Genomic DNA, 72,089 nt, shown 5'->3' on the forward strand with positions numbered 1-72,089 from the left:
TCCAAAAATGGGCATTGGAGATGAATTAACAATTTTCAGATGAAGAAATACAAACAGCAAATAAATATATGAAAAAATGTTCAGCATCACTAGTCATTAGAGAAATGCAAATTAAAATCACACTGAGATTTCATCTCACTCCTAAAAGAATGGCCAAGATCAAGAAAACCACCAACAACAAATGCTGGAGAGGCCGTGGGGGAAAAGGAACTCTCCTGCACTGTTGGTGGGAGTGTAGATTGGTGCAACCATTGTTGAGGTCAGTCTGGAGATTTCTCAGAAAGCTGGGACTGGAAGCACCATTTGACCCAGCTATTCCACTCCTAGGCATATTCCCAGAAGAAGTGAAAGCATCATACCACAGTGATATATGTGCACCCATGTTTATAGCAGCACAATTTGTAATAGCCAGATCTTGGAAACAACCTAAGTGTCCATCAACTGAAGAATGGATAAAAAAGTTGTGGTATTTTTATACAATGGAGTACTACTCAGCTATAAAGAATGATCACATTGAGACTTTTATAAATAAATGGACCCAGCTCGAGACCATACTTGTAAGTGAAATAAATCAAACTCACCTGTATAAATACCGAATAGTTTCCCCAGTGTAAGAAACGATAAGAATACATGAAAGTACATGGTAATCATGATTCCCAGTCACACTAGTTTGAAGCCATATAATGTTTTCACTCATTACTTGGAATGGTTTTAATTTAGGTGGTTTTATTTTATAGTCTGTGATACTACAAATGACTATTTTGAAGAGAATAAGAGCGTAATAGCTAGCGCTGATTTAACATCATCCTGTTTTGAAGCCCCATCAAGTTGTTGTTCATTTGTTTCCATTGGTTCTAACATGTGGTACTTTATTATATCTTAATGTATGCAATAGTATAAGCAATTTTTTTTAGACAGATAATATAGAAATTGATGTTTGGTTTCTGCTAGCTGGTTCTAAATACCCTGCAATAATTTCATTCTCTTGAACGGTCTCACACTGTCTTGATAAATTTGATGCTAGAGTATACGAAGTTAGACTCAAATGTTTCAAGGAAGGAATCACTATGGTAACTACTATTAATGTCAAGCTATCTGGGGGTGAAACACAATGATGGTTAAATTTTTCGATTCTGACCGGTGTTGTTCTATTGATATGTTCTTTTTTTTTTTATCTCAGTCTCCCCCCTTTTTCTTTCCTTTTTTAAAAAAATTAATTTATTTCTTAGTATCTTTTAACTAAGGGAAAACTAAATTAAAAATAGTGCAATAGATTATAGTAATTTTTTTGTTTCCCTATTAACCTGATTTGAACCCCTGTAGTGTTCTCCACATCTTGTTCTTACTGATTTTATTATATTCTGTTTTGCTTAATAGTATCAAGTTTGAGGGTATAGGCAACCATTTGGAAGACAACCAGATATTCTATGATGCCCATTATTATTTGACTATTATCTTCTTTGGAATCCTGTAAGCTCTCCAATGTGGTTTTATTGGTCTTATGTACAGTTTTGTTTAATTCTTTTATACTAGCTGATATAGGCTACTCTTTTTAGGATAACAAGAGGCATAATGGTAACCATTGTTGATCACCTAGTAATCCCCCCCACTTTTTTTTTCCATTTTATGCTATGTCCATCCTCCTGATCTAAATGACTCTGTTTTGCTTTGTCACATTGGGTTTTTCTTTGGTCCGTCTTGTTTTGTTTTTTGTTTTTTGGCCTTTTTTTCAATCTTTTTTCTTTTCCTCTTCAAAGAAAAAGTTAAAAAAACTGTGGAATTAATGGAAACTAAAATGTGTGATTGTTAGTGTAAAAGAGAAGAAGGAAAGTGATCTCAAGGATATAACTGCAAGTTTATTTAAATGTGTAGGAAAGAGAACCATATTGCTGAGTTTTTCTTGGATCATTGAACAGAACCGACTGCAATCTCACTGTATTAATCTCCACTTTGTATGCTTTAATTTTGTAATCTGGACAGCTGTTTGTAAGATGACAATGTGTGATCTATTAAGTGGTGAACTCTTACTGTATGTTTTTTTCTCTTGAAATTCTGTGTTGCATCTAGCCTTTTACTGTCTTGCTTCGTTTAGTTTTGTTTTTCTCTTTAAATAAAAAAAAATGATGCTGGATAAACTGGCTCTACACATGCCCAGGATCACACCTGAATGCATATGTTTCACCTGCACTAAACTCAGATCAGAATGGATCATAGATCTTAATATTAAAACAGAAATGTTAAGTCGGTAGAGTAGGTAGGTAAAAATTCCTTTTTATTTCTGAAATCAAGCACAAATACTTTTTTATTTATTGAATATCATTTTATGCCAATTCCCCAAACCCTAAAACCAGTATGCTGTACTCAAGCTGGGTGGTGTAATAGTATTTTACTTAAGCTGGAAGTCACAGGACTTTTATGAATGTAATGCAAACACTGACGACACAAAGCATTCACAGTTGCAGGTTAGCTGCTGTTCATTTAACAGTAACCCCCAATAGGAGTTACTTTATGGAAAAAGCACCCTACATTTTGGTCTCATTTACAGATACCCAGCGTTTTCATTGGTCAGTGAGTTCTATACATTTATTATACAACTTATGAAAGAATAAAGGATAAAGCTTCCAGAGGTAACTTAGCAGGTGTACGAATAAAAATTGAGGACACAAACTAACATTTAAAACCTGTTATATACACTTCAAAAGCACTGTCAGAATGGGGACCGAGAGGCAACAGTCTGACTAGTTAGAGTTATAAAACCTTAATTCAAACTCATGCTTCCAAAAACAGGCCTGTCATGTGACAGTGGGCGTTTATGGAAAATTGAACAATGAAACTTCTGGCTTGAAAACTTACATTTCCTAAAACAGAGCATTGAAAAATGGGCCTCAACATGCAAGGCAAGGGCTGGGAATTTAGCTGAGTGGGGTAAGTGCCTGCCTGGGAAGTTTGAGGTTTTGAGTTTGATCCTGGTTACAAAACAAACAAACAAACAAACAAACAAACAACCATGCAAAGCAAGACAGGAGGTAAACACTGGTGCTAAAGCAAAACCAGAGGAAGGTGCCCTAATTTATTAGCCATTAACCCACAAATACGTGCTTGATAGATTGTTCAGTGCTGTGTAACTTAGGCAGCTTTTCAAGAAAAGATGACTCTCCTTTAAAAATATGTAAAGTACTTAGGGATTTAGCTCAGTGGTATAAGCGCCAGCCTGGCAAGTGTGAGGTCATGAGTTTGATCCCCGGTACAAAAAAATCAAATACAAAAACAATAAATATGCAAAGTAAAGAAAACCAGAGCAGGCAGTGTGCAAGCAGCCGTCACGGAGGCTTATTTTTCCAGTGAGTTCAGAGACTGTTTTCTCAGTATGCACCATCATCCCTCTGGAATGCTGACTTTCGCATCATGTGATAATCACAGAATTTTTTTTTAAATTTTATTTAAAAGGAAAAAGAGAAAAACACAAAACAAAACAAAGTGGTGTAAGGATACAAGTAATACAGAACTACAAAAAAAAAAAAAGTAAGAAATCACCAGTTAATAGATTACATATTATCATCGTAGAAATAGTTGCTCAAATCACAGTATCAATGAATACAAAGTGGACATTCAAACAGTGAGACTGCAAACAGTTGTGTTCAATGATCCAACCAAAAACATTAATATGGTCAGCTATTTAACACCCCTAAACACACTTGCTGTTGTATTCTTTAGAGCTCTTTTTTTCCCCCTATCTTTTTTACAACAAAATTTACACATTTTGGGTTTTATTACTCCTTAGTTCTTATTACTTTTTTTGGGGGGAGAAAATAAAGTCAAATATGGCAAAACAAAGCTGTCAGACAAAACCAAGGATAGACATAGCACATGATGTAAAACAGAGTACAAGGTTATCAACAATGGTTATCAACGATGTCTCTTGTTTCCTAAAAAGAATTATCTATCTCATTAGATATTATAAAGTTGAACAAAACAGTAGAGAATGAGACCAATAAAACTTAAGCATTGTAAACATTACAGGACTTCCAAAGGAGACAATAGTCAAACCAGAATGGGCATCTTGGTGAATTTTATTACCTTCAAAGTATCTTATTACTTTTTTTGGGGGAGAGAATAAAGTCAAATATGGCAAAACAAAGCTGTAAGTCAAAACCAAGGATAGACATAGCACATGATGTAAAACAGAGTACAAGGTTATCAACAATGGTTATCAACAATGTCTCTTGTTTCCTTAAAAAGAATTGTCTATCTCATTAGATATTATAAAGTTGAACAAAACAGTAGAGAACAAGACCAATAAAACGTAAGCATTTTAAACATTACAGGACTTCCAAAGGAGACAATAGTCAAACCAGAATGGGCATCTTAGTGAATCTTATTGCCTTCAAAGTAGTTGCCTATACCCTCAAACTTGCTACTATCATACAGAATGGAACAGAGTCTAATCAGTCAAAACAAGAATTGTGGGAGTATTACAGGACTTCAAAATAAGTTAATAGGAAATCAAAAAAAGTTACTATTATGTATCCTGCTAATTTTTAAAATTTTTCCCCTTAATTAAAACAAACATAAGAAATAACTAAATAATTTTTTTAAAGAATAAGGGAGAGATTGAGATAAAACAGGACATAACAATATAACAATACAGGTCAAAGCATGACTGTTTCAGCAACCTAGTGCTTCACCACCAAATAACCCGACTTAATAGTAGTTACCATAGTGTCTGTCTTTTTCCTTGAAATATTTGGATAAAACTTCATATACTATAGCTTCAAATGTTTCCATATCAAGAAGCCCAGAGGATTCGATCAAAATGGCGGCTTGCTAGGGGACCGAGCGAAGAGTCTCTCTGGAGAAATCATACTAGAAGCTAGAATATGACAACATGGAGAAGGCCAGACAAATCGATAGCGATTCTTATTAGCCAATACAGTGCAGCTGGAGGATTTAAAGTCGTGCCGAGACCGTGAATGCTGATAACGGGAGGCTGCAAATCCCGTGCCTTTAAATCAACAAACTGACCCATGGACCCTGCAGGAAAAGCTGTGTTGGCTTTTGGTGACTGTGGGAAACTGAGACCCGGGACTCCGAGTAGCAGCCAGGACTGCACTGCTGCACCAGAGGAGACCGTACAAGGCTCTGGAGTTCCAAAGCCAAACGCTGCACAGATTTCTGACCGCTCTGCACTGTGCCGGGAGTGCACACTGTGCACCATTCTGCGCTGTGCCGGGAGTGCGGGAAAGATGGGCGGCTTGGTGTGCGGTGGACCCGGGATGAGGACCTGCGCCGGACTCTGGTGAGTACTGGGAACCCCGTGGCTGCTGGGGTTCGCCAGAGAACATCTTGGAACTGGACAGTGCCTGCCACCACGGGGAAATCAATAACACAGAGTCTGGCGGCAGACATTTTAGTGTTGGGCAAAAACTACAGCTCGGTGACATCACCAGGTCCCCCTGTAGGGAGGGCTGGTGGAAGACATCTTGAAATTGGTCAGAGCCTGATTACGTGCTGGCTTCAGCTCCATACAGAGAACTAGAGGGAGACATCTTGAATTTGGGCAGATCTGCTGTTCTGGTGCTCCCTGTCATGGAGAGGTCTGGAAGAGAACAGCTGGGATTTGGGCAGAACCCTGTGCCATAGTGACATTAGTCAGCTGCTTCTGGTACAAAGAGAACTAGCAGGAGCTATGGGGCTAAACCAAGCCTCTGCTTGGGGCCCAAAAAGCAGATACAAAATAGTCACAACTCAGTGACATCAAGAAAGTACAGCCTAATTTATGGATTAACTGGCACAGAGGCTGGAGACTAGCCTGTACCGCCCCTGCAGCCCAGCCTACCCCAGATAACAGCAAATTGGGGAGGACAGCAAAAACTCAAGTCAGCACGCCTCTGAAAGGCCCTAAGCAATTCGGAGAGGGCCAGAGAACCCCAGGACAGTCTGAAAGAAACCAGAAATATGACAAGAGATAAAAAAAAAAATCCCCAGCTGCTCAACATGAGAAAATAAGTCCAGGAGAAGTAAACACTGAAGAGAACAAGCACAGTAACCATCCATTGCTCGACACAGCATCAGCCGAAATTAAAAAGTATCTACATGATCTCATAGAGGAATTTAAAGCTGTACTCCTGATCCAAGTGAGGCAAGATATAAAGAGATTAATTAAAGAAATGACAAGCCCCGCCCAAGAGAACACAGATGGAAGAACTGAGGAAAATCAGAAAAGAAAGAGAAACTTCTGAAGAAGAATTTAAACACAACTTAGAATACATGAAACAGATCCAAAGAGAATACCAGGAAACTAAAAACTCCACTGAACACTGGCAAAATGCCTTGACAGAAACAAAAGACAGCCTTCTGAAACTTGAAGAGAGATTTATGGCATATGATCGTGAAAGAAAAAGCCTCTTAAAAATAACAAGGAACCAGAAAGAAGCAATTAAAAAACTGGAGGATGACAAAAAGATACATAACTTAAGAATAAAGAATGTGAGTGAGGAAGCAGGAGCAATCAAAAATGAAATACAAAAAATATTCACAGATATATTAAAGCAAAATTTCCCATGTATAGCAAAAAGAAATGATATCCAGATAAAAGAGGCATACAGAACACCAGCTACCTACAACCCAAACAGATCTACGCCAAGACATATAATAATCAAGATTCCAGAAATCCACCAAAAGAACAGAATATTAAAAGCAGCCAAAGAAAAGATGCAGATTACCTACAATGGGAAAACTATCAAAATAACAGCAGACTTATCAACACAAACTCTTAAGTCAAGAAGGGAGTGGGGAGAAATATTCCAAGTCCTGAAAGAAAAAAATATGCAACCAAAGTTCATATACCCATCAAAACTCTCTCTCAAAATTAATGAAGAAATAAGATACTTTCAAGACAAGGAGGAACTGTGGGAGTTCGTGGCCACCAATCCAACCCTACAGAGAGTGCTGAAGGACATTACAGAGAAAGAGAGGAAGAGATACCAGAATTCCAGCAACAGTGGCAGAGAGGCCTCAGTGAATGGGGCAGACAATGGAATGAGGGAATAAGGTGGACGAATTATAGCAGAAAAGTGGAGTAGCAGACATGAGGCAGAGACAGTAAGCTATAGTCTTTAGTATAGACAGCTCTGAAACTATATTAAAAAAGGCAGAGGTCATTGTTAATGGTGTATAATGATTTAAAAGACACAGTAGTCCTATTGCCATATTTAGTTTGAATTTAATTTGTTCTGGTCTGTCCACTCATGTCAGATTTGAGGGCACAGACATCTTGAACCAAAAATAGCAGGTTATACCATGGTAACTATCCTTACTTTCCTATTAACTTAAGCTGAAATCCTATATTACTTACATTGTCTTACTATGACTGATCTTAATTGAATCTGAATCATAAGACTATGGGTTGGCCTTGGCTGATTTTATTTGAAATTGGTATGCTTGTTAGTATCAACCCTAAAAGTAGAGGCAACTACTCTGAGGATGACAAGATGTAAAGGATATCCATACTGGTATTAACTATTAACAGCCCTCAAATCCTACAATGCTGTCAAAGTTAAGTTTTTATACAAATAGGTGATACTATGTTTAAGTATAAAAAGCCAGTGTTGTGGACAAATCTATTGAAAATAACAAGAGAAAACATAGTAGCTACGAAAGATCATTTATATTGTAGTCTTATATGTCTTATCCATTGCATGTTTTCCTAGGAAATTGTTTTGCTGTCTTGCTATGACTTGGTTTTTCCTATAATACAGAGAGGATAGATATATAGGTAGAAATTCACACATGGATTTTTTTCTTTTAAATTATTTATGGGAACAGATTATATAATGCAAGATGTAAGGAACAGATACTCTGAGGAAGAGACGCTGAGAAACCCGAGGCTTATTTTGTAGCATTATAATATAAATTCTAGCAATCTATTGTTTGCTGATTAGAATGACATTGGACTGGTTTCTTGAGTTCAATTTCAGCATATGTAGAGATGGGGACAACTATCACAAAGAGAATGAGAGATGCAATGGTAGTTACTATTGTCTTCCCTAATTTGGAACTTGAGGACCTAAAAAGACTTCATCATCCTGTAATGATTTGATTAGTTCTATAATATGCAATAAGTATATAAAGTGGGTGAAGATAGGGACAACTATTTGTAAGAAACCAGAGACAGATAATGAAGATCTCCAGTGGACTTGCTTTGAAATCTGTATTTCTTTAAATTGTTTTTTTTTAAATGTTCTGTTCTGTTTTGATATGTTTAATCTTACCCTCTTTGAGATGTAAAACAAATGTGTAGGACTGATAACCATATTACTGAGCTTTTGTTCGATCATAGAGCAGAACGGTTTGTCAGGTCACTTTTTGAATGTCATTCTAAATACTTTAATTCTATAACCTGAACAGCTATTTCTAAGATTACAATGTGTAACTTATCAACCAGCAATTTCTTACTGTTTGTTTTTCTGTAATTTTGTATTATTTCTACCTTTTTTTTAATCTCCATGTATTTTTTTGTTTCCTTTTCTTTAAAAAAAAAAGAAGCCCAAAATAAAGCCTTTCCAATTAATAAGTGAAAACTTTATAAGGCTTCAAGGCCACATAATGGGGAATCATGATTACCACATATTTTTATATATTTGAATCATTACTTACATTAGGGAAACTATTTGGTATTCACACATGTGAGATTGATTTATTTCACTTATGAGTATGGTCTCAAGCTGCGCCCATTTATTGATAAATATCTCAATGTGATCCTTCTTTATAGCTGAATAATACTCCATTGTATAGAAATACCACAACTTTTTTATCCATTCCTCAGTTGATGAACACTTGGGTTGTTTCCAAGATCTGGCGATTACAAATTGTGCTGCTATAAACATAGGTGTACATATATCACTGTGGTATGATGCTTTCAGTTCTTCTGGGAATATGCCTAGAAGTGGAATAGCTGGAATAAATGGGACTTCCAATCCCAGCTTTTTGCGAAATCTCCAGACTGACCTCCACAAAGGCTGCACCAGTCTACACTCCTACCAACAGTGCAGGAGAGTTCCTTTTCCCCCACAGTTTCTTCAGCATTTGTTGTTGTTGGTTTTCTTGATCCTGGCCATTCTTTCAGGAGTGAGATGGTATCTCAGTGTGGTTTTAATTTGCATTTCTCTAATGACCAATGATGATGAACATTTTTTCATGTATTTATTTGCCATTTGCATTTCTTCATCTGAGAAGTATGTATTCATCTCAGATGCCCATTTTTGGATTGGATCTTTGAATTTTGGGGGTCTGAGTTTTTTTTTAAATTCTTTATATGTTTTAGACAAGAGTCCCTTGTCTGAGAGAGAGTTCACTAAAATCTTTTCCCAGTTTGTGGGTTTTCTTTTCACTATGCTGGAGATTTCTTTTGACATGCAGAAACTTTTCAGTAAGAAGTGGTCCCAGTTATTGATTCTGGGAAGTATTTCCTGTGCAGTTTGAGTCCTCTTCATGAATTCTCTACCTACTCCTATGTCTTCAAGGTTTCTACCCAATTTGTCTTCCAATAGATTTAGTGTTTCTGTTTTAATATTCAGATCTTTGACCCATTTAGATTTTAATTTAGTACCTGGTGATAGACATGGGTCTAGCTTTAGTTTTCGGCAAATGGAGAGCCAGTTTTTCCAGCACCATTTATTAAAGAGACTGTCGTTCTTCCAGTGAACCTGCTTGATTCCTTTATCAAAGATAAGGTGGTTGAGTGTGTTTGTACTTGTGGTTGTATCTCCTAATCTATTCCACTGATCTTCGGCTCTGTTTTGATTCCAATACCATGTTGATTTTACTACTGTTGCTTTGTAGTATAACTTCAAGTCAGGGATTGTGATGCCTCCTGCTTTGTCTTTGCTGCTTAGAATTGCCTTTGCGATTCTAGGTCTCTTCTGGTTCCAGATGAAATTTAGGAGTGATTTCTCTAGATCTATAAGTTATGTTGACAGTATTTTTATTGGGATTGCATTGAATCTGTATAACAGTTTTGGGAGAATGGCCATTTTCACAATGTTTGTTCTTCCTATCCATGAGCAAGGGATGTCTTTCCATTTTCTGAGATCATCTTCAATTTATTTTTTCAGTGTATTATAATTTTCACTGTATGTCTTTCACTTCTTTTGTAAGAGTAATTCCTAAATATTTCATTTTTTTTGCTTGCTAATGTGAATAGTCCAGTTTCTCTTATTTCCCTCTCTGTGATTTTGTTGTTTGTGTATAGGAATGCTATTGATTTCTGAGTATTGATTTTGTATCCAGCCACATACTGAATTTATTTATTGTATCTAAGAGTCTTTAATGGAGTTTAGGGGGTCTTCTATGTAGAGTATCATGTCATCTGCAAACAATGATAATTTAACTTCTTCTTTTCCTATCTTTATCCCTTTTATTTCTCTCTCTTGCCTAATTGCTCTGGCTAGTACTTCCAGTACTATATTAAATAGGAGTGGTGATAAAGGACATCCTTGTCTTGTGCCTGATTTTAAAGTAAAGGCTTTCAGTTTTTGGCCATTTAGTATGATGCTCGCTTTTGGTTTGTCATAAATGGCCTTTATTATATTGAGGTAAAGACCATGTATTCCAATTTTCTGTAAAGTTCTTATCATGAATGAATGTTGGACCTTATCGAAGGCTTTTTCTGCATCTATAGAAATGATCATGTGATTCTTATTTTTGGCTTTATTGATATGGTGGATTACATTTATTGATTTGCGTATGTTGAACCATCCTTGCATTCCTGGCATGAATCCCACTTGGTCATGGTGTATAATCTTCTTGATGATTTGCTGGATCCTATTTGCCAATATTTATTGAGGATCTTTGCATCTGTGTTCATTAGGGAGATCGGTCTATAGTTCTCCTTTATAGTTGGGTCTTTCTCAGGTTTTGGTACTAGAGTAATATTTGCTTCCAGGAATGACTTAGGAAGGATTGCTTCCCTTTAAATTTCATAGAGTTTGAGGAGTGTCAGCATTAGGTCCTCTTTGTATTTCTTGTAGAATTCTGCAGTGAATCCATCTGGGCCTGGGCTCTTCTTGGTGGGTAAGGACTTAATTACATTTTCAATTTCATTAACAGAGATTGGGTTATTCAACAGTTTTACATCCTCTTGATCTAGCTTTGGTACTTCATATGTTTCTAAGAATCTGTCTATTTCTTCTGTGTTATCAAACTTTTGAGAGTGGAAGTTTTCGAAATAGGTGTTGATGATCTTCTGTATTTCTATTGGGTCTGTAGTGATTTCACCTTTTTCATTTCTTATTGCATGAATTTGAGCTTTTTCTTCCCTTTTTTAAATAAGGTTGGCTAGGGGCTTATCGATTTTATTTATTCTTTCAAGGAACCAACTCTTTGATTTGTTGATTCTTTGTATTGTTTTCTTAGTCTCTATTGCATTTATTTCTGCTCTGATTTTTATAATTTCCTCTCTTCTTTTGGCTTTGGACTTGACTTGCTCTTCTTTTTCTAGCTGTTTGAGGTGTAGCATCAAGTTATTTATTTGTATTTGTTCTGTTTTCCTGATGTGGGAACTCAGTGCAATAAATTTTCCTCTCAGGACGGCTTTCATTGCATCCCACAAATTCCGGTAAGTTGTATCTGCATTTTCATTTTCTTTTAGGTATTGTTTAATTTTTTCTTTAATTTCTTCTGTGACCCACTGATTACTCAAGAGTGTGTTATTAAGTTTCCATGTGTTTGCGGGATTTTTGCAGTATCTTTTATCATTAATTTCTAATTTCATAGTGCTATGTTCGATAACATGCAAGGGATGATTTCAACTCTTTTGCATTTGTTTCAATATGTTCTGTGAGCTAATGTATGGTCTATTTTAGAGAATGATCTATGTACTGCTGAGAAGAATGTGTATTCTGATGTTGTTGGGTGGAACATTCTGTATATGTCTATCAAATCTATTTGTTCGCAGGTATGATTCAGTTCTGTTATTTCTTTGCTCATTTTCTGTCTGGTTGATTTGTCCCTTGGTGTCAATGGTGTATTAAGGTCTCCTGTTACAATTGTGTTACTGATAATTTGAGTTTTCATTTCTGTTAATAATTGTTTTATGTAACTGGGTGCTCTGGAGTTTGGTGCATATATATTTAAGATAGTTATCTCTTCCTCTTGGAGTTTTCCCCTTAGGGGTATGTAGTGACCTTCTTTGTCCTTTATGGTCATTATTGGTTTAAAGTTCACGTTGTCTGCAAACAGAATGGCTACTCCTGCTTTTTTTTGGATTCCTGCTGCATGAAGTATTGTTTTCCATCGTTTGACTTTCAGTCTGTGAGTATCCTGGGTTAGATGGGTTTCCTGTAAATAGCATCTGGTTGGGTTTTGTTTCTTGATCTATTCTGCTAGTCTGTTTCTCTTGATTGGTGCATTGAGACCATTTACATTAATGGTTATTACTTTAAATGCTGGTTTATTGTTGGCATGTTATCTCTCTGCTGTTGCATCTTTATCTTTCTGTTCTGTTTAATTATTTGCTTTGCTTAGTGGTTTTTTTCTTTGTGTATCTAAACTGTCTTTCAATATTCTTTGCAGGGTTGGTTTGGTGTTCATGAAGTTCTTCAGCTGTTCTTTGTCATGGAAGTATCGTATTTCACCATCAATTTTGAATGATAGTTTTGCAGGATATATCAGTTGGAAGTCATTTTGCTTTAGGATCTGGAATACTTCACTCCATTCTCTTCTTGACTTTATTGTTTGTGCTGAGAAATCTGCTGTGATTGTGATAGGTTTTCCTTTATAAGTGATCTGTCTTTTCTCTCTGACAGCTTTCAATAATCTATTCTTGTGTTGGATTTCTGGGATGGTGATTATTATATGTCTGGGTGTAGTTTTATTTTGGTTATGACTATTTGGAGTTCTATATGCTTCACTTATCCTGATGTCGGTTTCTGATCTCATGCTTGGGAAATTTTCAGCTATTACTTCTCTGAATATCCTCTTGACATCCTTTATGTTGTCTCCTTCTTTTTCATTAATCCCTATCATTCTTATGTTATTTTTCTTTGCATCATCTTGCAGTTGTTGAATTGTTGTTTCCTGATTCCTTGTTATTTTTAAAAGATCTTTCCTTTCCTGTTCACTAGCTGCAATCCTGTCTTCAAGGTCTGAAATTCTATCTTCACTTTCATTAAGGTGGTTTTTACAACTTTCAGTGGAGTTTTTTATTTCCTGTATATCTCTGTGCATCTGCATTATGTATTCTGTTTGCTTCTTATATTGCTCGTCTAGGGATTCTATCTTTTTGTTTAGTTCCTCCAAATTTTTATCTGTGTTTTCTTTAGATATATTCAGAATCTCTTTCATTTCTTTTATCATTTCTTCTTTTACCTGGGAGATTATTTCGAGTTTGAATTTCTTTTAAGCTTCCTGGAGTTACTTGTTAATTTTAGTAGCTATTGTGTCCCATATTTGAGGTGAATGGCATATATTTTCTTCTATATACATTGCTCGTAGGGTTTCTTGAGATGGGCTCGAGGTTTGAGGTTGTAATTTGGTCTTTTGTTCTGTCATTTTCCTATATTTCTGTGTTTCAAGTGTTATTTGAAAGCTTCTTCAGGACCTGTTGGAAATCCACTTCTATTTTTGCAGCTACTGAGACTCTGGCACCACGCTACCCCAAGCCACTGGGCCTGCAGAACCAATGGCCCTCCTCTGCCTGTTCAGAACTCTGTAGTTCCAGACAAGCTGGGCCTCAGGTACACTGTGTGCCCGCCTGCCCCTTGGAAGCTCCATAGCTCTCCAATCGCAGCCGGGATGTGGAGGTGGATGTACAAGCCTCAAACCCACCTCTCCACCTCACTGCACCTGGAAGCCTGGAGGGACCCAAACAGTCTGGGCTGGGCAGAGTGCGCTGAGCTCTCACCACAGGCTGCAGGGCCTCTGGAACCCGCGATGCTCAACCGCCCGCCGAGACATGCACAGTCCTCTAGACACACAGGGAGGCCGATGCAGGCACCCCAGATCCGCCCAGCCCCTCCTCTACACACTGATGGCTAGGTGGGGGAGGCCCAAACAGGCTGGGCTCGGGGGATAGTGTGGGCCCGCCCACCCGCTGGAAGCTTAGCAGTTCTCCAAGTGCAGCTGGGATGCGGAGGCAGATGTAGAGGCCTCAAACCCACTTCTCCACTTCACTGCACCTGGACGCCTGGAGAGTCTGGAACAGTCTGGGATTTGGGAAGAGTGTGCTGAGCACTCACCACAGGCCGCGGTGCCTCAGGAAACTGCGATCCCTCCCTGCTTGCTGAGATATCCACAGTCCTCCAGACACACGGGGAGGCTGATCTAGGCGCCCCAGATCCGCCCAGCCCCTCCTCTGCACACTCACAGAATTGTTTTTACTTGGGTTTTCTCTTATCAAAACATTCAGTGTGGATGAAATGTACCACCTCTCTCTTGTAACAATCTTTTTACTTTGGGATTAACTGTGTTTCATGTTTAAAAAATTCTGTAGATTCTAACACTGAAAAGAATTTTATCTATGATTTACATTTCTTTAGTAAAGCAGAGGTTGATCAGATTTAAGCCTTGCTGCCTTTAAAGTGTGACATTTAAACATTTCACTGGGGCACATGTGAAAATAATCCGGTTCTGCACAGATCCAAACCTGACAGTGGCCAGCCCCACCGTAATGACAAGCATGTCCTGGGCCACCTTTCAGTGAGGCAGTCTGGATTGCCATTGTATACTACTGACATTTCCTTTTCTTTCCTGATATTAATTTATGTAAACTGATATAAATTTGTAAGGTGAAAAGTGAATCTAAAAACAAAGAATAGCTAAGTGTGCTTATTCACTATTGTTTTTAAACTTCTGTTTTATTTCACAGCAAACCAAGCCTTATTGTTTAGAGGAAAAAGGAAATAGTTGCATTCCACTATGTCAGGGCTTTGAATAGGTATTTAGTCAAAGCGGTACACACTGTGTGCATAGAATTTCTGTATTCAGTGATTCAGTTAAGGAAATATAATGTGAAAATCAGAACACAATTTGCAAAGACGCTGTAAAACAATGGTCAAGAGCGGCACTGTCTGTGTGCTTTACTCATTTGCCATCTCTTAAAGGTTCACCTTGAATCTAAAAACATGTGGGCCAATAATCCAGATCACTTCATGCTCAAGCGTGGATAATGCCCACACCCACAGCAGCTCTTTGCTCAAATGCCCCTCAGCTCTATCTTTGGTGCACTCACCGGACTTTTGGATGTATGTTCACAAAACGTTAGAGCTCAGGTTAGTCATGCAAGAGCCCCAGACAGGTGGGGTGGAAACATACGACCTATGCATTTTCTCAAGGCAAAAAGAAGACATAAAACACAAATCTAAACACATCATCTTTGTTTCCTCATAAATAATGCCTGTCACTCCTCTGTATGACCCAGGTAATGACCCAGGTAATGACAAGTGGCCCCTCCAGGGAGGTCCTAGAGTGTGACAAGGGTTAGCTTGCAATAAACACATTGCCAGGAGAAGCCTAGCATGAAATAACCAAACCAAAGCAAAACAGAACACCTCTTGCTTATAGTTTCTTTAAAAAGAACTCAAAAATTAGATGCTGTGCAATATAACTAAAACATTCAAGCTACAATTAGCAGTGCTCTGTGGTTGTAAATTCCCAGGAAGCCAGTATGTTTTTGTGGAAGCAGCAAAATGAACTTTAGTCAAAGCGGCATAAAGAGCATCAGCAGACCACTAGATGGAGGAATTCAAAAGGACAATAAAGGAAGAAACATTAAAGTTGATGAGAATTTAAACTTGGAATTTTAAAAAAGCTACAATTTCAATTTGTTCATTTGTACCTAGATTCAAGTTACTACAGTTTCAACTTTTAAAGAAACTGAATCTGGCACGGTGAAACTCACTGGTGTCGTGTGACATGGTCAATAATTACAACCTCCACCATCTCAGAATGCTGATATTATCAAGTAAAACAAGTGATATTTGGCATGAGCTGCTCACGGAAAAGTTATTACTCCTGCCGCCTCTTCCAGAAACTGGCCTCTTTTATACAGTGAGATTTATTCTGACAACATTTGCTCCCATTTGTCTTCTTTTCTGAAATGCTACATTTGAGACCAAATAAAATATAACTGGTTCATTTGAAAAAAGGGACTAGAAACACAATACAGAATTACTTTTTTTTTTTTTTACACTTTTTTTTTCTTTTTTCTTTTTATCGGTACCAGGGATGGAACTCACGACTGCCTGCTTGCAAGGCAGGTGCTTATGCCGCTGAGCTAAATCCCCAGCCCCTAACACAGAATTACTTTTACAAAACATTTCTGCACAAATTGTCCCTAGGTGAAGAAGCTTTTTTTTTTTTTTTGTCTTTTCCAGTACCGGGGATCAAACTCATGACTGCCTGCTTGCCAGGCAGGCACTTATGCCGCTGAGCTAAATCCCCAGCCCCAGTGAAGAAGCTTTTTATCCATATGTATAAAATTTAAGCAGCAATATATACATAATCATAGTAAGGGCGCTGGCAAATTCACCAAGCTGTAGTGTAAATACAAACTTCCTGGAAAGCAGTCTTCCAAGAGAACAATGCCACACAGCAAGCAGAGCTGGCCCTTTCAACAACAAACACCAAAACATCACTGCAAAACAGAGCCAGTGCGAGAAAAAGAGCTTGAACTTTGACAGAAACAGCAGTTTATGGTTGATGGGTTACATAACTGTGGTAACAGTGACTCTCTTGCTGCCACGCATGGAGTCCTAGCACATCTGTTTATCTTTATACTGATCCACAAACTCCTCCAAAAAGACTGGCCGAGCTCCATCTTCATTGCAGTTGCTGAGGTCAAGATTAATTGGTTTGCTGAATCCAAGCACATTGCACCACTGGTCTTTGTTAATCACTTTATGTTTTGATTGCTCTAAGAATTGATGAAAAACTGGAAAAAAGGGGCCAGATTTATCCTAACAACAGTCCCAGTATGCACTTGGTAGACTTTGTGTCTAGGCTGCTCTGGTCCTTTTCCTGTGCAAAGTCAAATGCATGTCTATAAATAAGCTTAAAGTCTGTACAATCATTTAATAGTGGTCTCAAGCAATCCAAAGAATTTCTGAGTTTTTCTGTTGAATTATGTTGTAAAGAAGTCATTCCTGTTAACCATTCTTGTAGGGTAAAATAACCCATGTTTTGTGAATCTGGTTTCCAAGTTAGGACAAGCATAACTACATCCTCAGATTCTACACCAGCATCTTCACATAATTTCTCCATTCCTTCGGGACCTACAACATCCTCAGTAGAGGATGAACCTGCATATTCATAGAACCACCTAAGCCTAGGCTTCCTTGAGAAGGCCTCTTCTTCAGTCTCCATTCTAACTGAATCAGTATTTTCTACATGCTATCATGTCTACTCTTTTTGCCTGATGAGTCCTCTCCAGAGGCAGGTCTTCTCTTTTTCCTTTGGGTATCACTTTACTAAAGCAGCCCAAAGACCTGCAAGACTGTAGGCTTCCTGTTTGGTGATCCTCTTGGCCAATGTCCTCGGTTAGATTTAGCTTATTAAGGGTGTGGTAGATCTTATGAAGATTTGCAGTGCTGAGAGATGAGAGTTCAGCTCAAAGTTGACAGCTGCAGCATCCAAGTGCATTTCCGGGCAGCTCACTGGCAGCAGATTGTGGGATCCCCGTGATCCTCCCAAGGACTCACTGCTCCTCTGCTGGGATCTGAGGAGCCCCCACCACATACGTGGGCCTTCCTATCTCTAAGGAAGGGAAAACTCTTGAAGACACTGGTGTAGGTACAGACTTTATGAACAAAACTCTGATGGCACAGGAACTATCACAAAGAAACAACAACTGGGATCTCTCCCTCCTGAAGAGCTTTTGCACAGCAAGAGAAACCACCAGCAGAGTGAAGAGGCAACCACAGCGTGGGAGAAAATGTTTGCCAGCTGTTCCTCAGACAAAGGATTGAGAACATATAAAGAACTCAAAGAAGTCAGTCCTCTCAGATTTAAAGACCCAGTCCAAAAATGGACATCTGAGATGAGCACACACTTCTCAGATGAAGAAATACAAGCAGCAAATAAATATGTGAAAAAATGTTCAACATTACTGGTCATTGGAGACATGCGAATTAAAATACTGAGGAGTAGCTACGTGGTGTGGGGTCTCCGGCCAGCTGCAGTGGCCTGGAGCGAGGTTTCTCCCGCACCCAAGCTCTATGACCCTGCACACCAAGGTGCAGCTGGGCTGGCATGAAGCTCCAGCGGGAGGCTTCAGGGAGCTAACAGATACCTCAGTTTTCAGCAGCCTCCTGCTTACTTGGGATGCAGAGTGCGCTCTGTGGGTCACACAGGCAGACCTTCACTCCTAGGAGAAGGCTGCAAGTTCAGGAACCGGGAGGTGACATCTCAGGTGCCTGCCTGCTGGCCAGATACCACGGCAGGGAGCTGGATAATGCAGGGAGCTGGATAATTTGATTTTGCATCAAATTGAACTCCTGACCTCAGGCTTGCCAGGCAGGCGCTGTGCTGCTGAGCTGTATCCCTGGCCCTTGCCGAGCCTTTTACCTTGGTGCAGAAATACACAAAGCATCAACTGAAAACCACACAGAGCAAACGTGAATGATATTTCCCAAAAGGCTGAGATTGAGGACAAGCTTGCTTCTGACGAGGAGGAAGAAGTATCTTCTAAATTAGAAAAGGCTTTTTTCCCAAAGCTACCAGATACTTATAAAGGAAAATTTGCTGAAATGGAGAAACAACAAGAGGAACAAAGGAACAGAACAGAGGAGGAACGGAGACGCAGAATCAAGCAGGATATGCTAGAAAAGAGAAAAATACAGCGTGAATTAGCAAAAAGGGCTGAGTGGATGATGGCATGGAAAGCCAGACAAGAAAAGAATCACTGTTTCCTGGAAACCTGGAAGTGACCTTTGACGACTTGGAGGGATGAAGAGCAGAGAACCGACAGAAGCAAGCAGAAGAGGAAGCCAGACAGCGTTTGGAAGAAGAGAAACGAGAAACAAAGAGACAGGCGGCAGATGGAAGGAACGGAGGAAAACCAAGAGCAGAACAGAACGTTAGAGAGCACCGCCCGGGACACTCAGACTCAGCTTTGAGGAAATGGAAAGATGATGGAGAGAAGAGGAGGAAGGAAAGCAGAAGAGGAGGCCAGGAGGAGAACAGGGGAAGGAGAGGGCGTCACAGAGGCGGGGAGGAGCTTGCTAGTAGAGGATGGCTCCCCAGAGATGCGTAGATCAATCTCTAGGAATCTCTGACGCCGGAAAACTGGAAATTAATTGGGAAGGATTATTAAAGCAAAAAGTGGAGGAAAAAATGACGAATAGAAGAGGAATGGAAGCATAAGCTAGAAATGGGAAAACAGGAATTTGAGGAACTGAGAAAGAGGAGGAAAGGGAGACTTTTGAACTCAGCAGGGAATAGAAAGAATTAATCAAATTAAGGAGAAGTGGTTCTATTCAAGCTGAAAACCCAAAAAGCAAGCTTCTTTAAATTGGACGATTGTGAAATACAGAGAAAGACAGGAGAGGGCGAGTGAGGAGGAGAGCGACTGACCTTGAAATTAAAGAGCCAGGAGTGGACACTCCCAGAGGACGAAGATGCTGATGCCAAGCCTGCAGAAATCAGGGAGGCTGTTTACTCACAAAGTGAACATGAAAGCTGGATTTGAACGGAGGCTAAGGCGGGACAAGAAAGAGAACGGGGAGAATCCGAGAACCAAAGTTACCAAGAGCGCAGTTTGAACAAGAAAAAATCCACACAGCATTACAAAAGAAAAGAGACGAGCAAAAAGGTCGAGGCAGAACAATTACAAGTTCAAGAGCAGCGTAGCCTACATCATGTGTTCTCAACTATGTAGCAAGGCCCTGTCTCAGAAAATCAAAGATAAATAATAGTGCTCAGCTCTCATTATTGAAAATTTTCCTCAGGAAAAAAATTCTCACTGGGAGAAAACAATATACCCACAATAACCTGGGTGTGGTAGCACACACCTGTAATCCCATCACTCTGGGAGGCTGAGGTAGCATGAGTGCAAGTTCCTGCCCAGCCTGGGCAATTTAGCAAGGCCCTATTTCAAAAAATAGAATTGGAATCCAGGTGTGGTGGCACTTGCCTGTAATGCCAGCCCTCGGGAGGCTGAGGCAGGAGTATCACCTGGACTTGGAGGTCAGCCTGGTGTACAGTTCAAGATCAGCTTGCACTATATAGCCAGACCCTGTCCAAACAACCTCAACAACAACAACAAACAACAGAGACTTGGAGATGTAGCTCTATGTGCAGGCCCTGGGTTTAAACTGCAGTACCATAGAAACAAAATCAAACCACAAGAATCTCAGATCATTGAAGAGGCTAAGGCAGGAAGATTGCAAGTTCAAGAACAGCCTTTTCGACACGATGAGACTCTCTGTCCCTGTGCCCCACAAATTGTAATGCCTATTATGAAAAGAAAAGTATTCTATTCTAGGATTGTTGTAAAGGGGTTCCATAAACTACTCAGAGTAACCTGATAACAGGATTAGGTTCTTTATTCTCACTTTCCTGAGACTCACAGCAGTTCCCTGACTTGCCAGAGTTGTACAGTGGTGGGAAAGCCAGGATTTAAATCTGGACTGAGTGTTGAGTCCTTGTTTTAACGACCTCACTCTCCACTGGCCTGCTTTAAAGACACAGCAGTGCCAAGTCGTATGTGGTCAGGCAGATTTCTTGCTTGCAGGTTAGTCAGAGGGGCTGTTGATCATAAGGTGGGAGAAACTAGAGAGGAAACCGGGGCTGAGGGGGTAGTTGAAACTAATCTCAGTTGGACAGTCCTTGGAAATGGAATATATTTGTATGTCAGACAGTGCAGGCAGTCCAGATGAACACGGTCAGACTGAGTCAGGTCAGACTGTCGCTAGATTGTGGTGGACGTGGTCAGTCAAGGCTGAATCTGATGGTCTAACTGTGTGGTGGGCTGGGTGAGCACATCTGCTCTTAACAGAGTATCAGACTATTGATCTTTGACTTTTCAGTCACGCTAAAGGTCTCCGTGAGTCCCTTCACTTCATCCTTCCTTTAAAACAAAAATGGAAAGATATCAAAATTCACATATCAAAAATCTGGGCTTTTTGGGTGGGACAGGGCTGGAGGTGGGATCCAGAACCTCACACATCCTATGCAAGTGTTTTTTTTTTTTTTTTTTTTATTGAACTACATTTCCAGGCCTTTTTATTGATTTCTTAAAATATTTTTTCTTCTGAAACAGGGTCTCTCTTAAGGAGACCCAACTTAAGTTGCCCCATGAGCTCTTAAACTTGGGATCCTCTGCCTCCAGCCTCCTAAGGGGCTAGGATTACAGACACATGCGATTTTAACTAGCAAAAGTCACCATTTAAAAAACATTTAAGCCTTTTGTGGTGCTGGGATTCAAACCAGGGTCTTGCACATACTGGGTAGGTGATGTAACACTGAGTCACACCCCCAGCTCTAAATTTGTCACTTAAACCAAGTGTGGTGGGCACAGACCTATAATGCAGGGAGGCTGAACCAGGAGGATTGTCATGAGTCTGAGGCCAAACTGAGCTAATAGTGAGTTCAAGGCCAGCCTGAACTACAGAGTGAGACTATGGAGTGAGAGTCTCAAAAATTCAAATAAATAAATTTATCATTTCAGTGAGAGTCAGTGATGTTTCACACATCCACAGAGCTGTACAACAATCAACAGTACTTAGTTGGTGAACTTGTCCACTTCCCCAAAAGAAATCCTAAAGCCTTCACCATTTACTCCCCATTCCTCCTTCTCCTTGCCCGAGTCCCTGGTAACCTGCTATCTGGCTATTGGTTTGCCCATTCTGGACATTTTCTATCAATTGGACTGTATAATCCATCCATCCACCAGCCTTCTCCAACCTGAGTGATGTAATCATAAATCAAAACTTTCCTGTTATAGCACACATATATATTATTGCACAATTAAAATGAATAATAAGTGAAAAAACTCTCACCTTACCTTGAGATCACAGCAAGCCCTAGGCTGAGAAAAGTGAGGTAATCATCTCGGAATCAACATTTAAAGAGAAATGTGAATTCGATAAACAAAATACAGGGCTGGGCTTTGGTGGCACACAGATATACTCCCACAGTTTGTCAGGCTAAGGCAGAAGGATTGCTACGAATTCAAGGCAACCTGAGTTCAAAACCAGCCCAGGGACTGGCAATATAGCTCAGTGGCACAGGTGCCTGCCTGACAAGTGCAAGTTCATTACCTTGATTCCTGGTATCCCCCCCCAAAAAACCAAGTAAATAAACTACCTTTTGTTTTTTAAAGGACCATCCTAAACAACATAGTAAGACCTTGTCTCAGAAAATAAAAAACAGAAGGTGCATATTTCAATGTTGGTTTTTTCAGTATCAATACTATTGATGGAAAAAAGTCTCTAATGAATGTCTTTTAGCCTCAGGCTCTAACAGAGCTCAGCATAGATCTGTTTATGATGAACTCTGTCTCTACTGAAAAATTTAATCATAGATATTTTTATTCATTTAGATTTGCTTTACTTTGTGTTTTTGCTTTTGTTTTCTTGTTTTTTGAGGCAGAGTCTCTCTATGTACTTCTGGGGGCCTTGCACTGACTCTGAAGCCCAGGCTGCCTCAGACTCATGACAGCCCTCCAGCCTCAGCCTCCCAAATGCTGAGATTATAGATGTGCACCACCACTCTGTGTTTACTTTGATTTATTTAAGTACCATGTTAGGCTGGTGAGGCAGCTTGCCGCCTTCTGCACAGCTCTTGAAACTCCAGAGTTAGGGGTAGCGTCAATATACAGAAAGCTGAGGTCCGGGGGAGCCCTCTCTCCTGATGGGACAAAGGAACTGCCCAGCACCTGTAGCAGGTTTATTTCTACAATCAGCGTAAGAATAAGTTCACAGAGAGTTTAAGGGGAACGTAGGACCTGGGAGGGGATGAATATCTAATCTTCAGTAGAACAGCGAGCCTTGGTGGCTTCATGAAGAATGAAAGGAAACTGTGTTTTCTGACTCTCTGAGTCACTGTGCATCAGTTTTTTAGCTGTGCACACTTCTCACGGGGCCTTGCCAAACTCAGGAGAAGCAGTGGCCTTGTCCTAGATAGGCTGGATGTGGAAATCTTCACACCAACAGTAGCTCACTGGTAGAGCACTGTGCTGGTACACAGCAGACCCTGGGTTATATCCTGAGAAGTGCCTAAAAAAACAAAAGTAAAATGCTACCTTAAAATGTTGCTTATCTTGAGTACTGAGATTCTGTTACCCTTACAGTGTAGATTCCAGGTGAAAATTCATTTACTGGACACCAGGCAGGAATAAACTGCCCCCTCTCCCTCTCACAGGAGCCTGTGCCCCAGGCTGCCTGGATCCTGTGGCAGTTGCCTGGACAATGTTTCCTCCCCATTCTGCCTTCAGCTTGTGAGCAGCTCCGAGCAGGACAGTAGCTCCCACTCCCCTCAGAATCCCCACAGTGCTGACCAGCAGCTTACCACATCCCCTGAGGAGGGCGATGGTGAAGTAGTGGTGGCCCTCACACAGGCCAGGCTGGCCCAGAAGTGGAGGATGTTCTCTCTCATGGGCACCTGGCTAGTGGCCATGTCCAGCTGCCAGTAGACCATTCCCACTTGCAAGAAGGAAACACCGGCAGAGCCAGGACAGGCTGCATAGTAAAAAAGCCCTTTCTTCCAGGCAGCAGCCCTGCTGAAGGCCCTTCCGGGATCCAGCATCCATGCCAAGCAACCTCTCATGCTGCCAGTGTCAGGGTTAACTGGGGGTGACACACTTGCAATTAGGATGGTTTCTAAACTAAACTGCAAATGGAATTAATATCTGAAATCCTGACACCTGCCAAGAAGAGGCAAGTCTTGGCTAGGGTGGGCACAGCACCTGGGTGACAGACAAGCTGCCAACATGAAAATCCTCCTCCTTGCTCCCAGGATGGGGATCATTACACTCCAGAGCCCAATTCCAAAGCAGAGGGCAGAGACCAGAAGGCTGTGGAATTGCCTCAGGGTCACGGCATTTGCCCACCACACCCACACTGAGTCTTCCCTGGACACAGGCCCTGCTGGAGGGGAGCAGCAACAGGGCCCTCAGGCACATACAGGGGCACAAGGCTCTACCTTGTACCAAACCTGTGACCCCAGTCTCTGTGCGCTGGCATTCAGCCCATTTGGGCACAAGTGTAATGTGTGAACACATTTACAAAATAGAAGCCTACTGGCATTTCATGAATTTAGAGAGCAATTAGAGGTTTCTGACCAAGTTTTGATTGTTTCTAAAGAATTCAACTGACCTTGAAAGTATCTAAAGCCCGGCTGCATAGCTCTGATAAACAATAAGTCAGAATAACTGTCTCTGTGTTAAGACACTCTGAGCTAGTCAAGGACACCTTTAACTATGCTCAGCCTGTAAGGGTCCCTCCCCTTGGTCCTACAGTGTTTTTATATTATGATAAACAATTCCTTGTTTCAAGAAATCCATTCAGCACTAGCCTCCCTGTCAGGATCTGACTCATTGCCTGTAACCAATTATGTAACATTTTGTCACTTTCTTTGCACTTCCCACTTCTTTTTGTTTATTTTAATAAAGATTAAGATAAAAGAGGAAATAACAAAACAGATAAGAATAGAACAATTTAAGCAACATAGTGTTTCACCACAAGACAACCCGATGTAACAGTAACTACCATAGTGTCTATTTCCTTGAAATAATTCAGTATACCTTCATACACAATAGTATCAAACATAACAAGACCATTGAGGAGAATGAAAGTATTACAGGGTATTCAGAACCAACTAACAGAAAATGAACAATGGTTTCTATATTATCTCCTTGTCCATAAAATATTTTGTTCATACTATCACATGCAATAAAATCCAATAAGATACAACATGATTAAACCTATGGAGACAGAAGAACGAAAGCTTGGTGGGACTTCAAAACAAGATATTAAATCATCACTAGCTATTATAATGTCTTGTTTTCTTCAAAATAGCTGTTCATGCCATCACAGACAATAAAATCAAACAACTCTGAATAAAACCATTCCAACTAATGAGTGAAAACATGATAAGTCTTCAAAACAATATAATGGGGAATCATAATTACCACATACTTTTATGTATTCTTACCATTTCTTACACTAAGGAAACCATTCGGTATTTATACATGTGAGTTTGATTTATTTCACTTATGAGTATAGTCTCAAGCTGCGTCCATTTATTTATAAATATCTCAATGTGATCATCCTTTATAGCTGAATAGTAGTTCACTTGTATAAAAATACCACATCTCTTTTATCCATTCCTCAGTTGATGGATGCTTAGGTTGTTTCCAAGATCTGGCGATTACAAATTGTGCTGCTATAAACATGGGTGCATAAATATCACTGTGATATGATGTTTTCAGTTCTTCTGGGAATATGCCTTACAAGTGGAATAGCTGGAACACATAGGACTTCCAATCCCAGATATTTGAGAAATCTCCAGACTGCCCTCCACAATGGTTGCACCAGTCTACACTCCCATCAACAGTGCAGGAGGGTTCCTTTTCCCTCACAGACACTCCAGCATTTGTTGTCGGTAGTTTTCTTGATCCTGGCCATTCTTTCAGGAATGAGATGAAATCTCAGTGTGGTTTTAATTTGCATTTCTCTAATGACTAATGATGATGAACATTTTTTCATATATTTATTTGCCATTTGTATTTCTTCATCTGAGAAGTGTGTGTTCATCTCAGATGCCTATTTTTGGATTGGTTTTTTTGAATTTTGGGGGTCTGATTTTTAAAAAATTCTTTATATGTTTTAGACAAAAGTCCTTTGTCTGAAGGACAGTTCACTAAGTTTTTTTCCCAGTTTGTGGGTTTTCTTTTCACTACGCTGGAGATTTCTTTTGACGTGCAGAAACTTTTTAATAAGATGTGACCCCAGTTATTGATTTTGGGAAGTATTTCCTGTGTTCATGAATTCTCTACCTACTCCTATATCTTTAAGGTTTTCACCCTATTTGCCTTCCAATAGATTTAGTGTTTCTGTTTTAATATTTAGATCTTTGATCCATTTAGATTTTAATTTAGTACATGGCAATAGGCTTGGGTCTAGTTTTAATTTTTGGCATATGGAGAGCCAGTTTTTTTTTTCATTTTTCTTTTTTTTATTGGTACCAGGGATCGAACTCATGACTGCCTGCTTGCAAGGCAGATGCTTATGCCGCTGAGCTAAATCCCCAGCCTCTGAGAGCCAGTTTTTTCAACACCATTTATTAAAGAGACTGTTGTCTTCCAGTGAACATGTTTGGCCCCTTTATCAAAGATAAGATAGTTGAGTATGTTTGTAGTTGTGGTTATATCTCCTAATCTATTCCATTGATCTTCAGCTCTGTTTTTATTCCAGTACCATGTTGATTTTATTACAGTTGCTTTGTAGTATAACTTAAAGTCAGGGATTGTGATGCCTCCTGCCTTGTCTTTGTTGCTTAGAACTGTCTTTTCTATTCTAGGTCTTTTCTGGTACCAGATGAATTTTAGGAGTGATTTCTGTATATCTGTGAGGCACATTGATGGTTTTTTTTATTTTGCTTTTTTTTTTTGTGGTATCAGGGATTGAACTCATGACCTCACACTTGCCAGGGAGGCACTTATGCCACTGAGCTAAATTCCTGGCCCCGTTGATGGTATTTTTATTGGGATTGCATTGAATCTGTATAACATTTTTGGGAGAATGGCCATTTTCACAACATTTATTCTTCCTATCCATGAGCAAAGGATGTCTTTCCACTTTTTGAGATCTTCTTCAATTTCTTTTTTCAGTGTATTATAATTTTCCCTATATAGATCTTTCACTTTCTTGAGAATAATTCCTAAATATTTCATTTTTTTGGTTGCTAGTGTGACAGGTGTGGCTTCTTTTATTTCTCTCTCTGTGACTTTGTTGTTAGTGTATAGGAATGCTATTGATTTTTTTTGTCTTTTCCCTTTTTATTGGTACTGGGGATCGAACTCACGACTGCCTGCTTGCAAGGCAGGTGCTTATACCGCTGAGCTAAATCCCCAGCCCCTTGCTATTGATTTTTGAGTATTGATTTTGTATCCAGCTACATTGCTGAATTTATTTATTATATCTAAGAGTCTTTCAATGGAGTTTTGGGGGTCTTCTATGTAAAGTATCATGTCACTTGCAAATAATGATAATTTAACTTCCTCTTTTCCTATTTTTACCCCTTGTATATCTCTCTCTTGTCTAATTGCTCTGGCTAGTATTTCCAGTACTATATTAAATAGGAGCAGTGATAAGGGACATCCTTGTCTTGCGCCTGATTTTAAGGTAAAGGCCTTCAGTTTTTGGCCATTTAGTATGATACTGGCCATTGGTTTGTCATAGATGGCCTCTATCATACTGAGGTAAAGACCATCTATTCCAATTTTCTGTAAGCTTCATAGTATGAATGAATGTTGTGCCTTATGAAAAGCTTTTCTGCATCTATAGAAATGATCATGTGATTCTTACCTTTGGCTGTATTGATATGTAGATTACATTTATCGATTTATGCATGTTGAACCATCTCTACATGCTTGTGATGAATCCCACTTGGTCATGGTGTATAAACATCTTGATGATTTGTTGCATCCTATTTGCCAATATTTTACTGAGGATTTTTGCATCTGTGTTCATTAAGGAGATTGGCCTGTAGTTCTCTTTTTTAGTTGGATCTTCTCTGGTTTTGGTACTAGAGTAATATTTGCTTCCAGGAATGACTTAGGAAGGATTGCTTCCCTTTTGATTTCATTGAAGAGTTTGAGGAGTGTCAGCATTAAGTTTTCTATGTATTTCTTGTAGAATTCCATAGTGAATCCATCTGGGCCTGGGATCTTCTTTGTAGGTAAGGACTGAATTACATTTTCAATTTCATTAATAGAAATTGGGTTATTCAGCAGTTTTACATCCTCTTGACCTAGCTTTGGTACTTCATATGTTTCTAGGAATCTGTCTATTTCTTCTGCATTATCAAACCTATGAGAGTAGAGGTTTTCAAAACAGGTGTTGATGATCTTCTGTATTTCTACAGAGTCTGTAATGATTTCACCTTTTTAATTACTTATTGCATGAATTTGAGCTTTTTCTTTCCTTTTTAAAATAAGGTGGACTAGGGGCTTATTGATTTTATTTATTCTTTCAAAGAATCAACTCTGTGATTCATTGGATTTTTTTCTTAGTCTCTATTGCATTAATTTCTGCTCTGATTTTTATAATTTCTTCTTTTGGCTTTGGGCTTGGCTTGCTTTTCTTTTTCTAGATGTTTGAGGTGTAGCATCAGGTTATTTATTTGTATTCGTTCTGTTTTCCTAATGTGGGAACTCAGTACAATAAATATTCCTCTGAGGATTGCTTTCATTGCATCCCACAGATTCTAGTAAGTTGTGTTTGTATTTTCTTTGCTTGTAGGTATTGTTTAATTTCTTCTTTAATTTCCCCTATGGCCTACTGATTGCTCCAGAGTGTATTATTCAATTTCCATGTGTTTGTGGGATTTTTGCAGTTTCTTTTATCATTAATTTGTAGTTTCATAGTGCTATGATCTGATAACATGCATGGGATAATTTCAACTCTTTTGAATTAATTTAAGTATGTCCTGTGGGCTAGTATATGATCTATTTTAGAGAATGTCCCATGTACTGCTGAGAAGAATGTGTATTCGGATGTTGTTTGGTGGAACACTTTGTGTAAGTCTATCAAGTCCATTTGTTCACAGGTGTGATTCAGTTCTATTATTTTTTTTGCTAATTTTCTGTCTGGTTGAACTGTCCCTTGGTGTCTGTGGTGTGTTAAGGTCTCCTGTTATAATTGTGTTATTGGTAATTTGGTTTTTCATTTCTTTTAATACTTGCTTTATATAACTGGGAGCTCTGGAATTTGGTACATATATATTTAAGATTGTATCTTTTCCTCTTGAAGTTTCCCCCTGACCAGTATGTAATGACCTTCTTTATCTCTTGTGATCATTCTTGGCTTGAAGTTCACATTGTCTGCAAACAAAATAGCTACCCCTGCTTTTTATGGGTTCCTGTTGCATGAAGTATTGTTTTGTACCCTTCGGCTTTTATTCTTTGAGTATCCTTTTGGGTTAGATGGGTTTCTTGTAGACAGCATATGGTTGGATGTTGTTTCTTGATCCATTGTGGCTGTCTGTTTCTTTTAATTGGTGCATTGAGACCATTTACATTAATGATTATAACTGTTATATTTTGGTTTATTGTTGACATGTTATCTTTCTACTGTTGCATCTTTATCTTTTCATTTGTTTGTCTGCTTTGCTTAATGGTTTTTTCTTTTAGTATTCTGTGCAGGGAGAGGAGGAGCTGGGCAGATCTGGGGTGCCCTCACCGGCCTCTCTGTGTGTCTGGAGGACTCTGGATATCTCCGCCCAGACTGTTGGAGTCCCCCCAGGCTTCCAGGTGCAGTGAAGGGGAGAGGTGGGTTTGAGGCTTCCACATCAGCCTCCCCATTCCAGTTACACTTGGAGAACTGCTGAGCTCCCTGACGGGTGGGCTGGCCCACACTATCAGCCGAGCCCAGCCTGCTTTGCGGCCACGCCTAGCCATCAGTGTACAGAGGAGGAGCTGGGGGGATCTGGGGTGCCTGCATTGGCCTCTCCGTGTGTCTGGAGGACTGTGGATATCTCTGCAAGCAGGGAGGGTCCACCGCGGCCTGTGGTGAGTACCCTAACCCGGCTGCGATTGAGGAACTGTGGAGCTTCCAAGGGGCAGGTGGGCGCATAGTGTCCCTGAGGCCCAGTTTGTCTGGAACTTCAGAGTTCTGAGCAGGCAGAGGAGGGCCACTGGTTCTGTAGGCCCAATGGCTTGGGGTAGCGCGGTGCCAGAGTCTCAGTAGCTCCAAACATAGAAGGGGATTTTCAACAGATCCTGAGGAAGCTTTCAAATAACACTTGAAACACAGAAATATAGGAAAATGACAAAACAAAAGACCAAATTACAACCTCAAACCTCCAGCCCATCTCAAGAAACCCTACCAGTGATGTATATAGAAGAAAATATATTCCATCCACCTCATATATCTGACACGATAGCTACTGAAATTGACAAGCAACTCCAGGAAGCTTTAAAGAAATTCAAACTCGAAATAATCTCCCAGGTAAAAGAAGAAATGATAAAAGAAATGAAAGAGATTCTAAATATATCTAAAGAAAACACAGATAAAAAATTGGAGGAACTAAACAAAAAATAGAAACCCTAGACGAGCAATATAAGAAACAAACAGAATACATAATGCAGATGCACAGAGATATACAGGAAATAAAAAACTCCACTGAAAGTTGTAAAAACCGCCTTAATGAAAGTGAAGATAGAATTTCAGACCTTGAAGACAGGATTGCAGCTAGTGAACAGGAAAGGAAAGATCTTTTGAAAATAACAAGGAACCAGGAAACAACAATTCAACAACTGCAAGATGATGCAAAAAAGAATAACATAAGAATGATAGGGATTAATGAAAGAGAGAGACAACATGAAGGATGTCAGGAGGATATTTAGAGAAGTAATAGCTGAAAATTTCCCAAGCATGAGATAAGAAACTGACATCAGGATCAGTGAAGCATATAGAACTCCAAATAGTTATAACCAAAATAAAACTACACCCAGACATATAATAATCACCATCCCAGAAATCCAACACAAGAATAGATTATTAAAAGCTGTCAGAGAGAAAAGACAGATCACTTATAAAGGAAAACCTATTAGAATCACAGCAGATTTCTCAGCACAAACGATAAAGTCAAGAAGAGCATGGAGTGAAATATTCCAGATCCTAAAGCAAAATGATTTCCAACCAAGACTGATATATCCTGCAAAACTATCATTCAAAATTGATGGTGAAATACGATACTTCCATGACAAAGAACAGCTGAAGAACTTCATGAACACCAAACCAACCCTGCAAAAAATATTGAAAGACAGTTTAGATACACAAAGGAAAAAAACCACTAAGCAAAGCAAATAATTAAACAGAACACAAAGATAAAGATGCAACAGCAGAGAGATAACATGCCAACAATAAACCAGCATTTAACAGTAATAACCATTAATGTAAATGGTCTCAATGCACCAATCAAAAGAAACAGACTAGCAGAATGGATCAAGAAACAAAATCCAACCATATGCTGTTTACAGGAAACCCATCTAACCCAGAAGGATACTCACAGACTGAAAGTCAAAGGATAGAAAACAATTCTTCATGCAGCAGGAATCCAAAAAAAGGCAGGAGTAGCCATTCTGTTTGCAGACAACGTGAACTTTAAACCAACAATGACCATAAAGGACAAAGAAGGTCACTACATACTCGTAAGGGGAAAACTCCAAGAGGAAGAGATAACTATTTTAAATATATACGCACCAAACTCCAGAGCACCCAGTTATATAAAACAATTATTAACAGAAATGAAAACTCAAATTATCAGTAACACAATTGTAACAGGAGACCTTAATACACCACTGACACCAAGGGACAGATCAACCAGACAGAAAATGAGCAAAGAAATAACAGAACTGAATCACACCTGTGAACAAATGGGTTTGATAGACATATACAGAATGTTCCACCCAACAACATCAGAATACACATTCTTCTCAGCAGTACATGGATCATTTTCTAAAATAGACCATATATTAGCTCACAGAACATATTTAAGCAAATGCAAAAGAGTTGAAATCATCCCTTGCATATTATCGGATCATAGCGCTCTGAAATTAGAAATTAATGATAAAAGATACTGCAAAAATTCCGCAAACACATGGAAACTGAATAACACACTCTTGAGCAATCAGTGGGTCACAGAAGAAATTAAAGAAGAAATTAAACAATACTAAAAGAAAATGAAAATGCAGATACAACTTACCGGAATCTGTGGGATGCAATGAAAGCCATCCTGAGAGGAAAATTTATTGCACTGAGTTCCCACATCAGGAAAACAGAACAAATACAAATAAATAACTTGATGCTATACCTCAAACATCTAGAAAAAGAAGAGCAAGTCAAGCCCAAAGCCAAAAGAAGTGAGGAAATAATAAAAATCAGAGCAGAAATCAATGCAATAGAGACTAAGAAAACAATACAAAGAATCAACGAATCAAAGAGTTGGTTCTTTGAAAGAATAAATAAAATCGATAAGCCCCTAGCCAACCTTATTAAAAAAAGGGAAGACAAAGCTCAAATTCATGCAATAAGAAATGAAAAAGGAGAAATCACTACAGACCCAATAGAAATACAGAGGATCATCAACACCTATTTCGAAAACCTCTACTCTCAAAAGTTTGATAACACAGAAGAAATAGACAGATTCTTAGAAGCATATGAAGTACCCAAGCTAGATCAAGAGGATGTAAAACTGTTGAATAACCCAATCTCTGCTAATGAAATTGAAAATGTAATTAAGTCCTTACCCACCAAGAAGAGCCCAGGCCCAGATGGATTCACTGCAGAATTCTACAAGAAATATAAAGAAGACCTAATGCCGACACTTCTCAAACTATTCAATGAAATTGAAAGGGAAGCAATCCTTCCTAAGTCATTCCTGGAAGCAAATATTACTCTAGTACCAAAACCTGAGAAAGACCCAACTATAAAAGAGAACTATAGACCGATCTCCCTAATGAACACAGATGCAAAAATCCTCAATAAAATATTGGCAAATAGGATCCAGCAAATCATCAAGAAGATTATACACCATGACCAAGTGGGATTCATGCCAGGAATGCAAGGATGGTTCAACATACGCAAATCAATAAATGTAATGCACCATATCAATAAAGCCAAAAATAAAAATCACATGATCATATCTATAGATGCAGAGAAAGCCTTCGATAAGGTCCAACACTTATTCATGATAAGAACTTTACAGAAAATTGGAATAAATGGTCTTTACCTCAATATAATAAAGGCCATTTATGACAAACCAACGGCCAGCATCATACTAAATGGCCAAAAATTGAAAGCCTTTACTTTAAAATCAGGCACAAGACAAGGACGTCCTTTATCACCACTCCTATTTAATATAGTACTGGAAGTACTAGCCAGAGCAATTAGGCAAGAAAGAGAAATAAAAGGGGTAAAGATAGGAAAAGAAGAAGTTAAATTATCATTGTTTGCAGATGACATGATACTCTACATAGAAGACCCCCTAAACTCCATTAAAAGACTCTTAGATACAATAAATAAATTCAGTAATGTGGCTGGATACAAAATCAATACTCAGAAATCAATAGCATTCCTATACATGAACAACAAAATTACAGAGAGGGAAATAAGAGATACTGGACTATTCACATTAGCAAGCAAAAAAATGAAATATTTAGGAATTACTCTTACGAAACAAGTGAAAGACTTATACAGTGAAAATTATAATACACTGAAAAGGGAAATTGAAGATGATCTCAGAAAATGGAATGACATCCCTTGCTCATGGATAGGAAGAACAAACATTGTGAAGATGGCCATTCTCCCAAAACTCTTATACAGATTCAATGCAATCCCAATAGAAATACCATCAACATACCTTTAGATCCAGAGAAATCACTCCTAAATTTCATCTGGAACCAGAAGAGACCTAGAATAGCAAAGGCAATTCTAAGCAGCAAAGACAAAGCAGGAGACATCACAATCCCTGACTTGAAGTTATACTACAAAGCAACAGTAGTAAAATCAGCATGGTATTGGAATCAAAACAGAGCCGAAGATCAGTGGAATTGATTAGAAGATACAACCACAACTACAAACACACTCAACCACCTTATCTTTGATAAAGGTATCAAGCCGGTTCACTGGAAGAACGACAGTCTCTTTAATAAATGGTGCTGGAAAAACTGGCTCTCCATTTGCCGAAAACTAAAGCTAGACCTATGTCTATCACCATGTACTAAATTAAAATCTAAATGGGTCAAAGATCTGAATATTAAAACAGAAACACTAAATCTATTGGAAGACAAATTGGGTAGAAACCTTGAAGACATAGGAGTAGGTAGAGAATTCATGAAGAGGACTCAAACTGCACAGGAAATACTTCCCAGAATCAATAACTGGGACCACTTCTTACTAAAAAGTTTCTGCATGTCAAAAGAAATCTCCAGCATAGTGAAAAGAAAACCCATAAACTGGGAAAAGATTTTAGTGAACTCTCTCTCGGACAAGGGCCTCTTGTCTAAAACATATAAAGAATTAAAGAAACTCAGACCTCCAAAATTCAAAGATCCAATCCAAAAATGGGCATCTGAGATGAATACGCACTTCTCAGATGAAGAAATGCAAATGGCAAATAAATACATGAAAAAATGCTCATCATCATTGGTCATTAGAGAAATGCAAATTAAAACCACACTGAGATACCATCTCACTCCTGAAAGAATGGCCAGGATCAAGGAAACCAACAACAAATGCTGGAGAGGCTGTGTTGAAAAAGGAACTCTCCTGCACTGCTGGTGGGAGTGTAGACTGGTACAGCCTTTGTGGAGATCTGTCTGGAGATTTCTCAAAAAGTTGGGACTGGAAATCCCATTTATTCCAGCTATTCCACTTCTAGGCATGTTCCCAGAAGAACTGAAAGCATCATACCACAGTGATATATGTGCACCTATGTTTATAGCAGCACAATTTGTAATCGCCAGATCTTGGAAACAACCCAAGTGTCCATCACCTGAGGAATGGATAAAAAAGTTGTGGTATTTCTATACAATGGAGTATTATTCAGCTATAAAGAAGGATCACATTGAGATATTTATCAAGAAATGGGCGCAGCTTGAGACCATACTCATAAGTGAAATAAATCAATCTCACATGTGTGAATACCGAATAGTTTCCCTAATGTAAGTAATGATTCAAATATATAAAAATATGTGGTAATCATGATTCCCCATTAGGTGGCCTTGAAGCCTTATAAAGTTTTCACTCATTAATTAGAAAGGCTTTATTCTGGGCTTCTTGATATGGAAATATTTGAAGCTCGAGTATATGAAGTTTTATCCAAATATTTCAAGGAAAAAGACAGACACTATGGTAACTACTATTAAGTCGGGTTATATGGTGGTGAAGTACTAGGTTGCTGAAACAGTCATGCTTTGACCTGTATTGTTATATTGTTATGTCCTGTTTTATCTCAATATCCCCCTTATTCTTTTAAAAAAATTATTTAATTATTTCTTATGTTTGTCTTAATTAAAGAAAAAAATTAAAAAATTAGGATATATAAATAGTAACTCTTTTTGATTTCCTATTAACTTGTTTTGAAATCCTGTAATACTCCCATGATCTTGTTTTGACTGATTAGACTCTGTTCCATTCTATATGATAGTATCAAGTTTGAAGACATAGGCAACTACTTTGAAGGCAATAAGATTCACTAAGATACCCATTCTGGTTTGACTATTGTCTTCTTTGGAAGTCCTGTAATGTTTACAATGCCTAAGTTTTATTGGTCTTGTTCTCTACTGTTTTGTCCAACTTTATAATATCTAATGAGATAGACAATTCTTTTTAAGGAAACAAGAGACAACGTTGATAACCATTGTTGATAACCTTGTACTCTGTTCTACACCATGTGCTATGTCTATCCTTGGTTTTGACTGACAGCTTTGTTTTGCCATATTTGACTGTATTCTCTCCCCCCCCCCCAAAAGTAGTAAGCACTAAGGAGTAATAAAATCTAAAATGTGTAAATTTTGTTGTAAAAAAGAGAGGGAAAAAAAAAGAAAAAAAAAGAAAAAGAGCTCTAACGGATATAACAGCAAGTGTGTTTAGGGGTGTTAAATAGCTGACTATATCAATGTTTTTGGGTCATTGAACACAGCTGTTTGCAGTCTCCCTGTTTGAATGTTCACCTTGTATTCTTTGATACTGTGATTTGAGTAACTATTTTCAAGATGATAATATGTAATCTACTAACAGGTGATTTCTTACTGTTATGTTTTTTTTTTTTTTGTAGTTCTGTATTACGTGTACCCGTACACCGCTTTGTTTTGTTTTGTGTTTTTCTCTTTTTCCTCTTAAATAAAAAAAAATATTCTGTGCAGGGCTGGCTTGGTGATCATGAAGTTCTTCAGCTGTTCTTTGTCATGAAAGCATCTTATTTCTCTATCAATTTTGAAGGACAGTTTGCAGGGTACATCAGTATAGGTTGGAAATCATTTTCCTTCAGGATCTGAAATACTTCACTCCATGCTCTTCTTGACTTTATTGTTTTTGTTGAGATGTCTGCTGTCCCTGATCCATAACAGGGCTTTCTACCTGGTCTGGAACAGAGTCCCAAGTCCTTGCCCTGCTCTGGCTGTGACCTGCCTTCAGTGTGATCTTTCCTGCCATCCCTTGTCCACAGTTTCCCAGCTGCAGTGCTATCCTCTCTGCCCCGGTGACTCTGAGAGGTGTTTGTGCTCTGGGTCTCTGGACCTCTGCATTTGAGGCTTCCTCTGTGGAGAAGGCTCTTTCTATCCTTCAGTGGCAATGGCACTTCCTCATTCACCTGGCTTTCCAATCTAACTCTCTTCCTCTAATTCACTGCTGTTGTTGGAGTCAGGGCACCAGAGGAAAGGTAATCAGAACTGCTGGGTGACTGTGTTACTGCTACTTTCTTCCCTCGAGTGCCAGCATTTGGCAGGGGAAGGGTGAGTTATCTGTTACTTAGTCTCAATTTCTTTTTTTTTTTAAATTTTTTAATTTTTTAATTTTTATTTTAAAGGGGGTAAAATTAAACACACCAAACAGAACAAAACAGGACATAAGAAAGCAATGTAAATTTCAAAGCTAGAGAACCTGAGATCTTCACTGTCTATCATATTGTGTCTTGTTTTCTTCCATGTAGTTGTCCATGTCTTCACATACAGACAATTCATACAAAACAACATAGTATAAAGCTGATCTGAACTGAATGAGGAAGGTGTTTTAGGTTTTCAGAATTAGACAATAGGGAAGTCACTAATGGCTGTCATAGAGTCTCTTGTTCTTTTCAAAATAGCTGTCCATACTTTCATGTATATTGAAGTTCAACAGAACAAAACAGGCAGTGGGGAGGGGTTGCTTGGTTTCCCGGCGGCGTTCCAGGTCCCAGCATGGCATGGGTCCCAGTAAATGCAGGTTGCTGGTTTTTTTTTTTTTTTTTTTTTTTTTTGAGACAGGGTCTCTCTATGCAGTTCAGGGTGGACTTGAGCTTGCTTTGTGGCCCAGGCTAGTCTCCAGCTTGCAGTGATTCTACTGCCTCTGTCTCCTGAGTGCTGGGATTACAGGCATGAGCCACCATACCAGGCTCAAATAACTGGGTTTGAAATCTTGATTTGAGTGCTGGATCTCTAAAAGGTTCACATTGATGGCCTAGAATTTGAAGATACACAAGTGGACTATGGCAAGAGGCTGGCCTTGAAAAAATAGGGAGGGTTTGGGTGGGGGCGTAGCTACCTCAAGATACTATTTAAAGCCAGGCAGCCCAACGCTGCAGGCAGGTAAACTGAGGAGCCATAGCTTGTGCAGCCGGTCGTGTTTTGCCCTGTCTTGCAGCTGCCATGTCTGGGAATCCAGGTAAACCAAGGTAGACCGGAAGCTGGGGCTGAGTGGTTGGTGATGGGGAAACCCCCAGGTGAGAGGTGGGGCCTTCGTGCTGGTTCCTGTGCTCCATGAATTATTTCCCCAGGGGCTGGGTAGAATATCTTTGCTGCCCTCTACACACTAAGAGTTGATACTTAGGTTTGTTGCAGATATCTGCTTCCAGATTTGTGTTTATTTCCTTATGAATTCTACTGTCTAGGTATTTTAAAGGATGATGGTGTCATAATGGTATAGGGGAATGACACTCCTGACCTATTGTGTCTGAGAATTCGTGTTCTCTAAAACTGGAGAATGAATTTTAGAAACAACAGAGGTGAACAATAGACTATATTTATTGGGAGAAAGAAAGCTTCTGTCGGGAGCTGGGGATTTAGCTCAGCGGCATAAGCACCTGTCTTGAAAGCAGGCAGTCTTGAGTTCGATACCTGGTACCGATAAAAATGAAAAAAAGCCAAAAAAAAAAAAAAAAAAAAAAAAGAAAGAAAGCTTCTGTCTGAGAGAGCCAGAAAGTGTCCCGATCAGGTTACCAAGGACTCTGTCTTTTTCAGGGGCTTTTGTAGAGTAAGAGCATGGGTTTAAGACATGGTGGGGTGGGGGAGACTGAGAACTCACAAAGCAGATGGGCATAGGTGGCACATAATTATAGTTAGCCAATAAGATCAATAGTTTAGGTAAAATTGATTACATTGGGAACAAATGGGGAAGGGAGCCATGTGGAAAGAGGGTATTCTTAGAGAGCAGTGACTCTTCCCTCAGGATTGGAATGCTGACTCCTGACTTCAAGGTGATCTAGACTTGATCCCTAAGGATTATACTTAAGGGTGTGGTTTATTTGTTTCACCTTCTGTCCTAAGATCTGGCTCACAGCAAGAAGTATTATCCCCTCCAAGGTCATCAGATATCTGGTTTTCTGTGCCAGCTTCCTTAAGGGCCTAGCCCTGTCTGACTGCCTATAGTATTTCTAACTGGCTCAAGTGCTTGTAACACTCCCTCCTCTGAAGAAGTAACCGGAACTGCTGTGAGGGGGTAACGGGAGATGACCGATCAAGCTGCTTCAGGCCGAACGGGGTCGCAGTGTTTGAATGGCAGTCAGACATACTGCCGCAGAGATCCTGTCTAGAGGCCCTTGATAGACACCAGGCATTTTCATCTTGGGTATGCTCACAGCTTTAAATCAAGGAAGTCCTGACGTACTGGACAAGGGCAGTAAGCCACATATCCAGCAAGATGTTTGTTGCAATGATTTGGCATATTCTTGTGTCCACATTAAAAAGGAATTGCATCCTCCTTTGAGTGCTGAAGTTAACAGTAAAAGGGCTAATAGTAGCATCATTTATCCGAAGTCTTTGTTTTCTTTTTGAAGAGGAATCTTAAGTCTTCTATGGGTTCACAGGAGTATGTGGATGGTTGTCCACTTCCAGTGACAGTTTCTGGTTCCCAGGATTTGAGTCTGGTGCGATGTATCCAGGAGTCCAGGCCTGTTGTCTTGACTGCGGAAGGAGTTGACAGGATCACAGTGTTAGGTCCTAGGGAAGGAGATGATGAGGGAGGAGATTTTACCAGTACTAAATTCCCAGGGTGGAGTATAGGGTTTCCTTTTTCTGTAGGCCAAGCATCTGTTAGCTTTTGAAGGGTTTGTTGAAGTTTAGCCAATGAAACGACGTCTTTTAATAAGGTATAAGTTTCTCTGTCGAAGAAAAAAATCATTAGTGAGGAAAGGATGTCCATAAAGCATTTCAAATGGACTGAGGCGTAGGAGTTGAGGTGTAGTTCTTATTCTGATAAGAGCTAAAGGTAGTAAATGAGGCCACTGAAGGTGGGTTTCCTGAGCCATTTTACGAAGATGTCTTTGTAAATGGTAACTTTTCTACTTTTCCTGATGACTGTGACCTCCATGAACAATGGAGGTGATAGAGAATGCCCAGTCCCTGAGAGTCACTTTGTGTGACTGTTGCTTTAAAAGAAGATCCTCTATCACTTTGTAAGCTCTTAGGATGTCCAAATCTGGGATGGTTTCTGAGACCAAAACTTTTACTGCATCCTGAGCTTTTTCTGTTCTGCAATGGAAGACCCCAACCCAGTTTGTGAAAGTATCTACCCAAACTAATAAGAACTGAAGTCCCTTACTTTTTGGCATATGACTAAAATCGAGCTGTTGGTCTTCTCCAGGATATTTACTGTGTTTCTGTATGCCTGGAGGAGCTATGGTTTGGTTACTAGGATTGTTCTTTTGGCAGACCACACAGGTCTTAGTTACCTGTCTCATTGTCTGAGCAAGTCCTTTTCCTATGAATAGCTTTGAGGCCATCTGCTGAGTTTTGTCTCTCTTAGACGAAAGATTTGGTGTAAAGACTTAATTATTTTCCATTGACCAGCACCAGGAAGAAACTACTTTCCATCATCGGATTGTAACCATCCTGATGGAAGAAGCTGGCATCCATGGGAGAGAGCCCCTTCAATTTCTGGCTGAGAGTATTTGGGTTGAATGTGTTCAACAAACCCTCCCAGATCAGGGGGGCTTGAAGAGGGGACCCGCAAGCAGCCCTTTTAGCTCTTGCGTCAGCCAGTTGATTACCCTGAGATATTTCATCAATTGGTTTTTGATGTCCTTTGCAGTGAATTACTGCCACTTTGTAGGGCAGATAAACAGATAATAGAAGATCATTTATTTGCTCATGATATTTTATAGGAGATCCATTGGCTGTTAGGTAATTTCTTTCTTTTCATACGGCTGTGTGAGCATGGAATACTAGGAAGCATACTTAGAATCAGTATGAATATTGACCTTGGGCCCCTTGCTGAGTTGTGAGGCTCTGGTCAGAGCTATGAGCTCTGCTAGCTGAGCACTAGTTCCAGGGGCCAGCAAGGAGCTTTCAAGAGTACGGTGTAGCCAGGTGTGGTGGCTCATGCCTGTAATCCCAGCACCCGGGAGGCTGAGGCAGGAGGATCGTTGCGAGTTCGAGACCAGCCTGAGCTACAAAGTGAGCTCAAGGCTAGCTTGAACTGCATAGCGAGACCTTGTCTCAAAAAGACAAAAAAAAAAAAAAAAAAAAAAAAAGAGTATGGTGTAAAGTCACCACTGCATCTCCTGCCTTTCTTTTTCCATTTTCCATGAAGGAGCTGCCATCACAGGAGAGAGTTAAATCTGGGTCAGTAAGCGGGGTGTCTAATCAGTCTTCTAGCTGCAGATGTCTGAAGAATTATCTGTTCATAATCATGTTTATCAATCTCAATTTCTTCCTCCTGTTCTGGCAAAAAGGTGGTGGGATGTAAGGCAGAACATGTCTTTATTTGAATGGCTGGTCCTTCTACAAGTATAGTCTGGTATTTATGAAGTTGGCTGTTAGGCTGCCATAGACTTAGAAGAAAGGAGTCCGGCCACATTGTGAGGTGTATATACCATGATCTTTGCCTAAAGTCAGCTTGGTTGCCTCTGGCAATAAGAGAGCCATGGCTGTCATGGCTCTGAGGCAAGCAGGCCATTCCTTAGCTACAATATCTAATTCATGGCTCAGATGCCCTATAGGCTGTTGAGCAGCTCCTTGATCTTGTGTGAGCACTTTCAAAGCCATGCTTTGCCTCTCTACATATAAACTGAAATGGTATCCTGTGGGTAGGCTCAGGGTGGGGCTCTCAGAAGTGCTTAAACTTCTGGAAAGCTGCTTGCAAATCAGGTTCCCAGCATAAGATATGGGTACCTGCCTTTTGGGTCTCTTATAAGTTGATAGAGGGGTCGTGCTTTTCCCCATATCCGGATATCCAAAGGCTGCAAAAGCCTGTAACTCCTAGGAATCCCCTTAGCTATTTTACAGCTTTGGGCTGTGGGAAGGACAGAGTGGGTTCAATCCTTTCCTTTCCTAGCCTTCGGGTCCCTTTGGATATAATGAGGCCTAAATACCTTATCTCAAGACAGCAAAATTGTGCCTTAGATTTAGAGACCTTATAACCTCTGTCTGCTAGAAAATTTAGCAAAGCACATGTGCCTTGGCTATAGAGCTCTTCTGAGGGAACACATAACAGTATGTCGTCTACATATTGCAAGATTGTGACCTGGGAAAACTCAAAACATGGCAAGTCATGGGAAAGCACTTGTCCAAAAAGATGTGGACTTTCTGAATCCCTGGGGGAGCACAGTCCCTGTCAATTGAGATGCTTGGTCCTGTGGATTTTCAAAAGCAAAAAAAACCTGAGAATCTGTATGTAAAGGAATACAAAAGAAGGCATCCTTTAACTCTAACACTGAAAACCAACTGGCATCTTCTGGGATCTGAGAAAGCAGAGTGTGTGGACTGCGTACCCATTGGGTACTACTGCCTCATTTATCAGTCTGAGGTCCTGCACCAGCCTCCATTCTCCACTGGGTATTTGAATTCCTAAGATTGGAGTATTGCACGAACTATTACAGCCTTGTGCTCTTAGATTAAATAAGCCTTTTGCTCTTAGATTATTGATTATAGGTATTAATCCTCTCAACTTGGTGTCTTAAAGGATGTCATCTCTGATGGGGAAAAACAGAATCTCTGAGGTATATCTGTACTGGGGCAGTTCTTATTGCACTACTTAGGCTACCTTTAGTTGCCCATACTTCAGGGTTTATTTCTGTGTCCACAAGGGGAAGGCAGTATACCTGATCTAGGTGCATATATATCACAGTAAACATGATAAAATATCTCTTCCTAAGAGGGGAACTGAACTTTCAGGCATAATCAAAAAAAACCATCCCAGTTACAGCCTAAAGGTTGTGAAAAGTAGCGAGTTACCTCCTTGCCAGTGGCTCCTTTCACTGAGGTGTGGTGACTAGAAGGAAGGCCAGGATTGAAAAGAAGGACTGAGAGGCTTGTGCCAGCATCCAGCAACAGGCTGGTTTCTGTTCCCTCTAGAGTCATGATTACTCGGGGCTCCTCTGTGGAGATGTCAGTCCGGCCGGAGGGAGAGGGCAGTGAGTGCCGCGGAGCCCTTCAGTCCAGCTGGACCAACTGTTGGATGGGTCTGAACCCTGGGGCCTTGGCCTCAGAGGGCAGTCCCAGCTCCAGTGGTCACCTTTGCAGTCAGGGCATGGCTCAGGGGGATTCTGAGTGCAGTCCCTCCTAAGGTGACCTGCCTTGCGGCAGTGGTAGCACATCTGTGTGGTCTTCTAATTTTTCTTGAAGCTCCAAGAATCAGACTCTGTTTCTCTTAAAGCTGCAGCAAAAGCAGCTGCTTTTTTTTGGGTTCTTTGTTTTCTCTCCTTGATCTCCTTCTCATCATGGTTATAAAATACTGAGGCCACTAAGTATCAAGTGAACTGGAGCAAAAGCCATGTTTCGTAGCTTTTTTCTAATATCTGAGGCTGACTGTGTAATACACTTACCTTAAGGATAATTTGTCCCTCTATCAAATCAGGATTTAAAGAAGTATGTTTTATCAATGCCTCTCATAACTGATCTAAGAAGGCAGAAGGGTATTCATTACTTTCTTGCTGAAGAGCTGATAACTTAAAATAATTGAATGGTTTAGTTCTCACTCTTAAACCTTCCAGAACACATGTCTGGAAATGTTTTCTAATCCAATCACCAATCTGGTCATTAACCCAGAAAGGATCTTGCATAGGGACTCTTTGTGCTCCAGTGGGAATTGATAGTTCCCCTGGCTGTTGATTTTCTGGCCTTCTGAAATTAAAAAAATCATATTTGTCTCCAAAGGCAATAGCAGCCTATAACACTGCCTGTCTCTCACTAGAAGTCAATGTCTGGTTTAAGAGTAACATTACATCTTTCCAACCTGGTTCATATTATCCGAGTAAGTCCTCTAAAGACCTCAGTGTACCTGTCAGGATCATCTGGAAATTTCCCAAGATCTAATTTTATTTGTTTTAGGTCACCAAGAGAGAGAGGTACATGAACTCTGGAAGTCCCACATCTTCTGGTACTTCCTGTAAAGGACATTGTCCTTGAGGAGCTTGCTTAAATTTAGCTAAGGATGGGTGTAGACCTGTAGAAGCCTGGATTATAGCTGGTCTAGAAGCCTTATCCTCAAGGCTGGAAGGGCAAGTTGGGGAAACCTCAGGTTCCATAAAGGTTGGGGTAGGTTTAATGAAGGCTATTTATCCTCAGCTTCTGAAGGTTTGGTGTGATAGCTTGGACCCCGGAATAAAACCTAAGGAAGCAAGAAATTAAAATTTGGGGTAGCAAAGGCTTTATTTTAGGCCAGGCCTGGTGTCACAGTCTCCAGGAGCCAATTTGGAGACTGCCCGCCTCACAGCTAGAAGTCAGGGCTTTTTATCTTGTAAAAACCACAAACAGCTGCTGGTCTCACAATGCAAGGAAGGGGGGTCTGGGGTGCACTATAGGACAGAAACAGGGCAATTACATTGGGAAGAGCAAAGTTCAGATAAGGATTAGGCTAACAAGCAAGTCTCCCTGCTTTCAAGCAAGTTTAGATTGGGCAAACATCTTTTTTCTCTTAGCAGAGAATAGAGAAACCTAGCAGTAATTAACAACCCCTGTTAGCTTATTTTAGCACCACGTCTGTTATTTGCAGAGGGCAACAATGGTTAACATATCAACTAGGTAAGATCTTACAATCTTTACAGAGGAGAGCATTTCTTAAAGAACAGCAAATTTTATTACAGATAGCCTGATGAGGGGTAGGGGAAGGGGTTACAGGAAACTGATACCTAAGGCTTTTACAGCCTTTTAGAAATTGAAACTTAACCTAGCTGGATAGAAAGGGGAAATGGGGAGGGAGGGCCGATGACGCATACAGAACAGACAATGAGGCGCAACAGTTAGATTTAGGCTATAAACATTGGGAGGAGTGATTTTAGGTTCTGAGACAGTAGATGCCTTAAGGGCCCCGAGGTGCTGTGTTTTTCTGTGGCTCACACTTACATTTACGAGTACTTCTTAATGCATAGAAAATCTGAACATAAGACAACTCATTTTCCCTCCTTTTAACAGTATGTCTCTAGTTGCAAAAGAGTATCATAATTAATACTTCCCTCTGTGTTCCACTTTGGCTCTTGTGGTAGGTAGGCCACGCACTCCCGCAGAGAAATACCAATTGTCTCTTTTTCAACATGGAAGGGTTGAACAAGGCTTTGACACTGTGTTGCTCATGTCTAGAAGCAAGGCATAAGTATGAAAGCTCTTTGTACCTGAGAATTGACCTCAAGGTCTTTCACTGAGCTATGAATTGAGCTATCTAATTATGCAAATAAAGGAGATAAACAATGCATCCCTTTTTATTCCTATTTGCCAAATAGTCCCTAGGCATCCCTGGATTGGCACTGCTCTAGAGCCGGGCCTGATGGCAATCCTACCTTCCCAGATAGCTCATGGACTTTGTTTCCTTAAGGAAGGTTTAAAGAAGGAATTATAACTTTGTTATAAATTACTACTTTTGCTTATCATGAAAAGGTGTGCATTTCTGTTCTAGGATATCCCCTCTGAAACAGATAACAAATAAACCTGAGGTATTTTGCCCTGCGCTCTTGGGCAAATTCTCCAATGCACTTGCCTTCTCTAATTACCTAGGCAATCTTTTTGAGTGGAGGGACATGGCTGCATTTTATTTAAATATCTATATTTAAATAAAGCACAGGTTAAACTTCAAGTCTTCCAGGCACACAGAAAAGAAAGGCCTATTTACTCTTAATTAACATGTGTAAGGTACAAATGTAAAATTTTCCCTACTACCTGCTGTGAAATGTAAACAACTGTTGAAAGCTACCTCAGTCTTCTCTCTGAAGGTGGGGAAGGTAGTCTAAGTGATCTGAAACTCCACTGAAAAGCTTAGAAATAGAGATGCTCAGCCTCCAGAAAGGAATCCAGCTGTCTGGTCAACATTCCATTGACTCCATTGGCCACTGGCTTCAATGGGGATTCACCAAACAGATGCTAGGGGAACCTGTTCTCTGCTTTTGAGGGTGGCAGCTGCTATTAATTAATTAGCTGGCAGAGTAACCACTATCAAAATTCTATAAGGGATAGTTAAAGGCCTGAGCAAGATCATTACCTACTGTTCTATGAATTTACAATAAAGGTTTTAAAGTCCACAACTAGAGAGGTTGGAAAGCCTCCTTATTCTAATGTGTTTAGGTTCCCTGTGTGCTGTTTCTGGGGATAGCTTCTTCCAGGGTCATATGGAAGCCAGTTCTCCCCATTGTGTCTCAGGTTTAATCTCCAAAGGAGATTTTCCCAGAACACTGAGCCCAGACATAACCAGTGGAGAAGAGAATCAGCATGCATTCTGAGGTCACTTAACTTCATAGCTGCTCCCCACATGGACCCCACTAATAAATGACCAAATCAGTAGCAAGGTCTTTAGGGTCTTAAAGCATCTCTGAGTCTGAATGCTTAGTGTACCAGGGTCTCAAGTGTTGCATGAGCCCTGTGAACCCATGCCTACTGTTACTGTCATGCCAACACTATTCTCTCCCTGTGAGGAACAGGTTACCTGGAGGTGCAGACGAATGCAGTTCCATGGGTGACCTTTCTAGGCCAAGACCTGGCACACAGTTCAGGCCAAGCATGAAATTCATTTTTGGGTATTATTATTTTTTTTTAAATTTTATTTAAGGAGAAAAAGAAAACAAGCAGAGAAAGGGTACAAGTTATACAGATTTACAGAAAAAAATAAACAGTAGGAAATCACTAGTTAATGGATTACATTGTCATCTTAGAAATAGTTGTTCAAGTTACAAAATTAAAGCTTATAAAGTGGACATTCCAGCAGTGAGACTGCAAACAGTTCTGTTCAATGATCCAACAAAACTCAGTAATATCATTATCTATCTTATACACTTAAATATACATGCAGTTATATCATTTAGAGCACTTTCTTTTCCTCTCTTTTGTAAAATGACAATTACACATTTTGGGTTTTGTTGCTCCCACAGTTATTATTACTTTTTTGGAAGAGAGTAGAACCAAATGTGACATAACAGAACAGAGTCAGTCAAATCAAAAGGGTGGACATAATAGATAATGTAAAAGCATAATACAAGGTGATCAACAATGGTTACCATAATGCTTCCCGCTATCTCTAGTAGAATTGCCTATATCATCAGTTACAATAAAATTGAACAAAACAGTAAAGAACAAAACTGGCAAAACCAAAACATTGGAGACATTACAGGTCTTAACCAGAATGGGCGTCATAATGAATCCCACTATCTTCACAGCTGTTGCCTAAACTTTCGAACCTGGTACTATCAAGCAAAACAGAATAGAGGGACATCAGTCAAAACAAGATGGTGAGAGCAATACAGGGCTTTAAATCAAGATAATGGAAAGTCAAAATGGGTTACTATAATATATCCTGCTATTTTTAAAATTTATTTTTCCCTTAATTAAAAGGATAAAAATAAAAAAGTAAATAATAAAATGGAGATTGAGATAAAAGAGGGCATAACAGCAAAACAGCGCAAATCAAAACATAACCATTTAAGCAAAATAGTGTTTCACCACAAGATTATCCCAACATAAAAGTAGTTACCATATTGTCTCTTTCCTTGAAATCTTTGAGTATAACTTCATATACTGTAGCATCAAATATATCAGAACAATGTAAAACCATTTAAGAGAATGACAGTATTACAGGGTATTTAGAATCAACTAACAGAAAATGAACAATGGTTTCTGTATAATCTCCTTGTCTATAAACATTTTTGCTTATACTATCATACATAATAAAACCCAATAAGATACAACCTGTTTAGACCAATGGAGATAGAAGAACAAAAGCCTGATGAGACCTCAAAACAAGATGATACTAAATCAGTATTACATATTAAGATGTCATTTTCTCCAAAATAGCTGTTCCTATCATCCAATCTTCTCTGCCTCATGTTTGTTGAGCTCTTTTTCTGTCATTAGTTGTCAGTTTGTCTTCTTCATTTTGTTTTCTGCTCCATTCATTGTGGCCTCTCTGCCACTATTTCTGGATTCTTTGTATTTTTCTTTTTTAGAATATCCTGCAGTATTCTCTGTAGAGTTGAATTGGTGGTTGCATATTCTCCTAGGTCCTCTTTATCCTGGAAGCACCTTGTTTTTCCATCAATTTCCAGGGATAGTTGTGCAGGATATATCAATCTTGGCTGGAGATTATTATCTTTCAAAGCTTGAATTATTTCCCCCCACACTCTTCATGATTTGATGGTTTGTGCCGAGAAATCTGCTGTAATTCTGATGGGTGTTCCCTTGTAAGTGATCTGTTTCTTGTCTCTGACGGCTTTTAATATTCTGTTCTTATATTGGATTTCTGGAATTTTAATTATTATATGCCTGGGTGTTGCTCTGTTTGGGTTGTAGGTGGCTGGGGTCCTGTTATGCTTCATACAACTGAGTATCTTTACCTTTTGCTAAATTAGGAAAATTCTCCTGGATTATTTCTGTGAGTAGCTTTTGTAGTTCATTTGTTTGTGTCCCTACTGCTTCTTTTACGTTCTTAATTCTTAAGTTATAGGTCCTCTTATCATCTTCTAGTCTTTGTATTATTGCTGTTTGTTTCTTTGTTATTTTTAAGAAGCTTTTCATTTCATGCTCCCGTATTACAAATCTGTCCTCCAGTTCAGATTATCTGTCCTTAGTTTCTTTCAAGCTGTTATGCCAGTTTTTGATAGAGTTTTTAGTTTCCTGGTAATCTCTTTGAACCTGCTTCACGTATTCTATGCTTTCTCTATTTTCTCCATCAAACAATTCTCCCCTCTTTTTCTGTTCTTCCATTCCACCATCTGTTTTTTCTTGGGTGGTGCTTAGCATTTCTCTAACTATTCTGCTTATGTCTAGCTTCAGGTCATTAATAACTTCATTCCTGAACTTGTCTATGAGGCTCCGGAGATAGCGCTTTATATCTATTGGTGCCGTGTCTGTTATTGCCTCTTTCTCAGGATTGGGGGCCGAGGACACTTTCTTGTTGCTGCCTCTTCCCATACTCTTTATTCCTTATATATGCAAGTGTATATAGGAAGCCCACCTTCCTTCCCTGTCGGCCACAGTCTGATTGAATTGTGCCAGCTAGGTGTTCCCGCCCACTGCAGCACACCAGGAAGTTGCAGACCAGGCAGCCTATGCGGGGCCCGCCCATCCAGGTCACCTTCAGGCCCTGGGATCTGGGTTGTGCTAGCCTACTGGGTCTCAGCCAGCAGCGTCACGTAGGCTAGGCACTGCTCACTAATCCTGCTTGAGAGGGGGAGACGTGACTGAAGTCACTGCAGCGCCCTGTTCCCGCAAGTCTGCCCGGTCCCAGAATGTCCTGTGTTGGAGTCTCCTAGACTGTGGAAGAGTCCCAGTTTCTCTCACTCACTGCAGATCAATGCACAGCTCCCCGCCTGTCCTGCTTTCAACTCTGTTCACCAATTCCCGTTCTCAGAGCTTTCGCTTGTCTCTCTCCCTGCCTAGCGGATGTAGATGCAGCGGTGGTGGCGGGAAACCCAAATCATGGCTTCCAATGGCACGGGCTCCAGCTTCCACACTGAGGCTTTTCTGTTCCTGTTATAGCACCAGGATTGCATTCCCAGTTGGTTTCTCTCAGCCCAGTTCATTCTTGGGTCAGCAGGGCATATCTCCACTTGCTTATCATTCCTTACTCTGCACCCTTCCTGAATTCTAAGCTGGGTCTTTCAGAGAGCCTCTGTAGCTGCTGCTATCTGTCCGCCATGTTCTCCTGGAAGTCCACTTTTGGGTATTATTTTAACACATGCTTTTGTCCTTTCTATCTGGATATTGCTTTCATGCAAGTCTTTGTCTATTCCAAAAAAAAAAAGATATACTATGGCAGCCATTGTTGTTTTCTAGAATCCTGCTTTGAAGTTCTGTACAAATTTTGCTACTTTGTTTTGATTGGCTTTGTTCTGTTTTGTTTTGTTATATTTTACTATCTTTAAAATAAAAAAGCATAACTTGTTTCAACAACAACAACAAAAAAAAGTCTTTGTCTATTCCCTCTGCAGAAAACATACAATACACTCACAAGATGCGAACTGAATTTACCCCTTCCCAACACTTAGTACTGCTGAGTGCCTTTGAGAAGAACAAGCATCCAGGGCACGACGTTACAAAAGAATTAGCTGCCAAACTGAATTTCAGTGAATCAGTGATAAAGGTAGGTACCTGAGTGTGTCTGTAGGTGGTACACCTGACCCAGGAAGTGACACACAAACGCAAGTCTCATGCATGGCCAAGTGCAGTGTGTCTGTACAGAGGTGAAACATGACAGATTTTCACCTCACCCATGATCACTTTTTGAGGCAGACTGAGGCTCACCCAAAAGACTTGTCTTCCAAGAGTAATCAATACAAGAGTCAGATTTACATCTTGGCCCACAGCAATGCATAAGACCCTTTGAGTCTGCATCTTGGATCCTGCTGTTTGGGTTTGGTCCCATATTAGCAGCCCACTCTTTTTTTTTTTTCTTTTTTTATTTATTTTGAAATTATTAAAATACAACAGAACAAGACAGAATAAAGCTAACTGAGACTGTGTAGTGCAGTTGGTACAGAGCTTCACTGCAGGTTACCGGGATAACAGTAATAGATATCACAGTATATTTCGTTATCTTTACAATAGTTGTTCTTCCCATCACGTATATCAAAATCAAATGAAATACCGAACATTATGTAACTTATCAAAACAGAATATTGAATGGAGCAGTACCATTAATCAGAATAAAGCAAAACAGTAATAACAATATTTGCCTTCAAAGAGGTGGTAGAAGGAAATACCCCTTATTGGCCATGGTCAACCTCCCAAGAGATGCTCAAATTTCTGGTTCCCATTTGCTAACAGGGTGACAGGGGAAGGAGAGTAGAGGAAGTGGGATGTTTGAATCTAGGCCGTGCACCAGTAAGTTCACTATTGCTTGGCAGGGAGGCAGGCTGGTTGCTTGGTTTCCCAGCATCCTAAGTTCCAGCATGGTGTGGATCTCAGAAGACACTGGTGGTTCTCCCCCTGGAAGGGCTGAAGTCTGCCAGCAGCCCACTCTTGTAATCATCCTAGTGCTGCAAGACCTAATCCACTTTCTGGAGCTGGGTATTAATCACTCCCAAAGGCCTAGTTCTGAAGCCAAATTACTTCTTACCAGGTTCTACCTCTTAAAGTGTACCTCCTCTCCATACCATTACATAGAAGACAAAAACCCACCCTGTGAGTATTTACCCAAAACACAGCAGGTAGATATCTAGACACTGCTCAGTCAGAACATTCACAGTCCTTCAGATCTATTCCAACACATTCTCAAGATATTCAGGGCACAATCCCTGCATGGATCCAAGCTACATTCCCATTCCTTGCTCTCAGGCTTTGCAATGTTTTCTTGGAAACCTTTGAGCAACCACTAATATAGAACAACACCCAGCCCCCTTTATTTAACCTTTCTTGGTTTAGAGCTTGAGTGCCCCTTCCTCCTCTACCCATTGCCAGTAAAACCCAGTCCCCACTTTACCTTCTGGGACCCAGAGCAGCACAGGATACAAAGAACTTCCCCTGTTCAGATCAGTCTAAAGCAATTGAAGATCACCTTTCTGACCCAAAAACCTCACCTCCTAAGGAACATGAAAGTAAAACTTTGGATTCATTCTCATTTATTGACCTGCTACTCTCTTCCCTGTAGCACTGGTTTAAGAACCAGCGTATGGAATGGAAGAAAAATCAGCTAAAAGTGAAGCTAGCTTCATCACCGGGAACTTCCACACAGCCCTCTTTAGAGCAGGAGGCCCCACAAAATCCTGTTACAAGTCCTTCACCAATTTCTGTGACTTCAAATGACCATATCCATGACCCACTGGAGCTCTTGGAGAGTGAAATCACCAGAAGAGAAGGAACCTCTGTGTTTGGTTCATCATTTGACACTCAGTGTGACAACATTCAGGGTCAGTATGTGGAGGATTTTGCCAATTTGGACACAGATAAACTTGTAGAACTGTATTATCTGCCTGGGGAAGATGATCCCAGCAGTCTAGATATATACCTCCCCCCAGGCTGCCTGCAATGAAGCAGTGAGCATGGCGCTGATGGGCAGAGTGACTCATGACACCCACAGCTTTGGACACAAGCCCACATTTTCAAGGACAGCTACCAACTGATTTCCATCTGTATGCAGCAGAGCTTTGAGGACTTGTTATTTCATAGGAGGAAATAAAAATAAAAGTAGCCATTTCCCTGTCATTGTTTTCTGTTCTCTCTTTGCTTTGAATTCCCCCTCCGATAATTTCAGTACCCTGTACACTCCTCATGGGAAGAAAATCAGCAGCATGGGGAAATTTAGATTTCTGATTCTCCCTCACCCTAAGTGCACTGAATAAAACATGTCTGGGTTCTCTCTAGATTGCATCACAAACAGTTCTAGAGAATTCCACACCTAGATTGTCTGAGAAAATAGTCACATGGAAAGGTGGGAAACCCTCAGCTCGCATTGGAACCAAGCCACCCTCATCCTACTGCCATACAGCTGCTACGGAATCCCCAGCCCCTCGCTCTCTCTAGGAGAGAGGAACAAAGTACATGCTGCATCCTCCTTCCGGTTTTCTCTGGTTTGTCTCTTCAACTTCCTATCTCTAGCAGTGGAAGACATAAGGCAAACATGAATCTGCCTGGACCGTAGAATAACATGGTAGTTTAACTGGGTGCTCAAACACTTATAAGGCTCCTGTCTACAATGATCGGGTACGGAAGTATCTGAAATTCAAACCTTCCATTTTATCTACAGAAGGGGCTTGCCAGTGTACTTCCCATTGCTCTACATAGTTGCTTTCCTCCCTAGACTGATTAAGCAGTTAAGTGAGCGGGCACCCTAGTGATGGCAGAGACCTAGGAAAAAGTCTGGCACTTTTGCAAGCTTCTTCCCTGGTTCAACTCTCTTTTTAAAAAATGGGTCCAAGCAAGGCATAGTGGTTCACTCCTGTAATCCTAGCACTTGGGAGGCTGATGCAGGGGCATCGTTGCAAGTTGGAGACCAGCCTAGGCTACAAAGTGAGCCCAAGGCCAGCCTGAACTGCCCAGAGATTCTGTCTCAAACACACACACCTACAGACAAATGAGTCCAGTCCTACCCCATGGAAGGCGTCTGTCCATGCACTTAGTGCCCCTTCTTCTGCATCTCTATCCCCACTCTTGGAGCAGTAGGGAATAGGAGTGTGTGAGTCTCTAGACCACAGAGCCAGTTGTTGCTTATAAATGGGACCCAAGCATTGCTATTGCCAATCAGGTGAAGGTTCTTTTGCTCAGTTCCTACTGAAACCACAAATCAGCAAAGTGCAGCTCTGCTAGCCACTCCAGGGATTGAGCACCAGTGGCCCTTAGCTTTCGGTGCCCAGCTCTAGACCAGGATACCACTGGCTGCTTCAAGTTGATGCCAAAAGCATTTAACACTTTCGGTGACTGACTCTATCAGTATTCTTTGGTTGCAGGTCTCTGGAGCTCTTCATAATCCAAGGTCCGAGTGTCTGTTGCTTATTTTAAAACAGCCACTTGGTCCACATTACTCAGTACCAGAATCACAAGTAGATTTACAGAACCTTCTGAAGCCCTATTTTAACCACAATTCTAGAGAAATCAATGATGAGAGGATTTACAGGCTCACCAGACTGATGCTTTATTTGAACAGGAGCTAGGCGGTAGCATGAAGGGTCAATAGCCCAACAGGGAGCCCTTCTATACCACTGAGAAATTGCAAGGAGAATGCTGCCCAGGTAGTGTCAGAAGGCTTGTGATTGGTACAAAGCCAAGCCTGCTGATTGCTCTGAATTTGAGCCTGTGATTGGTCCAATTTTGAACCTGCTCATTTGATGCAAACTGTACCTTGATGATTGGTCAAAATTCAGTTCTTCTAATACTTAATTCAAATGCAGAGCTATCAGAGTGGCCATCCAGGAAACTCACAGTTATCATTGGGGCAGTTCCTTGGAATATTGGGAGATGCAGTCACTTAATCAATAGTAGCCAGGTATCTGAAAAGTGTGATAACTGAAGCCAGAAACTCTTTAGGAGAACTGGCTGTGGTCATCAAGTTTACTGAGATGGGAGAGTGTTATTGACAGCCTAGACCCCTGCCTGACCTCTTTGATGATGTCTGGTTTCTTAGCAGTGGCCTATGGTACAGCCAAGGCAGGGGAGGGCTAGGAGCACCACAGCTGACAGCTAAGCTATGTCTCCTATGAGAGTAACTTAAATAATGACCAACAAGTTACTTTTGATAGTAACAAGTCTGAGGGTATAGGCAACTACTGTGAAGACAATAAGATTCACTATGATACCAATTCTGGTTTGACTATGATATTCTTTTGAAGTCCTAAAATGTCTGCAATGTTTTGTTTTTATTAATTTTGTTCTGTGCTGCTATGTTCAATTTTATTGTGCCTGATAACATGGGGAATTCTATTGAAGATTACAAGAGACCTCATGGTAACCATTGTAGGTAACATTGTATTGTGGTTTTAAAATTATGTACTATGTCTATACTTTTGTTTTGACTAACCACATTTTGTTTTTTCTCATTTGGTTTTATTCTCTTCAAAGTAAAAATAAAAAATACAACTGGATGTTTACATATTGATTTTGTATCCTAAAACTTTACTGAATTTATTCTATTCTTTGCTTGGTACAGAGTGGTTTCAAGACCAGCCTGTACTACTTAGCAAGACCCCATCTCAACCAAAACAAAAAACATAGGCACACAAACATAAACTGAAAAAGGGACACCTGTGTCCCTTTGGATCTATTGGGAGATTTTAGGTTATTCAGTTTGTGCCCTTCAGGGAAATTATGAGGATTCTGTTTTCTCTCTCTGTCTCTCTCTGTCTCTGTCTCTCAGTCTCTGTCTCGCTGTGTCTCTCTCTCTGTCTTCTCTCTCTTTCTTCCTGCTTCCCTCCTTGAAGAACTCAAGTACCAGCTGTGATCCATTGTGTATTGATCATCATGCTTTGCTGCCACAGACCCAAAGAAAGAGGGTCATTACTGATAAAATGAAACATCTAAAACTATGATCCAAAATATATATTCCTTACTTGGAGCTTGATTATCTCAGGAAATTTTTATCGCTGTGCAAAGCTGACATAGTGTGACCAGAGGGACACACTCCAGAGAGGCACATGTTGGCTTGATATCCCAAAGTGTTTACTTCACATTATATCCTTTCTCTTGTGGGAAGATGAGAGTCAGACTTAAGAACTCATCTTTCACCTTTAAAACAATATCTCGATCTTCAAGTGGCTAGCAGGAGCCTAAATTAAGTCCTGAGAGCCAAATGTGCCCAAGTTGAATCCCAGGGCACAGGGAAGATTTAGAAAATTGCTTCTAGCCAGTAAGACCTCGCCCAGTGTTCTAAATCACCAGAGGATGAATAGGAGGCCCCCGCAGTCCTAACTGAGCCATGCAACTCCAAGCAGCTAACAGGGGACTGAATTCAGTCCCGAGACCCAAACATGTGAGAGTTGAATCCCAGTGCACAGGGAAGCTTTAGAAGGTTGCTCCCAGGCAGTAAGACCATGCCCGGCACCCAAAATCCCAAGAGGATGCAAAGGAGGTCCCCATCGGCCTACCTGGTCATGCCCAGCAGCCTCCAAGTGCCTACTAGTTGCCTGTGGTCTGCCCTGGGAGCCAAAAGGGGGCCAGCTGACTCCCAGCCCACAGAGGAAGCTTTGAAACATTGCTTGAAATCCAGAAATATAGGAAAATGACAAAACAAAAGAGCAAACTGCAATCTCAAACTTCCAGCACAACCCAAGCAAGCCTAGGAGACATGGATGCAGAAGAAAATATATGCCATACACTTGAAATACCTGAAATAATAGCAACTGAAATAAACAACTCAGGGAAGCCTTAAAGGAATTCAAATTAGAAATAATCTTCTGGGTAAAAGAAGAAATGACAAAAGTGATGAAAGAGATGCTGAACACATCTAAAGAAGACAAAGTTAAAAAATTAGAGGAACAATGCAAAAAGATAGATCCCTGGATGAATAATATAAGAAACAAACAGAACACATGAAGCAGAGTCAAAGGGATATGCAGGAAATCAAAAATTCCATTGAAAGTTGTCAAATCTGCCAAAATGAAAGCAAAGATACAATTTAAGACCTCAAAGACAAGATTGCAGCTGATGAACATGAAAGGAAAGATCTTTTAAAAATAACAAGGAATCAGGAAATAATAATTCAACAGCTGCAAGATGATGCAAAGAAAAACAACATAAGACTGATAGGGATAAATGAAAAAGAAGAGGACAACACCAAAGATATCAATAGGCTGTTTACAGAAGTAATAGCTGAAAATTTCCCAAACATGAGAATGGAAACTGACATTAGGAGTAGTGACGCTTATAGAACCCCAAATGGCCATAACCAAAATAAACTACACCCAGACATATAATAATAACCATCCCAGAAATTCTGCATAAGAATAGAATATTTAAGTCAGTTAGAGAGACAAGGCAGCTCACCTATAAAGGAAAACCTATCAGAATTACAGCAGACTTCTCGAAACAAACAATGAAGTCAAGAAGAGCATGGAGCAAAGTATTTCAGATTCTAAAGGAAAACAATTTCCAACTTAGACTGATGTACCATGCAAAACTGTCCTTCAAAATTGATGGAGAAATAAGATACTTCCATGACAAAGAACAGATGAAGAACTTCATGATCACCAAGCCACCCTGCAAAGAATACTGAAAGACAGTTTAGATACACAGAGGAAAAAACCACTAAGCAAAGCAGACAATTAAACAGAATGGAAAGATAAAGATGCAACAGCAGAAAGATTAACATGTCAGAAATAAAGCACTATATAACAGTTATAAAAATTAATGTAAATGGTCTCAATTCATCAATTAAAAGAAACAGACTGGCACAATGGATCAAGAAAAACCATCCAACCATATTCTGTCTACAAGAAACCCATCTAACCCAAAAGGAAACTCACAGACTGAAAGTCAAATGATGGTAAACAATACTTCATGCAACAGGAACCCAAAATAAAGTACACATAGCTATTCTGTTTGCAGACAATGTAAACTTCAAACCAAGAATGATCTGAAGAGGTAAGGAAGGTCATTACATACTTGTTAGGGAAAAAATTCAAGAGAAAGAGATACAATCTTAAATATATATGCACCAAATTCTAGAGCACCCAGCTATGCAAAGCAAGTATTAAACAAAATGAAAAGCCAAATGAGCAATAACACAATTATAACAGGAGGCCTTAACACACTATTGACACCAAGGGACAGGTCAACCAGACAGAAAATCAGCAAATAAATAGCAGAACTGAATTACACCTGTCAACAAATGGACTTGATAGACGTATACAGAGTGTTCCATCCAACAACATCAAAATATACACTGTTCTCAGCAGTACATGGGACGTTCTCAAAAACAGACCATAGAGTAACCCACAGAACATATTTAAGTAAGTGCAAAAGAGTTGAAATAATTCTATTCATGTTATCAGATCATCGTGCCATGAAACTACAAATTAATGATAAAAGAAACTGCAAAACCCCACAAACACATGGAAATTGAATAATACACTCTGGAGCAATCAGTAGGTCATAGGGGTAATTAAAGAAGAAATTGAACAATACCTACAAGCAAACAAAAAGACAAATACAACTTACTGGAATCAGTGGGGTGCAATGAAAACAGTCCTCAGAGGAAAATTTATTGCACTGAGTTCCTACATCAGGAAAAAAGAATTAATACAAATAAATAACCTGACGCTACACCTCAAACATCTAGCAAAAGAAGAGCAAGCTAAGGCCAAAGCCAAAAGAAGTGAGGAAATTATAAAAATCAGAGCAGAAATCAATGCAATAGAGACTAAGAAAACAATCCAAAGAATCAATGAATCACAGAGTTGGTTCTTTGAAAGAATAAATAAAATTGATAAGCACTTAGCCAAGAAAAAGCTCAAATTCATGCAATAAGGAATTAAAAAGGTGAAATCATTACAGACTCTGTAGAAATACAGAAGATCATCAATACCTGTTTTGAAAACCTCTACTCTCATAGGTTTGATAACACAGAAGAAATAGATTCCTAGAAACATATGAAGTACCAAAGCTAGGTCAAGAAGATGTAAAACTGCTGAATAACTCAATTTCTATTAATGAAATTGAAAATGTAATTCAGTCCTTACCTACAAAGAAGATGCGTTCACTACAGAATTCTAAAAGAAATACAAAAAGACTTAATGCTGACACTCCTCAACCTCTTCAATGAAATCAAAAGAGAAGCAATCCTTCCTAAGTCATTCCTGGAAGCAAATATTACTCCAGTAAAAAAACCTGAGAAAGACCCAACTAAAAAGAGAACTACAGGCCAATCTCCCTAATGAACATAGATTCAAAAATCCTCAATAAAATACTGACAAATAGGATGCAACTAATCATCAAAACTATACACCAGGACCAAGTGGGATTCATCCCAGGCATGCAGATATCAACATATGTAAATCATATTAACATATGTAAAATGTATCAACATAAATGTAATTCACCATATCAATAGAGCCAAAAGTAAGAATCACATGATCATTTCTATAGCTTTTGATAAGGTCCAATACTCATTCGTGATAAACTTACAGAAAATTTTGGAATAGATGGTCTTTATCTCAATATGACAAAGGCCAATTATGACAAACCAACAGCCAGTATCATACTAAATGGCCAAAAAATGGAAGGCCTTTATCTTAAAATCAGGCACAAGACAAGGATGTCCCTTATCACTGTTCCTATATATATTCCTATATATATATAACTGTTATATATTGCAGTTTTATATATATATATATATATATATATATATATATATATATATATAACTGTTCCTATTTAATACAGTACTGGAAATACTAGCCAGAGCAATTAGACAAGAGAGAGAAATAAAAGGGGTAAAGACAGCAAAAGAGAAAGTTAAATTATCATTATTTGCAGATGACAAAATAATCTACATAGAAAACCCTAAAATTCAATTGAAAGACACCTAGATACAATAAATAAATTCAGCAATGTAGCTGGATACAATATCAATACTCAAAAATCAATAGCATTAGAGTCTAATATCCCACTTCCCTGATCCCCCCCCCCCCGCCCATTAGCAAATGGGAACCAGAAATCTGGGCATCTCCTGGGAGGTTCACCATAGCAAATAAGGGGGACTTCCTTCTACCATTTCTTTGAAGGCAAATATTTTTATTACTGTTTTGCTTTTTTCTGATTAATGGTATTGCTCTATTCAATATTCTGTTTTGATAAGTTCTGTAGTGTTCTATATTTCATCTCATTTTGATATACATGATTGAGAGAACAACTATTATAAACATAACAAAATATACTGTGATACCTATTAATGTTAAAAAAAATCAATAGCATTCCTATACACTAACAACAAAGTCACAGAGAAAGAAATAAGAGAAGCCACACCCTTCACATTAGCAACCAAAAAGTGAAATATTTAGGAATTAATCTTATAAAAGATGTAAATGATCTATACAGGGAAAATTATAATGCCCTGAAAAGAAAACAAAGAGGATCTCAGAAAATGGAAAGATATCCCTTGTTCATGGATCAGAACAATAAATATTGTGAAGATGGCCATTCTCCCAAAACTGTTATACAGATTCAGTGCAATCTCAATGAAAATACCATCAACATACCTCATAGAGGTATGTTGGACATACCTCACAGAGAAATCACTCCTAAAATTCATCTGGAACCAGAAGAGACCTAGAATAGAAAAGACAGTTCTAAGCAGCAAAGGCAAAGCAGGAGGCATCACAAACCCTGACTTGAAGTTATGCTACAAAGCAACTATAATAAAATCAACATGGTACTGGAATAAAACAGATCTGAAGATCACTGGAATAGATTAGAAAATGCAACCACAACTACAAACACACTCAGCCACCTTACATTTGATAAAGGGGCCCAACGTTCACTGGAAGAACGACAGTCTCTTTAATAAATGGTGCTGGAAAAATGGCTCTCCATATGCCAAAAACTAAAACCAGACCCATGCCTATCACCATGTACTAAACTAAAATCTGAATGGATCAAAGATCTGAATATTAAAACAGAAACAATAAATCTTTTGGAATATAAAGTTGGTAAAATCGTGAATACATAAGGGTAGGTGGAGAATTCATGAACAGGAATCAAACCACATGGGAAATAGTTCCCAAAATCAATAACTGGGATCACCTCTTATTAAAATGTTTCTGTGTGTCAAAAGAAATCTCCAGTATAATGAGAAGAAAACCCAAAACTGGTAAAATATCTTAGTGAACCATCCCTCAGACAAAGCACTTCTCTCTAAAACATATCAAAAATTAAATAAAATCAGATCTCTGAAACTCAAGGACCCAATCCAGAAATGGGCATCTGGGATGAATACGCACTTCTCAGATAAAGAAATACAAATGGGAAATAAATACATGAAGAATGTTCATCATCATTACTCATTAGAGAAATGTAAGTGGAAAGAACACTGAGATTCCATCTCACTTCAGAAAGAATGGCCAAGATCAAGAAAACTACCAACAACAAATGCTGGAGAGGCTGTGAGGAAAAAGGAACTCTCCTGCACTGTTGGTGGGAGTGTAGACTGGTACAACCATTGTGGAGGGCAGTCTGGAGATTTCTCAAAAAGCTGGGATTGGAAGTCCCATTTATTCCAGCTATTCCACTTCTAGGCATATTCCCAGAAGAACTGAAAGCATCATACAACAGTGATACATGCTCACCTATGTTCATAGCAGCACAATTTGTAATAGCCAGATCTTGGAAACAACCTAAGTGTCCATCAACTGAGGAATGGATAAAAAAGTTGTGGTATTTTTATATGATGGAGTACTACTCAGCTATAAAAATGATCACATTGAGATATTTATAAATAAATGGGTGCCACTTGAGACCACACTCATAAGTGAAATAAATCAATCTCACATGTACAAATACCATATAGTTTCCCTACTGTAAGAAATGATGAGAGTACATAAGATTTTATGGTAATCATGATTCCCCATTACCTTGCTTTGAAGACTTATAATGTTTTCACTCATTAGCTGGAATGGTTTTATTCTGTTTTGTTTGATTTTATTATGTGTGATGGTATGAACAGCTATTTTGAGGAAAACAAGACATTTTGACAGCCATTGCTGATTTAATATCATCTTGCTTTGAAGTCATACCATGGTTTTGTTCTTCTGTTTCCACTGGTTCTATCATGTTGTATCTTATTGGATTTTATTATGTGCGATATTATGAACAAATTTTCTATGGAAAATGAGAGAATATAGTAGCCATTGTTCATTTTTGGTTATTTGGTTCTGAATGCCCTATAATACTTTCATTCTCTTGCATGGTTTATGCTATTTTGTTATGTTTGATACTATTGTATGTGAGGGTAGGCCCAACTATTTAAAAGAAAGAGACATTATGGTAGCTAGTATTAACATTGGGTTGTCTTCTGGTGAAGTACTGTGTTGCTTACATTGTTCTGTTCTGATTTGCCTTGTTCTGTTCTCTTGTGTGTTAATCTCTTTAAAATAAAAAAAATTTAAAAACTTATATCTACTAGCAAACAAAATACAAATACGACTTACCGGAACTTGTGAGACAAAGGAAGCAGTCCTCAGAGGAAAATTTATTTCAGTGAATTCCCACATTAGGAAAACAGAATGAATACAAGTAAACAACCTGATGCTACACCTCAAATATCTAGAAAAAGGAGAGCATGTCAAGCACAAAGCCAAAAGAAGGGAGGAATTTATAAATATCTAAGCAGAAATCAATGCAATACAGACTAGGAAAACAATACAAAGAATCAATAAATCAAGGAGTTGGTTCTTTGAAAGAATAAATAAAATTGATAAGCCCCTAGTTAACCTTATTAAAAAAGGAAAGAAAAAGCTGAAATTCATTCAATAAGAAATGAAAAGGGTTCAATCACTACAGGCCCCGTTGAAACATAGAAGATTATCAGTACTTATTTTGAAAACCTCCATTTTCATTGGCTTGATAACACAGAAGAAATGGGCAGATTCCTAGAAACATATGAATTACCAAAGCTGGGTCAAGAATATGTAAAACTGCTGAATGACCCAATTTCAATTAATGAAATTGAAAATGTCATTAAATCCTTACCAACAAAGAAAAGCCCAGGTGCAGACAGATTCAGTGCAGAATTCTACAAGAAATTCTAAGAAGATTTAATGCTGACACTCTTCAAACTCTTCAATGAATTTAAAAGGTAAGTAATTCTCCTAAACTTATTTCTGGAAGCAACTATTACTCTAATACCCAAATCTGACAAAGACCCAACCAAAAAAGAGGACTATGGGCCAATCTCCCTAATGAACATAGCTGCAAAATTTCTCAACAAAATATTGGCAAATCATCAAGCATATTATACACCACAACCAAGTGGGAATCAGCCCAGGAATACAGGGATGGTTCAACATAAACAAATCAATAAATTTAATCCACCATATCAATAGAGCCAAAAATAACAACATGGTCATTTCTATAGATGCAGAAAAAGCTTTTGATAAGATCCAGCACTTATTCATGATAAGACCCTTACAGAATATTAGAATAGATGGTATTTACCTCAATATGATAAAAGTCATTTATGACAAACCAACAGCCAGCATCATAGTAAGTGGCCAAAAACTGAAAAACTTTACCCTAAAATCAGGAACAAGACAAGGATGTCCCTTATCACTGCTCCTATTCAATATAGTACCGGAAAGACTAGCCAGAACAATTAGACAACAGAGAGAAGTAAAAGGGGTAAGGATAAGAAAAGAAAAAGTTCAATTATCCTTATTTGCAGATGACATGATACTCTACCTAGAAGATCCCAAAACCCCATTGAAAGATTTCTAGGTATAACAAATAATTTTGGTAATGTAGCCAGATAGAGTCAACACTCAAAAATCAGTAATATTCCTTTACACTAACAACAAAATCACTGAGAGAGAAATAAGAGAAGTCACACCCTTCACAATAGCACCTAAAAAAAATGAAACACTTAGGAATCAAGCTAACAAAAGAAGTAAAAGATCTATTCAGGGGAAATTATAATACTCTGAAAAAACAAATTGCAGAGGACTTCAGAAAATGGAAAGACATTTCATTTTATTAAAATTTTATTTAAAGAAAGACTAAACAAAACATAAAATAGGTAGAAGTAATACATACTTTCAGAGAAAAAAATAAACAGTAAGAAATCACTAGTTGATGTTTATATATTGTCATTTTACAAATAGTTGATCAAGATACAAAAATGGAACATGTAAAGTAGGAATTCAGACAGCGAGACTGCAAACAGTTCTGTTCAACTATCTAGCAAAAACTTAGAAATATGGTTATCAATTCTATACACTTAAACATACATGCAATTATCCATATTTTCAATTATGTTGAGATTGAATAAACTCAAGCAGGCTAATATCACTCTGAACAAAGAATAATACTATTACTGGGTTTCACATTATGGCACTCCAGGATCAGCACTGGGTATTTTAGTGTTTCTTTTTCTGCAAAGTATCTGTTCATTTCATCATGTGTCATATGATCAGTTCTCATAATAAACTGTTTATAGATTCTACACATGCATGAGTCTTAACATGTATTTCTATCCTTTCTATATTAGAGGGAGAAACAAAACAAAGCAAGGCAAAACAAAACATATTCCTATAAACACATGAAATGAAATAAATATATAAGACCATTGTACAAAGAGTTCTACCATGGTTCCTGTGTTGTTTCTTGTTATCTCTAATAGAATTGGCTATATCATCAGACACAGTATAATTGAATATATCAGTACATAACAGTATTAATAAAAACACAACTTTGTATATAGTATAGAACTTCAAAAACCAGCAGTTATCAAACCAGAATGTGTATCGTAGAGTCTTGTCATCTTCAGTGTAGTTGCCTATACTCTCAGACTTGATACTATCAATCATATCAGTTTTGAATAAAATCTTCTCTGCCTCATTTCTGTTGTGCTCTTTTTTGCCATCCGTTGTTTGCTTATCTCCTTCATTCTGTTTTCTGCTCCATTCATTGAGGCCTTTCTGCCACTGTTCCTGGAATCCTAGTACTTTTCTCTCCCTCTAGAATGCCATGGAGTATTCTTTGTAGAGTTGGATTGGTGGTTGTGAATTTTCCAAGTTCCTCTTTGTCTTGGAAGCATCTTGTTTCTCCATTAATTTCTAGAGACAGTTTAGCAGGGTATATCAATCTGTGATGGAGGTTATTTTCTTTCAGGGCTTGGAATATTTTGCTCCAGGCTCTTCTTGACTTGATGGTTTGTGTCGAGAAGTCTGCTGTTATTCTAATGGGCCTTCCTCTATAGATTATCTGTTTCTTGTCTCTAACTGTTTTTAATACTCTGTTCTTATATTGAATTTCTAGGATCTTGATTATTATATGCCTGAGTGTGGCTCTGTTTTGGTTATAGGTGGCTGGAGTTCTGTATGCCTCATATATCAGAATATCATTTCCTTTTCCTATGTTTGGGAAGTTTTCCTTAATTATTTCTGTGAATAACCTTTGTAGTTTCTTTGTTTGTACACCAGCTTCTTCATCTTTTAGCCTTTTTATTGTTACTGCTTGTTTCCTTGTTATTTTTTAAAAAACAGATAGTCCCACATTGCAAAATTGTCCTCCAGTTTGGATAATCTATCCTTAGTTTCTTTCAAGCTGATTTGCCATCTTTCCATAGAGTTTTAAATTTCCTGGTGATCTCTTTGAATCTGCTTCATGCATTCTGTATTTTTAAAATATTCTTCATCAAATGATTCTCTCCTTTGAGTTCTTCTTTTCTTCCATCTGTGTTTGCTTGATGGGTGCTTAGTATCTCTTTTATTAATTTTCTTATATCTTGCTTTATTTGGCTAAATATTTCACTTTTGAACTCGTCTATGAGGTCCTGAATATATCTCTTTATGTCCACTGCTGCTGTGTCTGATATTGCATGTTTGCTGTTCTCATTCTCCTTTGTAGTTACCTGTCCTGGGTCAATGTTCTCGGGTTGGGACCTGGGGACTTTTTGTGGTTGCTTCCTCTTCCCATCTTTTTTGCTTCTTCCAGGAGGCCCCAGTTTCTTTCTTTGTTGGTTACAATTCTTCTGAAGTGCGCTGGCTAGATGACACTTCCCAGTGCTGTGTGCTCGAAAGACATTTCTTGTTCATGGATAAGAAGAACAAACATTGTGAAATGGCCATTCTCCCAAAATTGTTATACAGATTTAATGCAATCCCAGTCAAAATACCAATAGCATATTCACCAGATCTAGAGAAATCACTTCTAAAATTCATCTGGAACCAGAAGAGACCTAGAATAGCAAAGGTAATTCTAGGCAATTCTAAGCACAAAGGCAAGGCAGGAGGCATCACAATCCCTGACTTGAAGTTGTACTACAAAGCTACTATAATCAAATCAGCATGCTGCTGTAATAAAAACAGACCTGAAGATCAATGGAATAGGTTAGAAGATACAACTACAACTACAAACACACTCAGCCACCTTATCTTTGATAAAGGAGCCAAACATGGAAGAAAGAGCCTCTTTAATAAATGCTGCTGGAAAATTTGACTCTCTATATGCCAAAAACTAAAACCGGACCCATGCCTATCACCATTTACTAAACTAAAGCCTAAATGGAACAAAGATCTAAATATTAAAAAACAAACACTGAATCTGTTGGAAGACAAAGTAGGTAGAAATCTTGAAGACATAGGTGTAGGTAGAGAATTCATGAACAAGAATCAGAGCACACGCAAAATACTTCATAGAATCAATAACAGGAATCATGTCCTATTAAATAGTTTCTGAATATCCAAAGAAATCTCCAGCATAGTGAAAAGAAAACCCACAAATTGGGAGAAAATCTTAGTGAACTGTCCCTCAGACAAAGGACTTCTGTCTAAAATATATAAAGAATTAAAAAAAATCAGATCCTCAGAATCCAAAGACCCAATCCAAAAATGGGCACCTGAGAGGAATACACAGTTCTCAGATGAAGAAATACAAATGGCAAATAAATACATGAAAAAATGTTCATCATCATTGGTCATTAGAGAAATGCAAATTAAGACCACACTGAGATTCCATCTCACTCCAGAAAAAATGGCCAGGATAAGGAAAACTGCCAAGAACAAATGCTGGAGAGGCTGTGGGGAAAAAGGAACTCTCCTGCACTGTTGGTGGGAGTGTAGACTAGTGCAACCACTGTAGAATTCAATGTGGAGATTTTTCAAAAAGCTAGGATTAGAGATTCCATTTGACCCAGACATCCTGCTTTTTTTGGGCATTTTCTCAGAATAACTGAAAACATCATACCACAGTGATGTATGTGTACCCATGTTTATAGCAGCACAATTTGTAATAGTGAATTTCTGGTAACAACCCAAGTGCCTACCACTCAAGGAATGGATTAAAAAAAAAGACATGGTATTTTTGTACAATGCAGTACTACTAGGCTGTAAAGGATGATTGCATGAAGACTTTTGTAAGTAAATGGATGCAACTTGAGGTCATACTTATAAGTGAAATAAATCAAACTCACATGTGTAAATACCATATTACCTGTCTAGTGTAAGAAACTGAAAGAGTATATAGAATCAAACCTACATTAAATACCATGTAACAATTAGAAACTTCTCAAAGAGACAAAGAAACTTGGGTGGGGAAAGGAGTAAAGAGGCAAGGGGAAAGGAAAAAGACATGAATTTATACATATATGTATATGTCTACATAAGATAGTTAAAAAAGACTATATTATTTGTATTAATTCTTGGAAAAGAACAGTTAATGATCATATGATTAGTTCAAGTTTACTTGTCTAATCTCATAATCTAAGCAACCCTTTTGAAGGTATATAGGCAGTATTACAACCATTATCAAAATCATATCATATTCTGTAAACCTATACTTTTTTTTTAGTATTTTGTTGTTGCTGTTTATTTGTCTCTTTTGCTTTTTGTTGTTCTTTTCTTGTTTTTTCTCTTAAAACACATCCCTCCCACAGAACAAGGTTCCCAGTAAAACTGTCACATGAATACAGAAGAAAAAGAAGGTGATTCTGTGTGAAACCTTCCTGCTTTCAGGGGACACAACCCAGAGTCCTGTGGCAAGCAACAAAATCAGTGAGAAAGGGAATCAAACCCCAACCAGGGTAACGAAGCATTAGTCAATTAGTACAGGTCTCCTGCGCTTGATGTCTATTCAGTCTTCAGCCATGCAGTGACCTGCCAGCTTCTGGTGTGGCAGCAGCAAGGCTTTGCATGTGCTGTCTCCTCAAGGGAGCCTTTGAGGGATTTGGCTCAGCAGAGAAGGCCTTCCAGCAATCGTCATGGTGTGCTCACTTGATTGTGGAGTGATGAATCCAGGACTGGATCTCTGCTACCTTGACTGCCATGGGAGCTGTGAAAATGATTAAATTGGGGCTCCTCCAAATTGGGGTTAAGGGGTCCTTCTTCCAACCTTTGACACAAACCATATCATGTGGATTGCATGTATGTGTACACATATCAAGGTGTATATGTGATCTTGTTGCTATACTGTTATGTATCTAGGGGAAAATTCTCCCTAACTAAATAAACTGCACTCACAAGGTCAGAGTTCCCAAGTAGTGTAAATTCCCTTGGAGTTCTTTAATTAATGCTGGTGGCCTCCCAACTAAGGTGTCAAATGCCGTGTATCCTGTAAGTCCTGGTGAAGATTTACCACTCAGGAAAGCTATAGGTAACAAGACCATCCATGGCATCAGTGTTTTATGATAATATTTTGTAATTATTAACTACAGGGTTCTATTCATTGGCTCCACTTTACTCAAACTCTAAGGCTGATGTGCAGTATGGAATTTCCACTTGATTTTCAATTCCTTAGCTAGTTTGTGAGTTATTTCTGCTACAAATAATGGCTCACTGTCACTGCCTATACTGAAGGCCAGGTCATATCTAGGAATAATTTCCCTTAATAAAATTCTGCACACAGCTAAGACTTTTTCTGTATTAGTAGGTGATCTGGCCTGCGGACCAATCTATGGGTCTCAACCTGGAGAGGGGATGGGGATGGGGGCAGGACAAGAGAAGAGATGGAGACAGGATGAAGTTCCAATCGAGTCTCGTTTATTTTCAAAATGGCTACCACTTATATAGGGTGGGGGGCGGGCCAAGGGTAGGAAGAGGGCACAGAGTGTTATCTGATAGGTCATCATCACATCTGGATATATGACATAAGCAGGAGAGGATCATGGGAAATGTAGGCTGACACACAAAATGCCCTCAGGCAGGAGGGGCAGGGCAGCAGCAGCTATTCAAAGCTGCTCCCTACATCTCCTCCCTTATTATCATATATATTTTTTGGAACATGGCAGGCCCTGGGAGGACAGTGCCTGTCTTGGGTCAAGGACTCCTCATATGAACCCAATCGAGCCTTACCCGTCATGGGCCTGCAGGACAGCTGTTGATCCTGGACCTGTCTTAGGTGGCCGATTGGCATTACATATGTGTCCTAGTTGCCCGTCTCTGACTGCCTATCCAGTGCCTCAGGGCATCTGGGCCACAGCATCATGTGGGCTGTCGGTGGGTGTTTTTTCCCGATAAGTTTGTTGTTTTGCCATTTCCAGCCGATGGTAATATACCTGAATGGGCTTTGCCATAAATGTGTCAACCTTGTTATTAACATTATTAATGAGTGTCATGATCCTCTGAAAAATACAAGGTCCTACAGTAAGCAGCAACAGCAAGGCAGCTAGGGCTCCCAAGAGGGGGGCAATGTAAGGGAAGAGACCCCCCCACATGGAGGAGAAGGTGGTTGCTCCGATGCGCTCCTTTTCTCTCTCTTTAAGGCGCTCTCTCAGTAAACTCATGGATTCTTTGACTACTCCCGAGTGGTCAGCATAAAAATAACACTCTTCCTTGAGGGCTGTACATAAGCCACCCTCCTTCATAAATAGGAGGTCTAGTCCTCTTCTATTTTGCAGGACTACCTCAGATAGAGACATCAGGGACACCTGTAGAGCTGTCACAGATGCTTCTATTTCTTTTAAATCCTGATCCACTGCTGCCTGTAATTGAGCTAGATGTTTATTTCCCAACACTAGAGCCGTGGTCCCTGTCCTTATTCCCGTTGCTACTCCTAATCCTAGTAACACAGCTAAGGTGAGCGCCGCAGGTTCTCTCTTAGATATATAGCTGATCTGCGATGCCTGGAGGTAGTAGTCTCCTGGGTGGAAGGTTATGCGAGGAAGAACCTGTACAAGAACACAAAAATCTGCAGACTTGTTAAAAACAGCAGTTGCTATACAGGGTGAGAGGCCAAAATTGCAGGCCCAAGACGTTCCTGGGGGTGGAATGAGGTAATTATTTGGCTTGAATTTGGAATGAAGCTGGACACAGAGTTGTGCTGCCAGTGCTGGTGGATGGCTGGAATCCCCAAGACAAGTTCCTCCACCTGAGACGTCAGGGAGAGTCAGCTTGTGGTGATTGTCCCAGTCACAGGCAGGTGAGCTAGAAGAACTGATAAAGGTTAAATTGAGGGCCTTTCCTTCATAATATGGGGGAGGAGCAGCCAAGCATAACCAACATGATTGGGTGAGATCAGGTCGGGTATGATTTAAAGCCATGTATGCCCCTTTAATCAAACTGAATAGGTTAGAATGTGAATATTGAGGGGCAGGTACATGATCTGTCTGGTGTAGCGGAGCTTGAGAAACTGTTATGGCTGAGGGACTTACTGTGGTTATTTGAACAGTAGTAACAGGATCTGTAGTGGGCTGATTGTATTTTGGATTTGGATAATATTTTGACTTTAGAGCAGAGTTTGGGCCTATGGGCACAAATGAAGTCTGTAGGGGAACCTTTTTTATGAGAATAAGACTTCCCCTGTCTTTACCTGACTCATAAACTCACAGTCCCCAGGTGCGTCCTGTCAGCCAACCTGGGTCCTCAGGAATGGTGACAGTGACGTTTAGGACCTGACAGGATCTTGGATTGGCCAGTGGGTAATCACCTAGGCTGCACCCCGGCGGCCCCCATGTCAGTTTAAGGTGTTTATCGGGGAAGGCGGGTTGCCACCCTGTTGCAGCTGTTTCACAGCCCCAATAAGCACAAAAATATTCTCCCAGGGAATTACAATATGATCTGCCCCCGGTTGCTGCAGGACAAAGGTAAAAATGACTTTGTTTGGGACATTGGAGCCCTGGAAAGAACCAACAGGGTGTGGGCGCAAACCATGGACTTCCTGATCCTATCCAAGTCCAAATCACCTCTTGGTCTTTCCAGTGACTAAGCTCCCATTTTTTTTTTTTTAAATCTCGACTTGTAAGAATGGATAAGCTCCCATTTCCAGGGTAGATAGGGCGGTACGGAGAAGGGAGCGTGGCAACGCCAATTTTTTTTTTGTCTTTTTAAATAAAAACAACCCTACATTTATTGCTCCCAGTAAAAACGTAAGGGTAGACAAAACAATATGAAGAAATATTTTACAAATACTCCCAAGGCAAACCACTTAATCAGCTGCCTTTTTTATATGGGTACACACTATAATTGACATTTACCTTAATTGCCTGCTATTGCTTCTCACTGCTGTCTTAATTCATTGATCATTTCTAGTTGGAGACACTTTGCAGCAGAGTAATATTATCTCCTTTCAGCATGATCCTACCCAGTTGTTTTCTTGACTTGGTTTTAGAATGAATTTCTTCTGCATCATCTAATCACCGTTTTTTTTTTTTTTTTTTTTTTTTTTTTTTTTTTTTATCGGTACCAGAGATCGAACTCATGACTGCACGCTTACAAGGCAGGTGCTTATGCAGCTGAGCTAAATCCCCAGGCCCCATTTTTTTTTTTTAACAGTACCGGGGATGGAACGCACGACTGCCTGTTTGCAAGGCAGGCGCTTATTCCACTGAGCTAAATCCCCAGCCCCCCCCCCTTTTTTTAACCACCAGAGCCAGTATGGAGGCGGCGCCATTTTGAGTACCCTCGTGGCCTCCAGACAAAGGGAGTGGCGGCATGTCGCCATCTTGAAAAGGCTCCAGGATATCAAGGACCACAGAGCCAGGAGGGCTGGGAGCCTTAGATAAGCTGGGTGGAGTACAATTGCAGAAGGCAGATAATGCAGCCTCACCCTGGGCGAGCGTCTCTGCGACCTGGGATCTGCCTGAGGTTGTATCACCAGCTCAGAGATTAAAATCCAATATGAAAAAGCAGTTACAGGAACCTTTTTTGGACCAATAACTTCATAATAGTCTTTAAGAGCATCTCCTACTCTATTCCACCTGTTTAAATTAATGGTACCCTCTCCGGGGAACCATGGACACACTGAATGTATAAACTGAAACTACTTTATCAAATCTTTGTCTTATAACCTTAATCTCTCTAGTCTTGAGTGCCTCCCTGAGGCCAGTCACGAACAATTCGTGCTCACTGAGTGCTTGCCCATGCTAATGCCGTTCACCTACCGTGATTCAGGCGAGACGTAAGGTGGCCGTCTGCACGGATCACAGGAACGAAGTCCTTGAATCAGTCACGCTGGCCAGCGCTTTACTCCTGTGAACGGTCCCGCGTCGTTATCCCTCGTGCCAGGTGGGGTCCCTTCGTGGTCGCCACTTGATCCGGCCTGCAGACCAATCTATGGGTCTCAACCTGGAGAAGGGATCGGGGATGGGGGCAGGACAAGAGAAAAGAGAGATGGAGACAGGATGAGGTTCCAATCGAGTCTCGTTTATTTTCAAAATGGCTACCACTTATGTAGGGTGGGGGGCGGGCCAAGGGTAGGAAGAGGGCACAGAGTGTTATCTGATAGGTCATCATCACATCTGGATATATGACATAAGCAGGAGAGGATTATGGGTAATGTAGGCGGACATGAGGATCATGGGAAATGTAGGCTGACACACAAAATGCCCTCAGGCAGGAGGGGCAGGGCAGCAGCAGCTATTCAAAGCTGCTCTCTACAAGTAGGGAATACCTCTGGTCAGCCAGAGTAAGAACAAACAAGGACCAGCAAGTACGTGTAACACCAGCATGGCTTAACTTCAATGAAGTCCATTTGGAGATCTTCAAATGGAGAACGTGTCAATCAAAACAAAATGATGCGACTTTTGGGAGAACATGGCAGACAAATAACAGCAGCCATGGAGGCTCTCTGAGATTACCAGTTTAGAATCCAGGAGTGGTGCCATGTGAGGAGTCCTACATGAGGGAACATGTACCCTGCCGACCCAGGAATGAGCTAAGCTGAGAGAAATCAACTGGAAATGCAATCCTGATGCTATAACAGGAATAGATCAAATCACAGTGCGGAAGTTGGATCCTGTGCCATCGGAAGCCGCAATTTGAATTTCCTGCTGCCGATACTGCATCCCAATCTGCATGGCAGGGAGAGAGACACGTGAAAGCTCCAAGAGCTAGAATCAGCGAACCAAATGGCATTGAGAGCGGGACTGGCAGGGAGCCCTGCATTGACCTGCGGTGAATGAGAGAAATGG

At 39.6% G+C, this 72,089-nt stretch overlaps 1 protein-coding gene and 2 pseudogenes across 1 annotated transcript; 2 read left to right on the plus strand and 1 right to left on the minus strand.

Moving 5' to 3' along the window:
• Positions 1 to 16,748: 16,748 nt before the first annotated feature.
• Positions 16,749 to 17,634, minus strand: LOC100734237 (DCN1-like protein 4; annotated as a pseudogene).
• Positions 17,635 to 18,115: 481 nt separating this feature from the next.
• On the plus strand, positions 18,116 to 23,626 carry LOC100734518 (nexilin-like; annotated as a pseudogene).
• A 25,936-nt stretch (positions 23,627 to 49,562) lies between these two features.
• Positions 49,563 to 51,578, plus strand: LOC101787990 (paired-like homeodomain transcription factor LEUTX). The gene is made up of 2 exons (XM_005002581.1): positions 49,563 to 49,691; positions 51,198 to 51,578. The coding sequence occupies exons 1-2, from the start codon at positions 49,563 to 49,565 to the stop codon at positions 51,576 to 51,578; spliced, it is 510 nt and encodes a 169-aa protein (XP_005002638.1).
• The last annotated feature ends 20,511 nt before the right edge of the window (positions 51,579 to 72,089 follow it).

This window comes from Cavia porcellus, unplaced genomic scaffold (assembly GCF_034190915.1).
Source record: "Cavia porcellus strain 051 isolate PalLab524CR breed Dunkin Hartley unplaced genomic scaffold, mCavPor4.1 scaffold_7, whole genome shotgun sequence".
Taxonomy (NCBI): domain Eukaryota; kingdom Metazoa; phylum Chordata; class Mammalia; order Rodentia; family Caviidae; genus Cavia; species Cavia porcellus.

Excerpts from the sequence above, each read along its gene's own strand:
- LOC101787990 (XM_005002581.1), top strand. The coding sequence starts at position 49,563 with ATGCGAACTGAATTTACCCCTTCCCAACACTTAGTACTGCTGAGTGCC. Across the intron at positions 49,692-51,197 it reads TCAGTGAATCAGTGATAAAG|CACTGGTTTAAGAACCAGCG; the intron begins GTAGGTACCTGA and ends TCTTCCCTGTAG.